The 72,089-nt window shown below is 41.0% G+C and overlaps 2 non-coding genes across 2 annotated transcripts; one reads left to right on the forward strand and one right to left on the reverse strand.

Moving 5' to 3' along the window:
• Nucleotides 1-29,738: 29,738 nt before the first annotated feature.
• Nucleotides 29,739-29,876, reverse strand: LOC119920684. Its single transcript, XR_005448413.1, has one exon. It is a non-coding gene; the product is annotated as a small nucleolar RNA SNORA7 (small nucleolar RNA).
• A 5,594-nt stretch (nt 29,877-35,470) lies between these two features.
• On the forward strand, nt 35,471-35,608 carry LOC119920138. The gene has a single exon (XR_005447903.1). It is a non-coding gene; the product is annotated as a small nucleolar RNA SNORA7 (small nucleolar RNA).
• Nucleotides 35,609-72,089: the final 36,481 nt, after the last annotated feature.

The following is a 72,089-nucleotide window of genomic DNA, read 5'->3' on the forward strand; positions in this document are numbered from 1 at the left end:
TATATACCTAAGTTCTTTAGCATCTATTTATCATTACTGCTTCATTTAAAAAATCCTTCATTACGTGCTCTTTCCAGAAGTAGGTCACTGACAATTGAGGGAGAGCTACGACACATTTAATATTGAAACATTTCATCCTATATCCAACGGTCTACCTGGGTTGTTCACACCTTCATTCACTCATTCAATCCTATTTATTGAGCACTTACTGTGTGCAGAGCACTGTACTGAGAGCTTGGGAGAGTACAATACAAATAATATGATAATACAAATAGATATGATGGAATGAATACAACAATAAACAGGCACGTTCCCTGCCCACAACGAGTTTATAGTCTAGAGGGCCAGCCAGTCCACGAAGATGACATTGAGAATAATATGTGGTGGCCTAAAAGAGCTATTGGGTCCCATTTCCTACTGTATCAGGGAACTGCTTCAACACTGGAAAAGTCAACGTTCTTTATTTTATTATTATGACTTTAATAACTCATCTCCACAAGAATTGAGATTTCACTGGACAGCATGAAAAGTGATAGGTTTTTCTCATTGTTGGATTCCTCCTAAATGTTGTTGATCACGTTAAAGAGCTTGCTTTGTTCACCTACAGAGCTCGGTATTGTCGGAATCTAGGCAACTACTGATAACAACATTGTATTTCTTCAGAGTTCTGAATGCTGATAATCTTTTCTCCTTTGGGAAAAGTCATTCTCCTTGCCAGGAGGGACATCCTGAGAGTTAATAATATCCTATTTGTCCAGTAGGAGAGAATACAGAATTTACCAGATTACATTAGACTTTATTCCATTTCAACTGTTACCTTTCCTTGATGCATGAGATGGGATTTTCATTATTATATTATCTACCATTTCTGTCCTGTTGTTCACATGCTAAGCTTTTATGTATGGGGATCAGTTGAAATAATCTGCAAAGTTGCTTTTTGGGTGTTTCTGAAAGGACTATTGTGTTGCTTTGTGTCGGGATCCTAAAAGTCACAATTATTATTATTATTAGGAAAGTAACATTTATCATCACATCACTCCATTTCCATATTCTTTTGCCTGTGAAATAAAACATCAGCTAAACTTGGGAAGAAAAGCATTTCTGGAATCTATGTCTTGTACCAGTCTGATTAAAAATGGTTGTGTGAACATGTGATCTGTGAAGCTTCCAGCTCAGGCAATGCCTGTATGAACTCACAACAATTTTCTGAACTGAAAATGTACAAACGAATTGAATCTTTTGGCAGCTTTTTACTATTTCATCATTCAGAGTCATCACTGTATCATTCATTGAAAACAATGAGCTGAATTAAAATGAAAACTTGTGAATTCATCAATGAGAATTTCATATGCCATGCACTTGCTACTCCCTCCCTACAATCGAGCCCACATACTTTGCTCCTTGTAATACCAACCTACCCATTTCAGCATAATCAGATCCTTCTACTCATTTCCTTCCCCAACATTTATAAAATGTCTGTCCCGTCTGCTAGATTGTGAGCTCTTGGAGGGCAATGATCTTGTCCAACTACTTTTTTGCATTCTCCCAAATATGCAGTACACTACTAAATGTGCAGTAAGTGCACAATAAAAACGATTGAAATAGGTAGAATGGGGGTGTGTGGAGAGAAGCAGATTCTAAGGGATGGTAGAATGATTTTCCCCCTTGCTTTCTTGGGTTATAGAAAATCATTCTTTTTCTATTACTCCTACCCTTCACCTCCGCCCCCCCAGGCAAAGCATTTTGAACGTACTTTAAGTGAGAGGATATTTACGATGTAATTATGGCATCATTGTGAATATTTTCAGAATAGTTTCTATTTAAATACCACTTTAAAAGACATGTTGCCTCGCTCAATGGCAGAGTAGATTAGCTTAATTTGGATATAATCTTATAATGCTATCACTTCCGGCCAGCACCCAGTTTTGCTGGCATCTCGGTCGGTTGTCAATTCATTTTTCTACTGCACCCTCTATTTTGGGTGTCAATGATATTATTTAGGTTAAAAATTACCTAACCAACCAAGCTTGGTTCCAGCTACCTGATTCTAGTAATGATGAAGACATAATATGCACATAACTACAGTTAATTTTATTGTCCTACGCAACCATGCCGCTCTAACAGGTTAAATTATTTTTTTCATTCTTTAGTCACAGAACAATCCACTCAGTCCCAAATACATTAAAAGCTAATTAGAATGATTTGTTTTCCTTTCCTGATTCAAAATATCAATGTTTCCAGGGATTGTTTCCAAAATATTCTTCCACAATAGATTAATTGAAAAGATAAAATCATAGGGGGAATAATGTTTAAGACACTGAGGTATGTAGAATAGGTGATACTGATAATTTCCAAGATGAAACCAAACTGAAGGCATCTAGTGAAAATTGATAAATTGCCAGCCAAAGCTGTTTAGCAAGGGATAAATCAAGCATGCAACATATAAAATATATTAAGTCTTGAGTGAATGTGTGTTCAATTTACCATGGTCATAAGTACATATAAAAGGAATGTTTATTCATTCATTTAATCATATTTATGAAGCACTTCCTGGTTGCCAAGCACTGTACTAAGCACTAGGGAGAGTACAATGCAGCAGTAAACAGACACATTTCCTGACCACAGTAATCTTACAGTCTAGAAGGGGAGAGAGAAATTTATATAGATAAATAAATTACAGAAATGTACATTAATGTTGTGGGGCTGGGAGAGGGGATGAATAAAGGGAGCAAGTCAGGGTGACGCAGAAGGGAGTGGGAGAAGAGGAAAGGAGATCTGAGAGAAGGCCTCTGGAGGAGATATGCCTACAATAAGGCTTTGAAGGAGGGGAGAGTCATTGTCTGTCAGAAATGAGATGGGAAAGTCAGGGAGGATGGGGTTCGGGTCAGAAGATAAGCAGTTCCATTTTAGACACGTTAAGTTGGATGTGATGGGAGGACATCCAAGCAGAGATGTCTTGAAGGAAGGAGGAAATGTGAGATTGCAGAGAGGGAGAGAGATCGGGGTCCGAGATGGAGATTTGGGTACCATCTGCACAGAGGTGGTAGTGGAGACGATTCTACCGCAAACAATACTTTGAAATTGAACAATAAAATAATAGTGGCATTCATTCATTGCAGGCAGGGAATAGATCTAGAAGCTCTGTAATATTGTTTTCTCCCAAGTGCTTAGTATAGTGCGCTACAAACAGTAAATGCTCAATTAATATGAATGGTTGAGTGTGTCATATGTGCTAAATCCTGGGATTGGTACATGATAATAAGATCAGACCATCCCTACCCTCCCACCCTATCCCTATCCCTTGCAAGATCATACAGCTGGCCACTACTGGAGCTGGGATGAGAACCCAGATTCTGATTCCTATGTCTGTCCATGCTCTTTCCACTAGTTTTCTAAACCTAAGTGAATATAATTTTAGATCTGATGAAATGAAACACTTAATCAGTGGCATTTATTGAGCACTTACTGTGTGCAGAGAGCTGTAAAAAGCACTATGAAGAGTACAGTTTGTCCGAGTTGGTATAATAAGCGTACATCTTTCAACTGATCAATCAGAACACTGTATGAAGCCTTTGTGTGCTAAGTCCTGGGGGACAGGCAAGAAAATCAGGGTGGACGCAGTCTCTGTCCCACATGTGGCTCACAGTCTTAATCCCCACTTTACAGATGATGAGACTGAGGCATAGAGAAGTGAAGTGATTTGCCCAAGATGGCACAGCAGAAAAGTGACTGAGCTGGGATTAGAACCTAGGTCCTTCTGACCCCCAGGCCTGTGCTCTATCCATTATGCCACACTGTTTCTCCAAATAGAATTAATAATAATAATAATAATGGCATTTATTAAGCGCTTACTATGTGCAAAGCACTGTCCTAAGTGCTGGGGAGGTTACAAGGTGATCAGGTTGTCCCACATGGGGCTCACAGTCTTAATCCCCATTTTACCGTTGAGGTAACTGAGGCACAGAGAAGTGAAGTGACTTGCCCAAGGTCACACAGCTGACAAGTGGTGGAGCCGGAATTTGAACCCATGACCTCTGACTCCAAAGCCCAGGCTCTTTCCACTGAGCCACGCTGCTTCTCCGTAAATATGATCCCTGCCTATACAGAGTTTATAATCTAGCAGGGGAGGCAAATACTAAAGTAAATAACAGATAGAAGGAAAAAGAAAAAGGAGTCTTCATTAATTAGTGCTCAAGTATTAAGGAATATAAATTTTCCTGCCAAAGGCTATGAGATCCTTTTGAATAAGAGCTATGATACTTAGAATGAGTGCCAAGGAACATTCTTCTACTAAAAGAAAAAAATTGAAGCTGAGCCTATATTGCATGATTCCAAAAGAGCACTTGATTTTAAATCGTCTAATCTTTTGAGTTGGAAATGTCAAGGTTAGTGGGAGTGGGGAAGGGGATCAAAGACCATAAAGCCTACCAGTTAATATTAGCACAATATTTGCCGATGCATATTTGATCTCCTCCCAAAATAACAGATGGAGTTTGATGTGAACGGTGTCTGTTGAAAGGGCTCCATTGGTGGATAATGATAAACCTAGACTGTCTAGGAAATATTTTCTGGAAGGACATTTTTTGTGAGCACATTTAAAGACCTTGAAGTGGGCTGATATTAGGTTGTATTTAACAAAGTTCCTTCCTCTGGCAAACCGTACTCAGCTGTCATTTATTTACTTAGTTTCCCATGTGTTATTTTTGAATTATGCCAGGAATCTTGTCTCTCTACTGGTAGTACTGGTACTTTAACAAAGTGTGGGATCTACTGGAAAGAACTTGCAGGTGGAGATGAAAAGTCAGCTGTTAGAAGCGGTATTTCTGATTTTGTCAAGAATTTCTCCATTACCCTGGAAAAATATTTCCTTGCTCAGCATTAGATTGTCAATTGGAAAGAACAGACTGTGGTACCACATTGCCTGATTAATACGTTCATGAGCTCCATTTCTCCTCGGAATATGAAATGGCCCAAGAAAAGAAGTTCTGCTAGCCCTGTTCCCAAAAGATTCTGGTCCCATTTCTTTGGGACCATGAATCCGGAGGCATTGCATGAAGTGAGTGCAAAGCCGTCTCAAGGCTGTTCTCCAGCGGGAGGGGAGAATTTATTAAGAAGCAAAGAAGTGGGAGATTTCAGATAATTAGGTTGTTAAAAATCAAAAATACTTTGTGATTAAAAAGCACTATTCTAACCCCCAGGAAACTTCCAAACAGCATCAGAAGTCATTGTCTGAAACCTAAGCCTAGAAAACAATTAGTGCAATCACAAGGAAGTTTTAATTGAGGAGTAGTAGTGGATAAAGCATATGCCTGGGAGTCAGACGGACATGGGTTCTAATTCCAGCTCCACCACTTGTTTGCTGTGTGACCCTGGGCAAGTCACTTAACTTATCTGTGCTTCAGTTACCTCATCTGTAAAATGGGTATTAAGACCATGAGCCCCATGTGAAACAGTGGGACAGGAACTGTGACCAACCCAATTTGCTTGCATCCACCCCAACGCTTAGTACAGTACTTGGTGCATAGTAAGTGCTTAACAAATGCCAGTTATTATTATTATTATTATTATTATAGTGGAAAGAGATGGGCTTGGGAGTCAGAGAACATAGGTTTTATTCCCAGATCTGCTGCTCACCTTGGGCAAGTCACTTAACTTGTCTGTACCTCTATTTCCTTATCTGCAAAATGGGGATTCAATGCCTGTTCTCCCACCTACATAGACTAGGAGCCCCATGTGGGACAAGGACTTTTTCCGACATAATTATCTTGTCTCTACCCCAGTGTTTAGAACAGTGCTAGGCATATAGTAAGCTCTTAAAAATCCCATAGTTTATCTTCAATTTATTAATTGCTACCTTGATTTAAAGATGTTATCATCCCTTTCATACTACAAGCTTTTCTATTTTTCTAGATAGTAATAATAATAATAATAATGGCATTTATTAAGCACTTACTATGTGCAAAGCACAGTTCTAAGTGCTGGGGAGGTTACAAGGTGATCAGGTTGTCCCACAGGGGGCTTAATCTCCAATTTACAGATGAGGTAACTGAGGCACAGAGAAGTTAAGTGACTTGCCCCAAGTCACACAGCTGACAATTGGCGGAGCCGGGATTTGAACCCCTGACCTCTGACTCCAAAGCCTGGGCTCTTTCAACTGAGCCATGCTGCTTCTCTAGATTTAATCTAGATTTAGATCTAGATTTTCTAGATTTAACAAGAACTACATTTACTTTTGCTACATTGCAACAAGCTGCCACCTGAAAAATAGCAATACAGAAATAGACAAGATGAAATAGACAAGTTATATAGGGAATGAACAAGAGAATAGTCTCTATTAAATTCTTCCAATATGTATATAGTCTGAATTATTTTCATTAGTACTGATCCACTTCCTTATACCTAGTTCAAATTAAATAGACCTGGGTGGAATTTTATTTGAAAATAAAACTAGAGTTACAATAGTGTTAACTTCAATCGGGAAAGATTTACACTTTTGTTTTAGGAGATAGTATTTTTCTGGACCAAAAAAATAAAACATTTTATTGGTTTGAATGTCTTCTCCCACTGTTCTCTTGTATGGGATGATCATTGAATCAATCAATCAATCAGTAAATCAACCTTATTTATTGAGCACCAACTGAGTGTTACAGAGTGTACTGTGATTGGAACGTCCAAAAGAAGAAAGTCATTTAATCAGTCATATTTATTAAGCACTTACTGTGTGGCAGAGCACTATATTAAGTGCTTGTTGTTGTCTTATGCGGTCGAGTTGTGTCGAACGTATAGTGACTCCATGGACACATCTCTCCCGGAATGCCCCACTTCCATTTGCAATCGCTCTGGTAGTGTATCCAGAGAGTCTTCTTGGTGAAAATATGATAGTGGTTTATCATTGCCTCCTTCTGCACAGTTAATGAGTCTCTGCCTTCAACTCTCGTCCATCTCACTGCTGCCCGGCTCAGGTGAGTTTTGACTTGTAGCAGATTGCCTTCTACTCGCTAGCCACTGCCCAAGCTAGGAAGGGAATGGATATTCCTTAGTACAGTGCTCTTCACACAGTAAGCACTCAATAAATACGATTGATGATGATATGCCTCTGTTTCATTCTCCCTCCAAAAGTCGAGACAGGTAGTGTACTGGAAACTCTCCAGGTGCGACCCCGAGAGGTGATACTAAGTGCTTAGAAGAAGATAATATAACAGTTGGTAGACATGTTCCCTGCCCATGAGGCGGGGAGAGACATTAATATAAATAAATTGTGGTTACATACGCTCAGTTTTATGGAGCTGAGGTTGGGGGGAATATCAATCAAGTGCTTAAAGAATACATGTACATAGGCAACACAAAAGGGGGATATTTTCCCTACTCTCAGAGAGTTTATTATATGAAGAGCTTGGTACAGTTCTGTGCACACAGTAAGTGCTCAATAAATACAATTGAATGACTGAAAGAGTAACAAGGATATAGCAGGGACAAGTCCAAATAATAATGATAGGTATTTGTTAAGCGCTTACTATGTGCCAGGCACTGTACTAAACGTTGGGGTGGAGAGAAGCAGCATGGCTCAATTCATTCATTCATTCATTCAATTGTATTTATTGAGCGCTTACTGTGTGCAGAGCACTGTATTAAGCAGTTGGGAAGTCCAAGTTGGCAACATATAGATACGGTCCCTATCCAACAAAGGGCTCACAGTCTAGAAGGGGGAGACAGACAACAAAACATATTAATAAAATAAAATAAATATAATAAATATGTACAAATAAAATAAATAGAGTAATAAATACATACAAACATATATAAAGAGTACAAGCTTAGGAGTCAGAGGTCATGAGTTCAAATCCCAGCTCCGCCAGTTGTCAGCTGTGTGACCTTGGGCAAGTCAATTCACTTCTCTGGGCCTCAGTTCCCTCATCTGTAAAATGGGGATTAAGACTGTGAGCCTTACGTGGGACAACCTGATCACTTTGCATCCTCCCCAGTGATTAGAACAGTGCTTTGCACATAGTAAGTGCTTAACAAATGTCATCATTATTATAAAAGCAAATCAAGCTGGACACAGTCCCTGTCCCATGTGGGACTCACAGTCTCAATCCCCATTTTCCAGACAAGGTAACTGAGGCACAGAGTAGTGAAATGACTTACCCAAGGTCACACAGCAGAGAAGTGGTGGAGCCAGGTTTAGAATCCATAACCTTCTGATTCCAAGGCCTGTGCCCTATCCATTATGCAATGCTGCTTCTCAGTGTCAAAACGTATCATTATCTCTGAATAGTAGAAGAATCTGTGTTGTGGGCCACCATGAATCTTTTCCCCTCCACAGATGCAGAAGTAGCTGTGTCGCTTTGTTGCACCATAGAGTGTAACAAGGAAAGCTTGGGAGCCAAGGCACCTATAATCTGCTAACCGAATTTTGAAAAGGCTCCGTCGCCATTTCATTTAATTCACTGGAGATATTCTGCCCTATATCGACTCATGCCCCTCATTCAACCCACAAATTCAGTGCCATGACATCCTGGAGGTGCTACCTTTACAACATTGCTAAAATCCTCCCTTTCTATTCAAATTGCTACTATCAATCAATCAATCAATCATATTTATTGAGCGCTTACTATGTGCAGAGCACTGTACTAAGCGCTTGGGAAGTACAAATTGGCATCACACAGAGACAGTCCCTACCCAACAGTGGGCTCACAGTCTAAAAGGGGGAGACAGAGAACAGAACCAAACATACCAACAAAATAAAATAAGTAGGATAGAAATGTACAGGTAAAATAAATAAATAAATAGAGTAATAAATATGTACAACCATATATACATATATACAGGTGCTGTGGGGAAGGGAAGGAGGTAAGACGGGGGGATGGAGAGGGGGACGAGGGGGAGAGGAAAGAAGGGGCTCAGTCTGGGAAGAAGGGGCTCAGTCTGGGAAGAAGGGGCTACACCGATCCAAGCACTTATAGTCTGCCTCAACTATTGCAGCGGCCTACTCGCTGACCTGCTGGCCACTTTTCTCTCCCCATTGCAGCCCATACTTCACTCTGCTGCCCAGTTCATTTTTCTAAAAAAGAAAAAAATCAGTCCACATCTCCCCATCCACCTCTGCATCAGACGGAAACCGCTTACCATCGGCTTTAAAGCATTCAGTCACCTTCTCCCCCTCCTACCTTACCTCACTGATTTTCTGCACACTTTGCTCCTATAGCACCAGCATACTTACTGTACCTCGATCTCATATTTCTCACCACCGACCCCTTTCCCATGTCCTCCCTGTGGTCTGCAACTCCCTTCCCCTCCATATGAACCAGACCACCACTCTCCCTACCTTCAAAGCCATATGAAAATTACATTTTTTCCAAGAAACCTTCCCCAATTAAGTCCTTCTTTCTTCTACTCCCTCTCTCTTCCACATCACCCTTGTACTTGGATCAGTACTCTTGAAGCACTTGATATTCACTCTTCCCTCAGCACCACAGCTCTTATGTAAACACCCATAATTGATTTATTTATATTACTATCTATCTCCCTCTAGACTTTAAGCTCACAGTGGGCCGGGAACATGTCTACCAACTCAATCAATCAATCAATCAATTGTATTTATTGAGCACTTGCTGTGTGCACAGCACTGTACTAAGCACTTGGGAAGTACAAGTTGGCAACAACTCGGTTGCATTGTATTTTTCAAGAGCTTAATTCAGTGGTCTCTACAGAGTAATCACTGAATAAACACCATTTACTGAATTTCCCTTACTGCTAATGCATGACAACCATCAAGGAAGAATTCTGTCAATTTTTTTTCATTCTTTATGAATTTGAAGACTGAATTTAGGAAGAATAGGATTGTCTTGAACCAACTAATGAAGAACATTATTAATTAGGCTTTCCTGGAAGACCAATGTAACTTTAGGCAATAACAGGGTACAGGAGATATTGTCTTTGCTGCACATCAGTATAAAAGGAACTCAAAGAATACCCTCCAAACCTCTATAAAGTGTTCATGGACGTATCAAAAGATATGACAATTAGCCACATGTCTGACAATTACTAAGAACACTGGGCTGTCTTGAAAACCTCACCAAGGTTCATTCATCCATTCACTCATTCATTCAATTGTATCTATTGAGCGCTTACTGTGTGCAAAGCACTATATTAAGTGCCTGGAAAGTACAGTTCAGCAGCAAAGAGAGACAATCCCTGTCCACAACGGGCTCACAGTCTAGTAGGGGGAAGACGGACATCAAAACAAGTAAATAATAATAATGATAATAATGGCATTTATTGAGCGCTTACTATGTGCAAAGCACTGGTCTAAGCACTGGGCAAGGTGATCAGGTTGCCCCACATGGTTTTCACGGTCTTAACCCCCATTTGACAGATGAGGTAACCGAGGTACAGAGAAGTTAAGTGACTTGCCCAAAATCACACAGCTGACAAGTGGCAGAGTCAGGATTTGAACCCATGACCTCTGACTTAATCTTAATCTTAATGATGGCATTTATTAAGCGCTTACTATGTGCAAAGCACTGTTCTAAGCGCTGGGGAGGTTACAAAGTGATCAGGTTGTCCCTCGGGGGGCTCACAGTCTTATTCCCCATTTGACAGATGAGGTAACTGAGGCACAGAGAAGTTAAGTGACTTGCCCAAAATCACACAGCTGACAAGTGGCAGAGTCGGGATTTGAACCCATGACCTCTTACTCCAAAGCCTGTGCTCTTTCCTCTGAGCCATGCTACTTCTCGTGAAGTAAACAGACATCAATAGCATCAATGTAAATATACAGAATTATAGATATATATACACATCAGAACAAGTAAACAGGCATTAATATAAATAAATAGAATTATAGGTATGTACATATATACACAAGTGCTGTGCGGTGGGAAGGAGGGTAGAGCAAAGTGTGATGGGGGAGAGAAGGACCTGAGGAAAAGGAGGGCTTAGTCTGGGAAGGCCTCCTGGAGGAGGCAAGCCTTCAGTAGGGCTTTGAAGCTGGGAAATGTGATTGTTAGTGGTAAGGTTCTAAAACTAAACTACGCAGATATGAATGCACATGTCAGAATTGAAGAATTCTTGTCAGATCCTTTTTCCATCAACAACAGAATAAAGCAGGACTGTCCATTAGGCCCAGTCCTGTTTAATCTATTCTACAAAGCAACATTTGAGGCTTCAGTGAACTATCTGAAAGCTGGGGTCAAAATGTGATTCTGAAACCTGGGGAATTCTTCCCACTCCACAGACTGTAAGCATCATCCAAAGTCCTTGAATCACTTACGCAAAAACTCCTTTTTCGTGGATGACTGCACTTTGGAAACACACGTACAAGACGACATGGATAATTAGCACCACCGTCCAATAATCAGTCGTATTTTTTGAGCGCTTACTATGTGCAAAGCACTGCTCTAAGCACTGTGAGATTACAATACAACTAAGTTGGTAAACACGTTCCCTGATGGCCTGAAGAAGTAAAGCACTGTGGGATTGATCATACATCTGAAGACGACCAAGATTATGTAACGGCGCACTGCTGAGAAACCTTGCACATAGACAAGGATTAATATCAGTGATGCGGAGTTGAATGCTGTCAGGCAAGATGGTAGAAAAACCAATCAAGAAGGATAATGTGTCCATTAGGAAATTCACAAGCAAAAGGAGGCAAACACGGGGTGTCAAGATTCAGAAAAAACTGAGCATATTTGAGGTAATTTTAATATCCAAGCTTCTTTGGGCTGTGGGACCTAAATCTACCCAAACCACCACATTCAACTTCTGTAGAAGATCCCCTAAAACCACTTACTCTTTATCATGAAGTTGAAAGTCAGGATCAAGACTGTGAGCCCACTGTCGGGTAGGGACTGTCTCTATATGTTGCCAACTTGTACTTCCCAAGTGCTCAGTACAGTGCTCTGCACACAGTAAGCGCTCAATTAATGCGATTGATGATGATGATCAAGAAACTGCGATCCTGGAACCTAGACAAGCCACCAGCTTGAAGCGTTGCTGGGCAGGTTCTTTGAGAAGAACGGATGAAAGCAGAATATCCAAACAACTGTTCTAAGCAGAGGTGAAGCGGCCTCTGTAGTGAAGCGGCCACTGTAGTGGACTGCGAAATGTGCAAGGACATTATGGAACAATATCTCCAATGATTTAGCATAGAAACAGACGTTTGGAAGACAGCTGCAGAAGACAGGTTCAGCCCGGCATTTCACAACCAGAAATTTGGTGATTGACTTGTGATTTGTTTTGGAGAAATGCCAACAGCACCAGACACCAGCTGTATCACGGGCCAATCCTTGCATGTGAAGTAGCATGGCCTAGAGGAAAGAGTGTGGGCCTGGGAATCAGAGGAACTGGGTTCTAATCCTACCTCTGCCACTTGTCCGCTGTGTGACCTTGGGCAAGTCACTTCACTTTTCTTTCCGTCAGTTTCTTCATCTGTAAAATGGGGATTCGGACTGTGAGCCCCACACGGGACAGGGACTATGTTCAAGCTGATTATCTCATATCTCATATGAGATAATATGTTCTAATATATGGTCTAATATGTTCATAGTAGAGAAGCAGCGTGGCTCAATGGAAAGAGCCCAGGCTTTGGAGTCAGAGGTCATGGGTTCAAATCCTGGCTCCTCCAATTGTCAGCTATGTGACTTTGGGCAAGTCACTTAATCAATCAATCAATCAATCGTATTTATTGAGTGCTTACTGTGTGCAGAGCACTGTACTAAGCGCTTGGGAAGTACAAGTTGGCAACTTAACTTCTCTGTGCCTCAGTTTCTCCATCTGTAAAATGGGGATTAAGACTGTAACCCCCCACCCCCACCCCGTGGGACAACCTGATCACCTTGTACCCTCCCCAGAGCTTAGAACAGTGCTTTGCACATAGCAAATGCTTAATAAATACCATAATTATTATTATCATCTATCTCATAGTACTCTGCCTGGAACATAGTAAGCACTTAAATACCATAATTACTATTATCCTTCTGTGAAACTATTGTGCTTTCCCTAGCACTTGTTCATACAGTGCTCTGCATGAAATAAGAACTAAATAAATACTCTTGATTGATTGATTGGAAGGGATTGTCAGTCATATATTGGTTTTATAAACACTCACACATACTGAAAAAAATATCAGTGGCATTTTCTTCAAGCCTGGAAGTAGATGGGGATATGTGGATCTCACAATGGGTTCATTTCTTTTCTTGTACCTAATGGGTCAGACGTTTGTACAATCCATTATGATACACAGATTTGAATTTGCTTTTGTTACCAAAAGCACCATAATGAAACAAATTGTCACTGACACCAATTTAATGTATTTTATTATTTCTGCCTTTAAATGTCAAAGGAAGAACATGGAATTCATTACCAAAAAAAGCACACTCAATCTGAATTAGGCAACCCCACGGTTATGTAACTATTTATTTCACTGCCATAATAAACTTTAAAATGTAAGAAATTCCTCTACACCCTACACCCTCCTGGGGCTCAAAAGCCCTTAACTCAGGGGAGTCCAAGGAATAAAACCATAAAGATGTTGTGCTCAGTCTCAATAAATCTAACCCAGGCATAAATATGGAGTGAAATATACAGTGCACATGCAAGTTTACTGTTAGAGATGAGATTGAACTATTGATGTTAGTTTTTTTAAAAGCCAAGTGATTAAAGTCAACATTTTATTTACATCTATCTGATGTAATGTCATTTGGGGAACAGTTTATTAAGTAACCATAAATAGCATTTTATTAGCCTCATTGCACTGCTCTAGTGTAGCATAAATTTTCCAGTTTTATAGGGTCTTGTCTCAGCAAATTCCCATTTTCCCTATTTGTTAATTATAGAACTTTTCATAAAACAGTTTAATGAGGGAAAAAGTACAATTAATTAATTAATTTTAAATTAATAAAAAACTTGAATGTTTATGTCTACCTTTCAACACCAAGTCATTCAGTAGCTGAAGTAGAATTTGTATATACACCGATATGGCATGGAAACTTGAGGTTACCACACTCTTGTCATGTTTATTGAAAGAAACTGTGAAGGATTATCAAAGATTGGCTCATGAGTATCATATTCCCTCAAATTCGGTAAGTTTTGTCCTTAAAATATCATCATCATCATCAATCGCATTTATTGAGCGCTTACTGTGTGAAGAGCACTGTACTAAGCGCTTGGGAAGTACAAGTTGGCGACATATAGAGACAGTCCCTACCCAATAGTGGGCTAATATGAAATTAACTTGTCTACAAGCTAATGAGGGTAATGGTTTGACTATTTTATATTCAAAACTCAAGAAGTAGGGTATCCCTAAAAGGCGAAGACTCAGAATATACACAGTATAAATGTTGATAACACATAAAATGATTATGCTTTCCATACATAAGCTAATTATATAATAATTATTTGTTAAGTGCTTATCATCATCATCAATCATATTTATTGAGTGCTTACTGTGTGCAGAGCACTGTACTAGGTGCTTGGGAAGTACAAATTGGCAACATATAGAGACAGTCCCTACCTAACAGTGGGCTCACAGTCTAAAAGGGAGAGACAGAGAACAAAACCAAACATACTAACAAAATAAAATAAATAGAATAGATATGTACAAGTAAAATAAATAAATAAATAGAGTAATAAATATGTACAAACATATATACATATATATAGGTGCTGTGGGGAAGGGAAGGAGGTAAGATGGGGGGATGGAGACGGGGATGAGGGGGAGAGGAAGGAAGGGGCTCAGTCTGGGAAGGCCTCCTGGAGGAGGTGAGCTCTCAGTAGGGCCTTGAAGGGAGGAAGAGAGCTAGCTTGGCGGATGGGCAGAGGGAGGGCATATCATGTGCCAAGCACTGTTCTAATCGCTGGTGAGATACAGTTTTATCAGGTTGTCCCACTTGGGGTTTACGGTCTTAATCCCCATTTTACAGATGAGGGAACTGAGGCACAGAGAAGTGAAGTGACTTGCCCAAAGTCACACAGCTGACATGTGGCGGAGCCGGGATTAGAGCCCATGACCTCGGACTCCTAAGCCCGGGCTCTTTCCACTAAGCCACCTGGCATTTTCCTAGCAGCTAATTTAAAGACTTTTCAATAATACATACTAATGAGTATATGGCCAGAGCTCCTTTGCTAGGTTGCACAATGGATTGGCCAATTTTGTTCAACGACATTGTTAATCAGGTGAAATACTTCAAGGAGAGCTTCTTCAAATACTTCAGGAGTTGGATCATCTGCAAAGTTTAAATTGGGAAATCACCAGATCTTGATACCAGGGGGTGGCTCTGGGGGAAAGGGAAGCAAAACTTTCCATAACCCCTCTCCCCCCTCGCCTCTCCCCTTCCCACTGTGGGAAGTAGTGAAGCAGCGTGGCTCAGTGGAAAGAGCCCGGGCTTTGGAGTCAGAGGTCATGGGTTCAAATCCCGGCTCCGCCAATTGTCAGCTGTGTGACTTTGGGCAAGTCGCTTAACTTTTCTGGACCTCAGTTACCTCGTCTGTAAAATGGGGATTAAGACTGTGAGCCCCCTGTGGGACAACCTGATTGCCTTGGAACCTCCCCAGCGCTGAGAAGCAGAATGGCGTAGTGGTTAGAAGCACGAGCCTGGGAGTTGGAAGGTCGTGGGTTCTAATCCCAGCTCCACCACTGATGCTGTGTGACTTTGGGCAAGCCACATAACTTCTCTGTGCCTCAGTTACCTCATCTGTAAAATGGGGATTAAGATTGTGAGTCCCATGTGGGACAACCTGATAACCCTGTATCTACCCCAGTGCTTAGAACAGTGCTTGCCAAATAGTAAGCGCTTAACAAGTACCAGAATTATTATTATTATAACAGTGCTTTACACATAGTGAGTGCTTAATAAATGTCATTATTAATTAATTAATTAATTTGTTAACCCGGCTCCCATCCTCCTAGAGGGGTATTCATTATGCACTTCCTGTGTGCAGAGCACTGTACTAAGTGCTTGGGAGACACATTCCCTGCCTATAATGAACTTACAGTCTACAGGACTGTATTACACTTTGCTAAAAAAAAAGCCCTCTCTCAATCCCTAAGCCCTTCCAGCTTTTGCCCAGCTCCCCGCTCCATTCCTAGCCGAACTCCTGGGAGAGGTCAAGATAATAATAATAATAATAATAATAATGTTGGTATTTTTTAAGCGCTTACTATGTACTAAGCAATGTTCTCAGCGCTGGGGAGGATACAAGGTGATCAGGTTGTCCCACGGGGGACTCACACAATTTTAATCCCCATTTTACAGATGAGGTAACTGAGGCACAGAGAAATGAAGTGATTTGCCCAAAGTCACTCAGCTGACAATTGGCAGAGCCAGGATTTGAACCCATGACCTCTGACTCCAAAGCCCGGGCTCTTTCCACTGAGCCACGCTGCTTCTCCCATTACTTTAATGTCTTCACCAACTCTCTATTTGACCCACTTGAGATAGGGTCACTTGTTTTTTTATAGCCATCTCATGGTAGATGCAGGGCTCAGTTGCAATTTTTGCGCACTATTTAAAGGGATCTCTTAAGGTGGTTCTTAGTCACTGGCATTAATTGTTGTATCTAGGGTCTGTCAGATGAGCCTCATAAATAAGAGGATATCCTTAGTTTTACTTTACATAGGAAATATGATGAATTATTTTACACCCATACCCTGCGGTTTTAACAAGAGTGAGATTTTTCAGGAAGTGGTGTGGTTTAACATCAACTATTCATTCCTACTGAAAGGTTCTGCAAACAGATCTTTCCCTCCTTTTTTTAATAAATATAGAAGACATTCCATTTTCGTTTCACTCATTCTACATCAAATACCTGGAAGCTCACAGCTGAACACATGTAGCTAAATTTCAAATGAAATTATCTTCCCTTAGAAATTCATTCATTCATTCATTCATTCATATTTATTGAGTGCTTACTGTGTGCATCATCATCATCAATCGTATTTATTGAGCACTTACTGTGTGCAGAGCACTGTACTAAGCACTTGGGAAGTACAAGTTTGCAACATACAGAGACGGTCCCTACCCAACAGCAGGCTCCAATAACAAGAATGATTGAAATATATGGAAAGTTTTTTCTTATTTTTCCGTGTTTTATTTTTCCATGTTCTGTCTTGCCTAGTTTATCTATTCGAAATTTCATTCCATTCCCATGACCAGAAATTTTACAGCCATGTCCAAAGGATTATTCTTAGATTTAAAAGCTAGAGATCAGATCAGAGTGGAGTTTTCTCTTTACAAGAAAAGTCATATTTTTTCCTTTATATTGCTACATTATTGTTCAATCAATCTAACACTGCACTTCGGATATATAACTATGCAACCTATCAGCTGTGGATAGTGAATATTTGTAAAACACCTTAAGAACTAACTTGTTAAATGAACTTTGATGGAATTAAAATATACATTCTCAGAGTTAAAGTGTGTGGTTTACCCCCATTCTGACTTTCCCTCTTGTAACTGATGTAAGATTTAATTTAAAGGATGTAGCAAAGTATAGTTAACACAGATGGCATTTTCTTATTTATCATTCAACCATCTAACATTGAACCATCTAACCATCTTTCCTTTATTTAGGGGAATTTTTTTATTTTCCTTTCTTATTTTTTTTTCCAAATGGTATGTTTTATTTGCATTCGTGGCTTAGGGTAATTAGTAAAAGCAAAATTAGAATTTTCCTTTTTGTTCATCTAAATGGATTTGATAGTAAAGTATCATCATAGACAACAAGCCTAAATAGGAGGAAAAGAATCAGAGTTAAAAATAGTGTTAAAATGCCCAACTTCTACGCATACCAATGGCAAAGAATATTACTGGTGGTTCCAAACACCTTTGATTTTCATTTAAAGAGGGGTTTTAAGCATCCTACTCTTTCATGAATACAGGACATCTGTAATTGTTAAAGCAAATAAATGTGCCTTTTGCCATAGAATAACATACCCCCTTTGACCTCTTAGGACATCAGCATGAATGTTATAATGCTGAAAAGATAAACCGCTTTTATATGCTTAGGAATCTTCCATTTTCCGTGCTAGTCACCTAGACTTAAATGGAGCTTCTAAGGCACATTAATTAACAGATTTAACTAATGATACATTAATCAATCATACAGCCTGTTAACTAATTAGGGCTTGTGCATACTAACAACAGTTCTGACAGCTGACATGGAAAAGGTAATTAGGTTTCATAATCAGCTTTTTGTTGAATTAATTGTTATGTAACATGCCAGGAATTCTTTAATTGGGCTCCTGACATGGAAAGGTGGTAATTTGGGTAGGGGCTATTTTCAAAGAAAATATAAGCCAGAGCTCACACTGTGTTTAAAGAAATTGTGCCATGATTTCACTTCTTTTCATCTCTTTCTTGTTCTTTTTTGAGCTACGCTTCAACTTTTGATTAATCGATTAAATCATCAGCTTGCGGTAATGTCCTGCCGTGGTTAGTGTTGCATCACCTCTGAGTGATAAAATAGAAGGCTGAGAAGAAAAAGAAGAAGAAAAAGAAGCAATGGATGGATTAGTACATTGGCTCAAGGTTTTGATTACAGTACGTGAAATTCCTGCTGAAACCAAGAACTCATAATTTTGGAATAGTTTTTAAAATTGCTCTATCCGTCCCTATGTACGCTGAATACCATCTCTTCCTAGGCTGACAGCATGTTGATTTAGTTTATGCAGTTTAAGCAGTTGTGACATCACACGATGGGGTCCTGATATCTTTACTAATTACAACATTGTCGGGCCCAACATTTGTCCAGCTTCCCACTGTAAGCATCACATTTGTAGTTACTTTATATCCCCTTGCCCACATCTAGAACTTTGGCTAAGTCATTCGACCTGCCTAAACCACTCTGATCTGGTCTTACTAGTCTCTGCCAGTTAATTTGCAATGTCAATTCTTGGACTGCCAGCTTTCCAACTCCCCTCGGTACCAAAATTGGGTAATTTCTTGTATGTGGGCCATGACTGTAAAAGGAATAATTCAGAAAACTCAGGTAGTTATGGAGCTGTTCTAGGTCACGTCTCCAGAGAATTTGGAAATCAAGCAAGTTTCTATTGAGTCCAGTTGCTCACCTTATTAGAACTTTCTAGTGGAAAGTCAAGGTGCTTGGGGATTGCGATAGAGTCCATTAAAAATTTATATTTCCCAGTTAACATTATTCTTGGGTTTTTTCAGGTATTTTAGTACAATCATACCTGTCAGGTGTGATAGGGTCATGATGGGGTCAAAACTCAGTGTCTCTCTGCTCCTCATGACAAAATGTACTTTTATAAATCTTTCTACATGCACATACTTCTCAAAATAGCCCTGAGGAGTTGGCCACCAAGATACTCTAGAGGACTTTTCTCCTAAGGTAGAAATTCTGGGGTCATGAAACACTAGGGTAGCAAATTACACAGTGGGCCTAACTTTCATTCATTTATTCATTCAATCGTATTTATTGAGCGCCTACTATGTGCAGAGCACTGTACTAAGCACTTGGGAAGTACAAGTTGGCAACATATAGGAACGGGTTCACAGTCTAGAAGGGGTAGACAGACAACAAAACAAAATAACTTTCAAAGGATCACTATGGCCTAGTGAATCAGAAGGATCTGGGTTCTAATTCAAACTCTGCCACTTTTCCGTGTGACTTTGGGCAAGTCACTTAGCTTCTCTGTGCCTCCGTTACCTCGTCTGTAAAATGAGGATTAAGATTGAGCCCCACTTGGGACAGGGACTCTGTCCAACCTGACAACCCCAGCGTTTAGTACAGCACCTGGAACAGTGCAACTGCTTAACAAGTGCATAAAAATAAAGTCACAAATTCACTACCTATGGACTCCATATCTCTGCTTGAATATTCCTAACTTGGTAGTATATCCAAGTAAATATACTCAACTTGACAGGTTGTTTTACTTGGACTCAAAACAGGGACCTAGATTATTGAAAAAATAACAGTGAAATTATACTATTTAGGTTGAAGGCTAAAGCATATTAATAGTAGAAATATATAGCCTGGTGCTAGAGGTGAGATCAGTACTCGAAAAATCAATTCAACATGAAGCTGACTTAGTTTTTAGAAGTCCATTAAACCACTTGAACCATAAGGACATTTAGTAAAGTGTCATTTCTAGCATAGATGTGCAGAAATCTGGTGGGACGTCCAAGTACAGATGTTCTGAAGGCAGAAGAAAATGTGAGATTGCAGGGATGGAGAGATCAGGACTGGAGATGAAAGGTTTGGGAATCATCTGCCCAGAGGTGGTAATTGAAGCCATGGGAGCAAATGAGTTCTCCAAGGGAGTGGGCAGAGATGGAGAAGAGAAGGGGACCCAGAACTGAGTCTTGAAGGGATTCATAAAGTTAGGGGGTGGGAGGCATAGGAGGAAGCAACAACAGAGCCTGAGAATGGGAGGCCGGAGAGATAGGAGGAGAACGAGGAGAGGACAGTGTCAGTGAATCCAAGGTTGGGTAATGTTTCCAGGAGAAGGGGTTTGTCTTGAGTGTCAAAGGCAGCCGAAAAGTTGAGGAGGAGTAGGATGGAATAGAGGCCGTTGTATTTGGGAAGGAGGAAATTATTGGTGATCTACATTCTGCACGGTAGTTCAGACTCTTTACTCTTCTCAAGCAAACCTTCCTGAAGTAGTTTGCTCTGTATCCATCCCATAACTCACTTTCTTCCCCTTTTCAAATCAACCAGATTGTATCCCTCACCTTCTTCAAAGCTCTGATAAAATCCTGTTCTCCCAGGAGAGATTCCCTCACTCATTTTCATCTCATCTGGCCGCCTGATCAGAACAACTACCCTTAGCAGTTAGTTAAATTTACACCTGCGTGCTTCATCCATTGACAACAAGGAACGGGTTACCCACTGCCTAGGATAGTGTTCTGCATCAAATAGTTGCTCAATAAATACTACTGAGGAAAGTAGACAGTATGTTCTTTGTGGGCAGGGATCATGTCCACCGACTATTGTACTGTACTTACTCAAGTGCTTAGAACAGTGTTCTGTACATGTTAAATGCTCAATAAATATCATTGATTGATTCCAGAATGAATTAAACATGCGGTCCAAGTTTTAGAGCAGAAACTTCAGGAGGACCACGACACCAAGAGAGAGAAGGTGAAATAATGCCAGGCCTTGGGAGAAACAACTGTTGCAGGGTAATAGGCTTAATATGCACACAAGATTGATTGACTGACATTGATAATATGGAAAAGCTCCTTGATTGTCTCTGCAATGGTCTTACATCTGTACTCACTCATGCTGATTAAAAAAAAGATTACCTTTAGTAGTAACAGCTTCCAATCTGAAGGGCAAATTCACAGTTGTGAAGATTTTAATATATAGGAGAACTCTCCATATTCTCAATATTTCAGTGAGTATCTCACATGCAGCAAACACTGAAGGGACTAGAGCATAGCCATTCAATAGATCAAATATTCTGCATGACATGAAGCACCTACCAAACCTATTATTAGAGCTTTTAAAAAATCAGGAAAATTGAGCATTTTGAATTTAACCCCTTTTCCTTTCTTCCTTCCATGGTCCGGTGAAATAGCTGAAAGAATTTCTTTTACTCCAAAACTGAGATAGAGTCAGCCACTAATTATTCAATAATCATCAACAGATTTATTTTTGGATTACCTACCTCCTAACTTCTCCTCCCTTCTGCTTGCTACCCCTGGGCTTTTTCTATTCTCATTAGCACCTTCACCAGAATGGGCAGTGCAAGAAAAATGAAGAGAAACTCAAATTAGTAGACCTGTTCACGGCTCCGATGAAATGTTTGAAGGGGAAGAGGTTTAATATCATATTCATCAACAGTATTTAATGAAGAGAACATGAACTGGACCCTTGGAGATAAATCAAAGAAGTATATGGCATAATTCTGCCCTCAAACAATTAATACATAGTGTGTATTACACACTATGTGTGAAGCACTGTAATTAGTGCTTGATAGAGTACAACAGAGACTATCTTTGCCCTCATGAAGCAGGCAACCTAATAGAAGACAACAGAAAGATGGATATGTTAATAGATAAGAGCTTCTATCCTTGAGAAGATAAATATGTACAAAAAAATCATTTTAACTGTGAGTGCATTGATGTCCAGTTAATAAAAATAATAATGATAATAATAATAGCATTTGTTAAACTTTTACTATGTGCCAAGCACTGTTCTAAGCGCTGGGATAGATACAAGGCAATCAGGTGGTCCCACCTGGGGCTCAGTGTCGTAATCCCCATTGTAGAGAAGAGATAACTGAGGCCCAGAGAAGTGAAGTGACTTATTTTATCCTCGTCTCTTTTGCTTCTGAATGCACTGACCCACCTTTCCTTCTGCCTGAAACCTCCTAACCATTTTTTTTTCCAGTGGTATTTGTTAAGTGCTTACTATGTTTCAGGCACTGTTCAGGCCAGTGGTTTAGCCACGAGGCCACACTGCATTTCTTCTCCCCTTTCAAGCCTGCCACACCAAAGATCTTTCCATCCTCAAAGCCCTGCTAAAATCCAATTTACTCCAAAAAGGCTTCCCTGATTATTTCTTCTCCCTAAGTTGTAGCCTCCCAACAACCCCCTCAATACATTTGTGGTCTCTCTGAACCTATATGCTTCCATATTCTATATATATCATGGTTCCCGATCTATCTATCTATCTATCTATAGATAGATCTATAGATAGATAGATAGATAGATATATCATGGTTCCCGATCTATCTATCTATCTATAGATAGATCTATAGATAGATAGATAGATAGATAGATATAGATATATATAGATATATAGATATATATATAAAACCCTCCGGGTGCCCTTCGGCAAGCGGATTCAACACCTGTTCTCCCTCCTACTTAGACTGTGAGCCCGCTATGGGACACGATGATCTTGCATTGACCCCAGTGCTTTGTACAGTGCTTGGCACATTGTAAGATCTTAACAAGAAACAAAATCGTTATTCAATCAATTGACCAATCAATTGCATTTATTGAGCATTTACTCTCTGCAGAGCACTGTACTAAGCATCTGGGAGAGGACGATATGAGAGCTGGTGAGCCCGTTGTTGAGTAGGGACCGTCTCTATATGTTGCCGATTTGTACTTCCCAAGCGCTTAGTACAGTGCTGTGCACACAGTAAGCAGTCAATAAATATGACTGAATGAACGAATGAGTTGGTGAGACACATTCTTGGCCCAGAAGGAGCTTATGGTCTAGAGGGAGAGAGAGACATCAGTATAAATAAGCTATGGGTAATAATATTAATAAAAATTCTGGTAATTTTTAAGTGCTTGCTGTGCGCCAGGCACCGTACTAAGCACAGAGATGGATACTAGCAAGTGATGTTCAAAATGTGTGTATCACTTCCCTGTCGCCGTGATTCAAAAGCCTGAAATAGTTTACCACTCTTCAAGTGCGACTAACATATTCCTAGGACAATTTTATGAAAGCCAAGCGAGAAGCAAGCACAATAAGTCTTAGATGAAAAAAAAAAACTCAAAGATTGAAGTCACTTACTTTATACTGCAGAAATAATTTGTTTGGGGAGGATTTTAATTATTGGACAGAGCAATCTCACTGAAAAGGGAGTTGTCAGAAAATAAAATATAGCACATTATTTTTAATTACAGAAAGCACTAAAGTTAGGTTTAACACCTGGCAAATTTAAGCATGAACAAGGGAGGATTCTGAAGCTGGAGAAGCAAAATGCATAGGCAGAAAAATTATGAAATTAGTAGAAATTGATGGTGATGTTTATCAGATTGCTATTAGTTTGAAAATATTTTGAATTAGCAAAGGTCCGCTAGGTTTTCAAAGCAGCTTTGGAGTGGAAAAATGTTTTGCTTTGAAGAGCAAAACTTCCTGAGGTGATTCAAATTCTTCAAGAGAGAAGTCACGCCTGCCTTTACATTCATTCAGCGTGACTCAATGGAAAGAGCCCGAGCTTGGGAGTCAGAGGTCATGGGTTCAAATCCTGGCTCTGCCAATTGTCAGCTGTGTGACCTTGGGAAAGTCACTTAACTTCTCTGTGCCTCAGTTACCTCATCTGTAAAATGGGGATGTAGACTGTGAGCCCCACGTGGGACAATCTGATCACCTTGTATCCTCTCCAGGGCTGAGAATAGTGCTTTGCACATAGTAAGCGCTTAACAAATGCCATCATTATTATTATTATTATTTATTGAAAGCTTACTGAGTGCAGAGCACTGCACTTTCTAGAGTTAAAAGAGTGAACCCGCTGTTGGGTAGGGACCGTCTCTATATATTGCCAACTTGTGCTTAGTACAAGTACTTAGTACAGTGCTCTGCACACAGTAAGTGCTCAATAAATACAATTGAATGAATGAATGAATAGTGGGAAATTGATCTAAAAAATATGCCAAGCTATCAGTGCCATGTGAAATGTAGTCATGTTAAGGGAGAGAATGAAGGAGTCACTTAATAATAATGATAATTAATGATGATGATGATGTAGATTATGTTTGGTAAGTGTTTACTATGTGTCAAGCACCATTCTATGGAGAGTGGTAGATCAAGTTAATCAGGTTGGACACAGTCCCTGTCCCACATGGGGCTCACAGTCTAAGTAGATCGGGGAACAGTCCGTCTAAAAATCTTACTTCCTCTAATGAGCCTTCTCTGTTTAATTTCCAGCATCTTAAATTCTACAAACCTACCAATCCATCAATTCTATTTATTTGGGCAATTACTATGTGCAGAGCAATTTACTAAGCACTAGGGAAGAGTACAATCTATTAAAGTTGGTAGACCTTGCCCATAACGAGTTTACAGTGGAGAGGGGGAGATGGACATAAATATAAATATGTACAAAAGTGCTGTGGGGCTGAGGGAGGGGTGAATAAAGGATTAAGGTCCCAGTGCAAGAGTAATTCACAGGGAGTGGGAGAAGAAGAAATGAGGGTCTAGTCAGGGGAAGTCTCTTGGAGGAGAATCACTCATTCAAACATATTTATTTAGCACTTACTGTGTGGAAAGCACTGTACTAAGAGCTTGGGAGAGTACAGTGTGAATGTGCACTCAGTAAGACTTTGAAGATAGGGAAAGCGGTCGTCTGTCAGATATGAAGACATTTATATACGAAGCAGCATGGCTCGGTGGAAAGAGTACGGGCTTGGGAGTCAGAGGTCATAGGTTCTAATCCCGGCTCTGCCACTTGTCTGCTGTGTGATTTGGGGCAAGTCACTTAACTTCTCTGTGCTTCCGTTACCTCATCTGTAAAATGGGGATTAAGACTGTGAGCCCACGTGGGACAACCCAATCAACCCCCTCTCCACTGCAAACTCATTATGGGACAACCCAACCTTAGCTTGAGAGAAACAAAATGAGTGAGTTAGGGCATAGTGGATAATGAGAACAGAGAGTTGGATGGGGTAAGACAGCCCAATTTATAATAATTGTAATAACTGTCTTATTTTTATGCACTTAGACTATGCCAAACACTGTACTAGTTAGCGAGGTAGACAAAAGATAATCAGATTAGGTCTCAAATGGAGGAAAATAGGATGAGATGATGGGTACCTACCAGTGAAAGAGAAGAATAGAAAGGAAGTATCATGGACTTTTTTTTTTGAAGAGGATATGCTTAGAATTTTACAAAATACCAAGCCAGAATAACTCGGGGTAAATATTCCAAGAACATCTGCCTCTACCAGAGACATGATTAGATACATGGTTAGCTCTCTTTACAAAAGAGGAAACAGAAAGTTGGAATAAGAAGTGAATACTTAAGATGGGAGCATTAAAATGAAATGTAAAGAACAGACCTGGAAGTAAATGGAAAAAAGCTAAAATAAAATTTAAAGCACTCAATTTACCGAGTGATATTAACTCATTTAATGCAAATTTTATGTGACAACATGGAGCTCAGAGAAGAGTTTTAGACTTCTTTTGATGTGAAACTGATAGGTTTACAAGGGAATTCAGCATGTGAGTATCCATTTAATCCATATATTTTTAGGAAGAACTAGGCAAAGACCTGCTGTGGCAACATTATCTCTTCCCTCCCCTGTTTCCCCTCAGACAGCTCAAAACGTCACCACCAAATTAATCTTCTTAACTTTCCGCGGGGAGAGATAGACATTTAAACTCCTCTTCATCACGTTCTACACCGTTGGGCATTCTACTCCTCCCAATCTATCATTTCTCATCCCCATGGAGTCCTTTCCTCACCCCTAGCAGGGGCCTGACAACTTGACAAACTATTCAGGTGTGGCCTGACAACCTGCACAACTGGCCCAGATCCAGGATTTCATATATCTAGGTATTTTTATCTTGCACCAGGGCCAGGGCTCTTTTGCACCCGTAAGTCTTGCTCTATGCTCCACCAGGCCAGGGCCCCTTTGACTAGCATTGTATGGGTTAAACTAGTTGACTCACCTCATGCATAATGGTGGTAGAATCAACTGTGGGTCAAAGTGATATGGGACTGAGGTGGTTCAATGCCGTGTGAAGTTCAGACTACGTCACCACTACCGCCATTTATATTCAGTCATGGAAAAATAGCAAATGGGCATACTGGCCATCCAAGAAACGTGGTCCCTCCTGGTATAGTAGCAGTAGTAATAGTATTTACTATTTGCTCTTTAATGGTAAGCTCCTCCCTCTAAACTGTAAGCTTCTTGTCGGGGGAGAACTTGTCTTCCACCTCTATTGTAGTATATTCTCACAAGTGCTTAGTATAATGCTCTGCACACACTCAGTAGATGCCAATGATCTATTATTAAGCATACACAGAGTGCAAAGCACTGTAGTAAACCCTGGCAGAGAAAAAGCAGGTGGGAACTAGACATGCTCCCTGTCCCTCAGGGGATCACAGTCCGAGAGTGTAAGTAGGAAGAAGGGTTTGGAGTCAGACACACCAGAGATACTGAAACACTAAAACACACCACAGACAAATAGACACAATAAAAACAAAATCAGTAGGAGCTATAGCTTAAAGGAGACGACTTTCAGGCTCCTCAGAGCTCAGAGAACATCACAGGCACCAGTAATCACAGGGTTTTGTGGAAGTCTCATTCTGTCAATGCGGATGGGAGCATCTTTTATCCCCTTCTTGGAAGGCACAGAGCATGCTGGGAACAGGGACCGTTGGTGACAGGAGAGAAGACAGCAATTACCACCGATAATAATAATAATAATAATAATAATAATGTTGGTATTTGTTAAGTGCCTACTATGTGCAAAGCACTGTTCTAAGCGCTGGGGTAGATACAAGGTAATCAGGTTGTTCCACGAGGGGCTCACAGTCTTCATCTCCATTTTCCAGATGAGGGAACTGAGGCCCATAGAAGTGAAGTGACTTGCCCAACGTCACACAGCTGACAAGTGGCGGAGCTGGGATTTGAACCCACGACCTCTGACTCCAAAGCCCGTGTTCTTTCCACTGAGCCACGCTGCTTCACTGATGCTTTTCTCTGCGACAATGTTAGGCTTGCCCCATGTCCCATGCAGAAGCTCGTGTTGGGCAGGGAATGTGTCTTCTTATTGTTATAGTGTACTCTCCCAAGGGCTTAAAACAGTGCTCTGCACACAGTAAGCACTCAATAAATACGATCGAATTGAATGAATAGCCGAGACTGGTAGAATACTGGAAACTCTCCAGGTGTGATCTTGTAATCAATCAATCAATCGTATTTATTGAGTGCTTACTGTGTGCAGAGCACTGTACTAAGCACTTGGGAAGTACAAGTTGGCAACATATAGAGACAGTCCCTACCCAACAGTGGGCTCACAGTCTAAAAGGGGGAGACAGAGAACCAAACCAAACATACTAACAAAATAAAATAGACTAGATATGTACAAGTAAAATGAATAGAGTAATAAATATGTACAAATATGTATACATATATACAGGTGCTGTGGGGAAGGGAAGGAAGTAAGATGAGGGGGGTGGAGAGGGGGACGAGGGGGAGAGTAGACTGTGAGCCCATTATTGGGTAGGGACCCTCTCTATATGTTGTCAACTTGTATTTCCCAAGCGCTTAGTGTAGCGCTCTGCACACAGTAAGCGCTCAATAAATACGATTGAATGAGTGAATGACCCTGAAAGGGGACATAAAGATATGTCCATACACTTAAATTATATATTATAAATGATTTATTTACATTAATGTTTGTCTCCCCCTCTAGACTGTAAGCTTATTATGGGCAGGGAACATGTCTGCTAATTCTATTGTATTGTCAATCAATCAATCGTATTTATTGAGCGCTTATTGTGTGCAGAGCACTGTACTAAGAGCTTAGTCCTTTCCCAAGCACTAAGTACAGTGCTCTACACATAGTTCTCCATAAATACCATTGATTGGTTCATTGATTGATTTAATCCACAACAGAGTTGCCAACTTGTACTTCCCAAGCACTTAGTATAATGCTCTGCACACAGTAAGTGCTCAATAAATATGATTGAATGAATGAATGAATAGACCCATTCCCCACCCACAACTAGCTTGCACACACAGGAAGGTACACAACACTGCTGTAGCGTTGTTAGTTTGGCTCAAGGTCAGGAAATACTTGTGGCTGATTCCATTTAACCTGTTAGATGATTTGTTATACTGACAGAAGAGAGGTTTCATCAACTCCAATTCAACATACCAAATCACTGGAGAGTAGCCTTATGGCCTTGGAGAACTCAGGGCAGCCCAATTTTTTTTAAGTCTCCCGAGTTTGTCCGACGCTGTTATTACTGAGTACAGTGTCATCCCCTGTACACATTCTATATCTACCTAACCACAGGGATCATTTTTGCTGAACTGAATTGCAGTCGGGAGCCATATTTCAGTGCTTGAAGCATATAATTTTTTTCAGAGGCCGAGCCAGGAGGGTTCTGGCTAGCATCTTGCCAGCAATTGACGGCGGGGAAGTCTGCCAAGATCACCTTTCTATCAAGATGCCTTACTGTCCTCCCATCTCCTGCCAATATGTTACATCCCTCACTCCCCAAATTACAGACTGCAGAGTAAAGATAAGGTCACTAGCAACTGTGTGTAGCCCTAGCAAAACCCCCGATAGCCAATGCTTGTCTTGTCTTGTGCTGTCGAGTCATCTCCAAATTATAGCGATGCCATGGATGCATTTCTCCCGGAACGCCCCACCCCCATCTGCAAATGTTCTGGTAATGGATCCATACAATTTTCTTGGTAAAAATATGGAATTGGTTTACCACTGCCTCCTTCCATGGGGTAAACTTGAGTATCCACCCTTGACTCTCTCTCCCATACCACCGCTGCCCAGGACAGGTGAGTTTTGACCTGTAGCAGTCGAGAGCCATATTTCAGTGCTTGAAGCATATCATTTTTTTCAGAGCCCAAGCCAGGAGGATTCTGGCTAGCATCTTGCCAACAATTGATGGTGGGGAAGTCTGCCAAGATCACCTTTCTATCAAGATGTCTTACTGTCCTCCCATCTCCTAAAAATATGTTACATCCCTCACTCCCAAAATTACAGACTGTAAAGATAAGATCATTAGCAACTGTGTGTAGCCCTAGCAAAACTCCCGATAGCCAATGCTTGTCTTGTCTTGTGCTGTCGAATCATCTCCAAATCATAGCGACGCCATGGACGCATCTCTCCAGGAACGTCCCACCCCCATCTGCAAATGTTCTGGTAGTGGATCCATAGAAATTTCTTGGTAAAAATATGGAATTGGTTTACCACTGCCTCCTTCCACGCGGTAGACTTGAGTCTCCATCCTTGACTCTCCCTCCCATACCACCACTGCCCAGGACAGGTGAGTTTTGACTTGTAGCAGATTGCCTTCCACTCTCTAGCCACTGCCCAAGCTAAGAATGAAATGAATTTGCCTCTGCGAGACTCTCCCTCTCATAATCGAGAATGGTAGAGCACTGGAAACTCTCCAAATGTGACCCTGAGAGGGGATCCTATGCTACTATTTCGGAAATCTGTTTAGGTTTGGCTGATCAACCTTTTTTTTTTTTTGTTTGCTTGGGCTTTAAGGTAGTTCTTAAATGCTTACTATGTGCTGGGGCTTACTATGTGTCAGGCCCTTCACTAAGCACTGGATTAGAATCAAATTAATTAGGTTGGACACAGTTCATGTTCTACATGGGGATCACAGTCTTAATCCTCATTTTTACAGATGAGGCAGCTGAGACACAGAGAAGTTGAGTGACTTGCCCATCCCACCAGAGAAAAGTGGCAGAACCAGGCCCTCCGACTCCTAGGCCCGTTCTCTAGCCACAAGACCACACTGCCTCTCTGCACAGTTGAAACAGTATAACTAATAAACCTTCTGTGAAAACTCCCAAGTCAAATACAGCATTTCTGTGAATTTCTAGAAACAGTATTAAGCTGAGGGCCATAACAGACGTGCCACTGAGCTATTTAAGTGCAAACTAGGAACCTATTTACATTTTCATTGTTTTAATTTATAATTTCCTAACTGAAGTTATCTACCCATGTGCCCATAGGTATATGCCCATAGATATGCCATCTACCCATAGGACAGAGGGCCTCATTGAAATGTCCCCTAAATGTTGAATTCCCCCCACCTTACCTCCTTCCCCTCACCTGTATATATGTATGTATGTTTGTGTGTATATTACTCTATTTATTCATTTTATTTGTACATATTTATTCTATTTATTTTATTTTGTTAATATGTTTTGTTTTGTTCTCTGTCTCCCCCTTCTAGCCTGTGAGCCCATTGTTGGGTAGGGACTGTCTCTATATGTTGCCAACTTGTACTTCCCAAGTGCTTAGTACAGTGCTCTGCACACAGTAAGCGCTCAATAAATACGATTGAATGAATGAGTGAATGAATGAATGAATAAATGAATGTAAGCACTGAGGAGCAATATGGCCTCATGAAAGTCAGAGGCACTGAGTACTAATCCCAGCTCCACCATTGCTGGGTGAGCTTGGGAAGTCACTGAACTTTTCACGCATCAGTTTCCTCATATCTAAAATGAGAATTCAATACCTGTTCTCCCCATTACCTATACTGTGAGCCCCATGTGGGACAGGCACTGTATCTGACCTGATTATTCTGTATCTACCCCAGTATTTAGTATAATACTTGGCACATAGTAAGCACTTGGCAAATGCCACTACTATTTTAATTATTATTATTAGTTCCCTCTAAAAGGTGAAGCAACATGGTTTACAGGATAGAATATGGGCCTTGGAGTCAGACGGTCATGGGTTCTAATCCCAGCTCTACCACTTGTCTACCAAGTGACCCTGGGCAAGTCACTTCACTTCTCCATGCCCGAGGTACCTCATCTGTAAAATGGGGATTGAGACGTGAGTCCCATGTGGGATAGGGACTGTGTCCAACCCGATTTGCTTGTATCCACCCCAGCGCTTAATACAGTGCCCAGCATATAGTAAGCACTCAACAAATACCAAAATTATTATTAAACTGCTTGCATTCAGTTCCAAGAACTCCTCTTTCCCTTAGCTCCTTTAGGCCATGATGATGATGGTGAGGTCCCCAGGCTGAACTGAATCTGGGCCCAATCTCCATTTCCCAGCCAGCTATCTCAGGGAACACAAACAGACATATCTATTCTATTTATTTTATTTTGTTAATATGTTTGGTTTTGTTCACTGTCTCCCCCTTCTAGACTGTGAGCCCACTGTTGGGTAGGGACTGTCTCTATATGTTGTCAACTTGTACTTCCCAAGTGCTTAGTACAGTGCTCTGCACACAGTAAGCACTCAATAAATATGATTGATTGATTGATTCATTGAGAACTGGATGCTCTGAAAGAATAATGTGTAATTTAACGGCTAAATGAGCATCAGGCCTGTTTTTGAAACTTTCCAAGCTTTCAGTCAGTCGGTCAGTCAGTCAGTCGTATTTATTGAGCACTTACTATGTACAGAACTCTGCATAAAGTACTTGGGAGAGTACTCTATAACAATAAACAGACACATTCCCTGCCCACAATGAGCTTACAGTATACTGGGGGGAGAAAATTCCAGAATTTTATTTGCCAACTCATTTTAGTGGTGAATACCCTGACTTCCTGTCCTCAGGGAAGAAGCCTAATGGCCAACTCCCTTTCATTTCTCTAATAACCACTGGTAGACCTAAAGAAGATGATTAGGACATTCCTTACCCTTCCATTCCCAAACCTATTACCTACAAGAAAGCAGAGGGAGTTCTTGATAGATCTAGGAGTCCTAAAGCTAAAATGCAAGTTCAAATTTAATTGTGTCATGTTAACCTTCAAAAAGTCACATTGCTATGCACTGTGGTATAAAAATCCTGAGACAATGAAGCGTATTAAAAAATTATTCACCATAAAGTCTACTGTGACCCCAGTTTATAATTTCATGCTATGGATTAATTTTCTAAATTACAGCTTTCTCCCTCTCAACAAATCATGCAGTTTATTTCCAGTGTGTATTTTGTTCACCCAGATGATTAGACCAATCACTATTATTAATTTATATAGCACTTGTCTCTGAGGAGTTCAAATTCTTTTGCAGATTGAATTAATCTAAAAAAATGATAATGTTTTCAAACATTACCAGAAAGTAATCTTTGGATGAATTAAAGTTAAATGGAATTTGCAACTGTGATAGTCTTAATATAATTAAAAGTTCAGGATACCAAGATACAGTACTTATTTTATTTTTATTCAAAAATCTTTATCATATATATGAAAACATCAAGTTGGATTTCCGTTACCAATGACCCCCTGTGTATTTCTCTAAAAATAAAATTGCCAAAAAGAGAAATTGACTTTGAAAATTTTCATATAAAGGCTCATTAACATCTGTGAGAGAGTGGCATTATTTTAAGGAAATAGAAACAATTGTATTTGAAGAAAAGAGACAAATTATTTAAACATAAGAAATGCCAAATGAAAAATGCCAGGTAAGATTGTGCCAGGAGTTAATTGTGAAAAGGCCCAAGAATGGAAGAGAATCTGATGCCATGATGTGAAACTTAAAAGGGAAAAATACCCAAACAGCAAGAAAACTATGAAACACCAGTGTATTACAGAACAAAGAATAAGATAGCACCAAAGTCGTAAGAAAGACAAGAGACATGAAGGAAGGATATTAAAGGGTGATCATTAAAATTAAGCCTTCTCCACACTGGAAATTCCTCTTTCAAAATGCTACAGGAAAATACCAGAAGGAAAAATTCAATCAAACCCAAAGGAATTAAATCAATCAATTAATCAATCAGTGGCATTTATTGAATGCTCAATGGATGTGGAGCAATTTTACAAGTACTTGGAAGAGTACAATAGAGTTAAGCATGATCCCTGTCTTTAAGGAGTTTATAATCTAGTAGGGGAGACCAACACTAAAATACATAACAGATAGGGGAAGCAACAGAATATAACAATATGTACATACTTCGTTTGGGGTAGATCAAATACTGAAGTGCTTAGGGAGTACAGACTTAGGGTATAGGTGACACAGAGGAATGGAGAAGAGAGTGGTCAGGGAACACTTCCTGGAGGTGAGACATGATTTTAGTAGAGCTGTGGAATAAAATCCTACAGTCAGTGAACATTTGTCACTGGATAAATATCAAGCTACTTCTAATACTCCCTGCCAAGATGCCTGAAAATGGTCTTCTCAGAAGAACAATTTACAAAACGACGAATGGTGACGGGAGGGTGGACACAAAGTTTAGTTGGCTGAATCCTACAGTAACGAGATTAGGTGGAGACTTTGGAGGTTGAAAGTTATAGCTTCAAGGCAGAGAAAGGGAACACTTCTTCACACGGTGCAGAGAATGCCTATAATGCTTGTTAATACTGCAATAAATGACTGCTTACTAAGAGTTTGGACTCATTTGTAGCTAATAGGTTGGATTAGCCAAGGGAAAATAGGGATGATCGATGGTACATGCCAGGCTTTAAGGATAGGCTTTAGGGAAGGAAACCATCCCTACTATACTCGGTACCAAACAAAACACGGGGCAGAAGGGACCACTTCTCTCACCCATCGCAACATGCTTATATTCTTATACTGAAAAACATTTGGGGATTGTGCTGTATCCTGTGAACCTGCCTTCTAGCCAAAGACTTTAGACCATCAAGGAAATTCAATTTAGTCAACCACTGCACTTACTACAGTGCTCTGCATACTGGTGAGTACTTCATTACTATCGCTGACTGGCTGGCAGAATGTCACATCTCCTAATTTCAAAGCCTTACCAAAATTATGCCTCTTCAAAGAAGTTTTCCCTGATTAATCAATCAATCAATCAATCGCATTTATTGAGCGTTTACTGTGTGCAGAGCACTGTACTAAGCACTTGGGAAGTACAAGTTGGCATCATATAGAGACGGTCCCTACCCAACAGTGGGCTCACAGTCTCAAAGGGGGAGACAGAGAACAAAACCAAACATACTAACAAAATAAAATAAATAGAATAGATATGTACAAGTAAAATAAATAAATAAATAAATAGAGTAATAAATATGTATTCAGGATTATCCTTAATCCTGAATGAGGGATTAAGCCCTCATTCCTCTACTCTCTTTCCCTTCTGCATCACCTAGAAACTTGGTTGTTTACCCTTTGATACCCATCCAACCTTAGAGAAGCACCGATGCTCAGTGGGAAGAGCCCAGTTTTGGGAGTCAGAGGTCATGGGTTCTAATCCTTGCTCTTCCACTTTTTATGGCATTTGTTCAGCACTTACTATATGTGAAACACTGTTCTAAGTGCTGGGGGGGATACAAGGTGATCAGGTTGTCTCATGTGGGGCTCCACACTCTTCATCCCCATTTTACAGATGAGGTAACTGAGGCACAGAGAAGTGAAGTGACTTGCCCAAAGTCACACGGTTGACAATTGGTGGAGCTGGAATTAGAACCCATGACCTCTGACCCCCAAGCCAGTGCTCTTTCCACTGAGCCACGCTGCTTCTCTAGCTTCTCTGCTTCTCACACTTGTCAGCTGTGGGACTCTGGGCAAGTCACTTCACTTCTCTGTGCCTCAGTGACCTCACCTCTAAAATGGGGATGAAGACTGTGAGCCCCATGTGGGACAACCTAATTACCTTGTATCCCCCCAGCACTTAGAACAGTGCTTGACACATAGTAAGTGCTTAACAAATCCCATCATTATTATTATTATTATTATTCAGCCCCACAAGCACACTCTTGCACATAAAGACCCCAAGCACTTAATACAGTGCTCTGCCCACAGTAAGTGCTCAATAAATATGATTGAATGAATATTCATAATTTATTTTCTTGTCTGTCTTTCCTTCTATACTGTAAGCTCTTTGTGGACAGGGAATGTGTCTACCCACTCTGGTGTATTGAACTCTCTCAAGCACTGGCAGAGTGAGTGCTCAGTAAATACCATCAACTGATCGGTTGATTCATTTTGAGTCATCTACTACTAAACTGACAATTCAGCATGCCATTCTTCTCCCAGCTATGAAATAGACTTCAATCCCACTCCAAGCGACTAAACTCATGAATGCCCACCTACTCTTCAAATTAATAGGTGATAAAATATTTATACCTTCTTAGGGTCGCACCTGGAGAGTTTCCAGTATTCTTCCGGTCTCGACTACGGGAGGGAGAGTCAAGCAGAGGCATACCCATTCCATTCCTAGCTTGGGCAGTGGCTAGCGAGTGGAAGGCAATCTGCTACAAGTCAAAACTCACCCATGCTGGGCAGCAGTGACATGGGAGAGAAGAGGGCAGAGACTCGTTTATTGCACAGAAAGAGGTAATGGTAAACTACTTCCATATTTTTACCTAGAAAACTGTATGGAAACACTACCAGAACACTACCAGAACACTACCAGATATTCAAGCGCTTAGTACAGTGCTCTGCACACAGTAAGCACTCAATAAATACGATTGATTGATTGATTGATTGATTGATTGCAGATGGAAGTGGGGCATTCTGGAAGAGATGTGCCCATGGTGTCGTTACGGGTCGGACACGACTCGACATCATTGGACAACAACAAAATATTTATATCTATCCCAGTCTCCTTCAAAACTAAGCTCTTTGTAGGCAGAAACGCATCGACAAATTCTACTGGATTTCCCAAATGCTTAGTATAATGCTCTGCACACAGTAAGCACTAATAAATGCCTTTGATTCTGCATAAAAATCACAATCAGTGTTGTAATTTGCATGCGGTCTTAGCCAAGTATGCAGATGGTTTCACCATAAGCAGTGTGGCTCAGTGGAAAGAGCCCGGGCTTTGGAGTCAGAGGTCATGGGTTCAAACCCCGGCTCCACCAATTGTCAGCTGTGTGACCTTGGGCAAGTCAATTCACTTCTCTGGGCCTCAGTTCCCTCATCTGTAAAATGGGGATTAAGACTGAGCCCCGTGGGACAAGCTGATCACCTTGTAACCTCCCCAGTGCTTAGAACAGTGCTTGGCACATAGTAAGTGCTTAATAAATGCCATCATCATTATTATTATTATAAGCAAATTCCACAGTTCAAAAATAAAAGTATTAGTGCTGATTTAAAATTATTACATTTTTAACAAACGCTTTGTAGGATTACAATGTTCAGGAAAAATAAGCTTGCTGCCTCCTTAAAGCGGGGCAGATGCTGCAAATACAGTCTGTGAAAGGAAGTGGAAAGGTTATGAAAATCCAGGATATTACTTTGAGACTTAAGTGTAGCAATTCAGAGGGGTTGAGGTGGCCCTGGTCAATGATACACACTTTTTAAGATTTTTTTCCTTTTCAAACCCCTAATTAAACTTGAAAGGATTTGGTTTGGGAGGGTAAGTTGGAAGAAAAAATGGATGATAAAGCAAACACAACTTTCCTCTGTAAATATACAGAGCAATAAAATAGTGGAAGAGAACAGTGATAGGCAAGAGAAAATGAAATGTCTTAGAGCTTTCACCTTTCTCCAAAAAGTAATCCCTAAACATCCTATGCCTTATAGCCATTGAAACTGGTCAGCTGCTTTCAGAAGAATTGATAAAAGAGCCCAAAAAACAGAATGTCAGTCAGTGACTGCAACTCCTAATAAGAAAGGTTATAAAAGGGGAAATTATTACCTAAAATGCAATGCATCAGAAATGTAAAGGCCATTTTTTAAGAATAATAATAAATAATAATAATAATAATAATAATTATAATGGCATTTGTTAAGTGCTTACTATGTGCAAAGCACTGTTCTAAGCGCTGGGGGGGGGATGCAAGGTGATCAGGTTGTCCCACGTGGGGCTCACAGTCTTAATCCCCATTTTACAGATGAGGTAACTGAGGCACAGAGAAGTTAAGTGACTTGCCCAAGGTCACACAGCAGACACGTGGAGAAGCTGGGATTCAAACCCACAACCTCTGACTCCAAAGCCTGAGCTCTTTCCACTGAGCCACGCTGCTTCTCTATATATATCTCTCTTTATATTTTTTAAATATATAGAAGCACTATATATTTAAAAAATAGTGTTATGTGGACAAAAGGCTGTCCAAATCACTCATTTGTAATTACGACTAGTAAACAAATACTATTATCACTAATAATAAATACTATTACTACTACTATTTGAAATTGCTGTAATCACAATAGTAATTGTAGTATTTGTCAAGCGTTTACCATGTACTAAGCAATTCATTCCTTAAGTTGCATTTATTGAGCACTTACAGTGTGCAGAGCACTGTACTAAGCGCTTGAGAAGTATGTGCGAAGCACCAGGGTAAGCAGTAGACTGTAAGCTCTAGACTGTAAGTTCATTCTGGGCAGGGAATGTGTCTACCAACTCTGTTATACTGTTATATTGTCCTCTCCCAAGTGCTTAGTACAGTGCTCTGAGCACAATAAGTGCTCAATAAATAGCTTGATTGGCAGGGAAGATACAAGATAATCATATTGGTCAGCCCCTAGCCCATACCAGGATCACAGTCTAAGAGGAAGGGAGAACAGGTACTTCATGCCCAGTTTACAGATGAGGAAGCTGAGGCACAGAGAAGTTAAGTCACTTGCCTATGGGCACACAGCAGACGAGTGACAGCGCTGTAATCATAACTCAGGTATCCTGACTCCCAATCCTGTGTACTTTCCATTATGCCCCACTGCTGTATTTTTGTAATCTGAGAATGTAACTCTTGTTACTGTTGAGTCCAGTTCAAGAATGCATTAGAGGACTTTTCCAGTCCATGAACGTATTTGAAAAACTCTGCAAAAACAAACCGATCTAAAAAAAAAAAAAATCACACCACATTTGCGTGTGATTCTCTTAATGATCATAAAGTCTTACCTTCAGCAGCTCACTGGAAAATACCAGCAAGCTTCTTAGCTGTGGGCAGATTATGAGTATTGTCCAGAAGTGTCAAAAAAAATCTCACCTGATTGGTTGAACTAATACTGAGGTAATTGTCGCCCTCTAATCGTGACTTTCATCATCTAATCTATAAAGCCAATTAGTACATTTTTTTTTTATTCAAAGGGAAACAAGCACCTATTTGCTAAACTGTGAAGCCAGGGGAAAAGTCTGAGGATACCTCAAATTAAATTTCACATGATGTATACGGTCACCCATTTGAGATATGTCCAAGTCATATTGATGGATATGAGGAGTATCTGAAAGAAGTTGATAATATTCACAACCAAAAAGGAATGAAGGGCTTGGAGAGGTTATAGCTGACCAAGAGAGGTGCTAGCCATTCATCTAAGATCACTGACAGGGTTATCACATGCAATTTCAGTTCCATGTCAAGGTTTATAGTCACATCCCAGGAGATCAAAGGTGTTGGAACCAAATGACACTTGGCTTGTCTATCACCCTCTCAGTTATATTCCCCAGGAAAAGGAAAAGGAGAGAACTGCACAAAGTAAGCGCTCAATAAATGCGATTGAATGAATGAGAAAAGTCTTGGTGATTATGGAGCTGTTCAGGGGTGTGTCAGAGTAGACTTGCAGAGTAAGAGGATCTTGCTTCTTTGAAAGGAGTCAAAGTGTCTCTGACAATTTTATTAACCAGGAATGCTCAGATACAATTGATGAATTTGTCTATGTGAACTTGGGCAAGTCACTTTACTTCTCTGTGGCTCAGGCAACTCATCTGTAAAATGGGGATTAAGATTGCGAGCCCCATGTAGAACATGCACTGTGTCCAACCTGACTAGCTTGTATCTAAACCAGCGCTTAGTACAGTGACTGAAACAGAGTAAGTGCTTAACAAGATACCATAAAAAAATTCTGCAGCATGCCTCTCTTAAGAAGATGTCATTAGAACATCTACATAGAAAAACACATTGTTTTAAAGACAGCGTGAAACAAAGTTTTAAATAATGTGGTAGAATCATGGGAGAGACAGCGACAGAAGGCAGATTATTATCATTATTATTATTGTATTTAAGTGCTTACTATGTGCCAAGCACTATTCTAAGCACTGGGGTAGATACAAGGTAATTAGGTTGTCCCAAGTGGGGCTTACACTCTTAATCCCCATTTTACAGATGAGGTAATTGAGGCACAGAGAAGTTAACTGGCTTGCCCAAGGTCACACAGTAGACATGTTGTGGAGCCGGAATTAGAAACCACGTCCTCAGACTCCCAAACCTGTGCTGTCACCATTCCACCGCTACAATCTTTGGCAACTTCCCAACAAAAAGACTGCTATATATTCAATCCAGCAATCGTATTTATTGAGTATTTACTGTGTAAAGAAAATTGTACTTGGGAGAGTAGTGTACATTACAAAGTTGGTAGACATTCCCTGCCCACAACAAGCTTACAATCTGGAGTCTCGCTTCAGTGAGATCATGACAATAAGAAAGCTGCTGAGAATCAGTACAGCTTAGTTGAAAGAGTACAGGCCTGGGAGCCTGAGGACCTGGGTTCTAATACCAAGTCTGCCACTTGTCTGCTGTATAACCTCAGGAAAGTCACTTCACTTTTCTGTAACTCAGTTTCCTCATCTGTAAAATGGGGATTAAATACCTGTTTTCCCTCTCACTTACATAGTGAGCCCCATATGCAACAGGGACTGTGTCCGATTGATTATCTTGCATCTACCCCTAGAGCTTAGTACGGTTCTTGGTGAATAGTGAGTGCTTAACAAATACCACAAGTATCATTATTAGAAAAAGAGAGCATGTTTTGCCTCTTGAACTGAACAAAATTGTGTATCCAGAGTGAAGGCCATCAATTAATATTATTTTCTCGAGGGCACTTCAATATGATGCAAAATAAAGAAAATCGAAAGCAGAAACAAAAATATCTACAAATCATTTAGGGCCTGGAACAGACACACCAAGAATGTACATTTCTCAATATCTGCATAAAATGAGAATTTACAGTCATGTTTCCTGTATTTTTAATATTATTCAGTCACTCGATCAATCAATCAATAGTACAGTCATACCCCTAAGGACACGATCCGTTAACTCACTTAAAAATGCGGTTGTATCATTATATGTTATGAATTACAATCCATCTGTAAAATGCCAGAGAAGTAATACAAAATTCCTTTACAATGCCAAATACTGTAAAGATAAACAACCCTAAACTATTGCTTGATCTTTATTAAAGTAATTCAAGGCACAACATCACAATTTAAAATAAATGAAGCATTATATTATGATTAGGTGTTGTCACAGAAGTAGAAGCTTGTTCCACTGACTGTTGATGTGTTTTTCTACCATACTAGAGAATTTGTTCATCTTGGCTTCAACAATAGTCTTCTTTTCTTTCTTAAAGCACTTTAACTCCCCTCCCCACTACTATTCTTCAAATGCATTTATATGTACCCACTTTCTTGAAAGTTGATGCAAGTATTTTTAAACACAAGATTTTAGGGCAGGATGGGGGACTTTATCCATTTTGACGTCTTACGATGATGTACTCGATTGTCAAAGTTGGATGAGTTCCTCATAGGATGGACAGTGGGGTCAAAGATGCTAATAATGGAAATACTTACATATGGACTGGAAAGACCAAAGCAGGACCCATGATCCCCACTACAATCTCCACCTTAATAATAATTGTGGTATTTGTTAAGCACTTACTATGTGTCAAGCACTGTACAAAGTGCTGCGGTAGATACAGGCTAATCAGGTTGGACACAGTCCATGGCCCACATGCAGCTCATGGTTTTAATCCCCATTTTACAGATCAGGTAACTAAGATCCAGGGAAGTGAAGTGACTTGCCCACAGTCACACAGCAGACAAGCAGCAGAGCTGGCATTAGAACCAAGGTCTTTCCGACTCCCAGGTCTGTCGGTGCTCTATCCTCTAGATCACACTGCTTCTCTGATGAATGAAGACTGTCCCTTATATGCAGTTTCTTTACCTAAATGAAATTTTGAAAAAAAATTTACTCCTTTTCAATTGCAGTATGCTTTGCCTGCCTATCTGTGGCAATTGACTCCCCTTTTCAAATGGGATGCAACATTGTCAGAAGCTTTATCTTTCTCTGCCCTGAAAAGAGAATCAGGCCTGATAATCAGAGGACCTGGATTTTATTCCAGCTTCCCCATTTGCCTGCTGTGTGCCCTTAGGCAAGTCACTTAATAATAATAATAATAATAATGATGGCATTTGTTAAGCGCTTACTATGTGTGAAGCACTTTTCTAAGTGCTGGGGAGGATATAAGGTGATCAGGTTGTCCCACGTGGGGCTCACAGTCTTCATCCCCATTTTACAGAAGAGAGAACTGAGGCCGAGAAGTTAAGTGACTTTTCCAAAGTCACACAGCTGACAAGTGGCAGAGCTGTGATTAGAACCCATGACCTCTGGCTCCCAAGCCCGTGCTCTTTCCACTGAGTCACGCTGCTCCTCTTAATTTCTCTGTTCTTCAGTTCCCTCATCTGCAAAATGGGGATTCAATACCTGATCTCCCTCCTACATAGACTGTGAGCCCCATGTGGGACCAATCAATCAATCAATCATATTTAATGAGCACATACTGTGTACAGAGCACAGTACTAAGTGCATGTGAAAGTACAATATAACAGTTGATAGACATGTTCCCTGCCCAAAGTGAGCATTACATCTAGAGGGGAAGACAGACATAAATATAAATAAATTACTGATATGTACCTAACATATGCGAGGCAGAACGGTGCAAATCCAAGTGCAAGGGCAACACAGGAGGGAGTGGGAGAAGTGGAAATGAGGGCTTAGTCGGGGAAACCACCTCTCGGAGGAGATGTGCTTTCAATAAGGTTTTGAAAGTGGAGAGAGTGACCATGTGTCAGATATGAAGAGGTAGGGTATTCCAGAATAGAGGCAAGATATGGCTGAGTAATAATAACTAAAAACAATGGCATTTATTAAGCGCTTATGATGTTCAAAGCACTGTTCTAAACTCTGAAGAGGTTACAAGGTGATAAGGGTGTCCCACGGGGGCTCGCAGTCTTCATCCCCATTTTACGGATGAGGTAACTGAGGCCCAGAGAAGTTAAGTGACTTGCCCAAAGTCACAGAGCTGACAAGCGGCGGAGGTGGGATTTGAACTCATGACCTCTGACTCCAAAGCCTGTGCTCTTTCCACTGAGCCACACTGCTTCTCTATAATCAGTAGTGAGATTGAGGTAGAGTAGGTTGACATTAGAGGAATGAAGTGTGTGGGCTGGGTTGTAGTAATGAGGTGAGGTAGGAGAGGATAAGGTGATTGAGTGCTTTGAATCTGATTATCTTGTGCCTATCCCAGCACTTAGTTCAGTGCTTGGCACATACTATTAACAAATACTCAACAAATACTATTATAACAATAATAATATATAGTGTGGCTTATCGGGAAGAGCATGGGCTTAGGAGCCAGAGATCATGGGTTCTTATCCCAGCTCCGCCACTTGTCAGCTGTGTGATTTTGGGCAATCAATCAATCAATCAATCGAATTTACTGAGCGCTTACTGTGTGCAGAGCACTATACTAAGCGCTTGGGAAGTACAAGTTGGCAACATATAGAGACAGTCCCTACCCAACAGTGGGCTCACAGTCTAAAAGGGGGAGATGGAGAACAAAACCAAACATACTAACAAAATAAAATAAATAGAATAGATATGTATAAGTAAAATAAATAAATAAATAAATAAATAAATAGAGTAATAAATATGTACAAACATATATACATATATACAGGTGCTGTGGGGAAGGGAAGGAGGTAAATGGGAGTGATGGAGAGCGGGATGAGGGGGAGAGGAAGGAAGGGGCTCAGTCTGGGAAGGCCTCCTGGAGGAGGTGAGCTCTCAGTAGGGGGCTGAGGGCAACGGAGGCCATCGCCCGTCCCTTCGGAACGGCACTCGCCACTTAACTTCTCTGGGCCTCGGTTACCTCATCTGTAAAATGGGGTTTAAGACTGTGAGCCGCACCTGGGACAACCTGATAACCTTGTATCCCCTCCAGTGCTTAGATCAGTGCTTGGCACATAGTAAGCGCTTAACAAATACCATTATTATCATTATTGTTATTAATGGTACATCACAATGTATAATAGTATAATGATAATAATAAAATATTCCTTTTTGTTTTTTATTTCCCATGATCAGCACACCATACTGAGATTCTCTTCACATGTCCCATTTGGCATCGTATATTGAGATGAGTGTAGATTCAATGGTAGGAGACTGACAGCATTGTTTGTGAGCCCTCCTGTAGACTCTAAGATTGTGGTCAGAGGTGTATCTACCAAGTCGAGTGTATTGTACTTTTCCAAGCACTTAGTACAGTGCTCTGCACATTCAGCACTCAATAGATACCACTGATTGATCAATCAATCAATCGTATTTATTGAGCGCTTACTGTGTGCAGAGCACTGTACTAAGCTCTTGGGAAGTACAAGTTGGCAACATATAGAGACAGTACCTACCCAACAGTGGGCTCACTGTCTAAAAGAGCCCTATCAATCCTGCCATTTGATGTTGAGTATGGCCCATAAACACTTCACGCTGCTGCCCAGATCATCTTTGTGCAGAAACGCTCTGGGCATGTTACTCCCCTCCTCAAAAATCTCCAATCAATCAATCAATCAATCAATCAATCGTATTTACTGAGCGCTTACTATGTGCAGAGCACTGTACTAAGCGCTTGGGAAGTACAAATTGGCATCACATAGAGACAGTCCCTACCCTACAGTGGGCTCACAGTCTAAAAGGGGGAGACAGAGAACAGAACCAAACATACCAACAAAATACAATAAGTAGGATAGAAATGTACAAGTAAAATAAATAAATAAATAAATAAATAGAGTAATAAATATGTACAACCATATATCCATATATACAGGTGCTGTGGGGAAGGGAAGGAGGTAAGACGGGGGGATGGAGAGGGGGACGAGGGGGAGAGAAAAGAAGGGGCTCAGTCTGGGAAGGCCTCCTGGAGGAGGTGAGCTCTCAGTAGGGCCTTGAAGGGAGGAAGAGAGCTAGCTTGGCGGATGGGCAGAGGGAGGGCATTCCAGGCCCGGGGGATGACATGGGCCGGGGGTCGATGGCGGGACAGGCGAGAGCGAGGTACAGTGAGGAGATTAGCAGTGGAGGAGCGGAGGGTGCGGGCTGGGCAGTAGAAGGAGAGAAGGGAGGTGAGGTAGGAGGGGGCGAGGTGATGGACAGCCTTGAAGCCCAGGGTGAGGAGTTTCTGCCTGATGCGCAGATTGATCGGTAGCCATTGGAGGTTTTTGAGGAGGGGAGTAATATGTCCAGAGCGTTTCTGGACAAAGATAATCCGGGCAGCAGCATGAAGTATGGATTGAAGTGGAGAGAGACACGAGGATGGGAGATCAGAGAGAAGGCTAGTGCAGTAGTCCAGACGGGATAGGATGAGAGCTTGAATTAGCAGGGTAGCAGTTTGGATGGAGAGGAAAGGGCGGATCTTGGCAATGTTGCGGAGCTGAGACCGGCAGGTTTTGGTGACGGCTTGGATGTGAGGGGTGAATGAGAGAGCAGAGTCGAGGATGACACCAAGGTTGCGGGCTTGTGAGACGGGAAGGATGGTAGTGCCGTCAACAGAGATGGGAAAGTCAGGGAGAGGACAAGGTTTGGGAGGGAAGACAAGGAGCTCAGTCTTCGACATGTTGAGCTTTAGGTGGCGGGCGGACATCCAGATGGAGATGTCCTGAAGGCAGGAGGAGATGCGAGCCTGGAGGGAGGGGGAGAGAGCAGGGGCAGAGATGGAGATCTGGGTGTCATCAGCATAGAGATGATAGTTGAAGCCGTGGGAGCGAATGAGGTCACCAAGGGAGTGAGTGTATATTGAGAACAGAAGGGGACCAAGCACTGAACCTTGGGGAACCCCCACAGTAAGAGGATGGGAGGGGGAGGAAGAGCCTGCAAAAGAGACTGAGAAAGAACGACCGGAGAGATAAGAGGAGAACCAGGAGAGGACGGAGTCTGTGAAGCCAAGGTCAGATAACGTGTTGAGGAGAAGGGGGTGGTCCACAGTGTCAAAGGCAGCTGAGAGGTCGAGGAGGATTAGGACCGAGTATGAGCCGTTGGATTTGGCAAGCAGGAGGTCATTGGTGACCTTTGAGAGGGCAGTTTCCGTGGAATGAAGGGGACGGAAGCCAGACTGGAGGGGGTCGAGGAGAGAGTTGTTGTTGAGGAATTCTAGTGGCTGACTGTCAACCTACGCATCAAGCAAAAACTCTTCACTTTCGGCTTCAAGGCTGGCCATCACCTCACCCCCTCCTACGTCACCTCCCTTCTCTCCTTCTACCACCCAGCCCACACCCTCCGCTCCTCTGCCACCACTAACCACCTCACTGTACCTCGTTCTTGCCTGTCCCACTGTCGACCCCCGGCCCACGTCCTCCCCCTGTCCTGTAATGCCCTCCCTCCACACATCCGCCAAGCTAGCTCTCTTCCTCCCTTCAAAGCCCTACTGAGAGCTCACCTCCTCCAGGAGGCCTTCCCACACTGAGCCCCCTTTTTGCTCTCCTCCTCCCCATCCCCCCTACCCTACCTCCTTCCCCTCCCCACAGCACCTGTATATATGTTTGTACAGATTCATTACTCTATTTATTTTACTTGTACATATTTACTATTCTATTCATTTTGTTAATGATGTGCATCTAGCTTTCTTTCAATTTATTCTGATGACTTGACACCTGTCCACATGTTTTGTTTTGCTGTCTGTCTCCCCCTTCTAGACTGTAAGCCCATTGTTGGGTAGGGACCATCTCTTTATGCTGCCAACTTGTACTTCCCAAGTGCTTAGTACAGTGCTCTGCACACAGTAAGTGTTCAATAAATACGACTGAATGAATGAATGAATAAATCTTACTAAAGGATGCTGAAACCTAGCCATCTCTGAGTTTAAATCATGTATATTGAAGATCTCTTCACTTACAGGGAGAATCAAATGGATATTTTGACTAATTACAACCACATTTCTTAAGGTTGTCTCTTGTATCTTCCAAAGAGAATCAGATGGATATTTTGGCTAATGACAACCACATTTCTTAAGGTTGTCTCTTGTATCTTCCAATCAATCAAAGGTATTTAAGTGCTAAGTGTTTGAGCAGTACAATACAGTAGAATTGCTACACACATTCCCTGCCCAAAGAGACCTCATTTCAATGCCATATGCCAGTTCTGTTAGCCTGAGATAATTCTGCATTTTCTCTCTTTTTTCTAATGAGGTCAGGGCAGCCTGAACACTCAAATTTAGCATGACTCTGAGGTAACGTGGCTTAGTGGAAAGAGCCCAGGCTTGGGAGTCAGAGGTCATGGGTTCTAATCCCAGTTCCACCACTTGTCAGCTGTGTGACCTTGGGCAAGTCATTTCACTTTTCTGTGCCTCAGTTACCTCATCTGCAAAATGGGATGAAGACTGTGAGCCCCACATGGAACACCCTGATTACCTCGTATCTACCCCAGTGCTTAGAACAATGTTTGGTGCATAGTAAGCGCTTAACAAATACCAACATTATTGTTATTATTTCAGCTTTTGTTTTTGTGTTGTGGAAGCTACAGTATCAGAATTTCTTATGTTTCAGATAAGAAAGGCCCTTGAGTGGAATTTTGAAGGAAAAATAATAGGAATGAAAAAAATCACAACCAGTTAGCCCCCTAAGCACTTTAAAGAATGTACACTCAGAGTAATGAGGATTTAAACGATTGAGTCTGGGGCTCTAGCTGGTCGGGGCTTTGGCAAATATGTCATGGGACTAGAGTTTGTACTCTAAGATGCTTTTCTTTGCATATTTTGTTATTTTTCTTTTGTTTACACATCTTCCTATTTCCCCCAGTGTATCTGAGAATCAAAGCTTGGAAAGCATTATTGGCCCCTTCTCATTTAATGATATCCGAAACTATCTTTAAAGCCTTTATATTCTGCCTGAGTTTCGGCTTTCAAAGTGTTTGTCTGGTGTTCAGGACCCAGGAACAATGAAATTAGTAGAGTGCTTTGGTGTCACAGTAATTCACTGTTTCAGGATCTAAACATATTCATGCAGTTCACAACAAATGCATTGTCTAGAGGTAGTGAAGCCTAATTTGCAGAGTTCAATAGACTTGATCAACAATTATTTGGCATGACCTTTTTAAAAATAGAATACTGAAATAAACACTGATGGAAAATAAATAATGAACTAATCTAGTCTAAAACGCTCAATAAAATTTACATTTTCTTCAAAGGGCGTTTGGCTGAAAAACAGCTTCCAAGTACATTATGATCTCATTAATTTAAATTCAGCTACTCTGTAATTCAAGATTTTTACCAGAGGGATTATCACCTGCTATGACCTGTTATCCTCTCTCTAATGCTGCCAAAGGCAGGTTTTGTGCTCCCTTCTGTTTAGCGGAGTTTAAATTAATCTACAAGTTATCTGAGCTTCTTGAGAATAAGAGGCAACAGGAACATAAAAGAAGTGAGACAAAAAGCAAACTCTATAAATGGCTTTATAGAACAGTCAGAGAAAGTCAATAGTCATGCATATTTCTCTTTCTATCTCTCATGCACAAGCCAAAAAAGTTGGGGGGTGGGGGGGTTGCTATTTTTTTAATTTTTTACACAAATTATTTCCTTAGTTCACTTAGATTAGGAATATAAACCAGTATACACTAGTATAATGTAGCCATACATTAGTCTCAAGTTTCAAGTAAAGCATATACAGTGGAGTGGTAAGGGTCTTTAGACTAATGATAATAGTAGTAATAATGATAATAACAATGGCAATAATACTTGTTAAATGCTTGGTGTCTGCCAAGTACTGAGGGTAGACACAAAATGATTAGGTCAAATAGAATCCCAGTCCTTCATCAGGCTCACAGCCTAAGTGGGGGGAGTAGGAATTAATCCCCATTTTTCAGATGAAGAAATGAGACACAGAGAAGTTAAGTGACTTGCCTGAGTTCACACAACAGGCAATTAATGTAGCTGGAATTTGAACCCAGGTCCTTTGACTCTCAGACTCATGCTCTTCCCACTTGGCCACCCAGCTTCCTAATATGCATTTTAAATAACTGTCAGGTTTGAATGTTCAGACTTGGGTGCAGAAAGCTACATGAGGATATAAATACATTAAATATGTCATCCTGGTTTTAAGCAATGATCTATGCAGTCCAGTATTCTAGGTACAGCGATGGAGACAAAGGAATATTGGAGGAAAATAGTTGGACTTTTCAACCTCCAGTTTCATGTCTAAGAGTTTACCTTCTCCATCACCAAACTTTCCTCTAGTAAATGCTCAATAAATATTATTACTGTTATTATTAATACTAACAATAATAGTAATCATCATCATTCAGGTGCTATGCTTAAAACTGGCTGAAAAAAACCCCAGCTTTTTGGCAAAAGGAATGATTTAAATTTAAGGGAATTTCTTATTTTATATTCAAAATTTCTCAGGGAAAGAAAATTAACTAGGATGAAGCATTCTTCATTATACAGACTGCTAGAAAACAAAACGATCCCCTGTTGCTCCTTCCTTCTTCCGTTTCTCAAATATTTTTTCCCTCCCATGAAATGTACTGAAGATTATGGTTAATCTCTTTAAAACATACAATAGATTAAAAATTCTCATAAAACAAAGAAACTTTGGTTTTTCTTTTCTCTACCATTTGGAAGAACTGAGAAAATCAGAAATAAAATCAGATACAGACTCCATTCTTACACTCTGTGGCTTTTCTGATTTTTTCCTATCACAAAATGGAACAGGAGTCAGATGTATGGCTCCAATCATTTTACTTTGTTTCCTAATAAAATAATATACCCAAAAAGAATTGACCCACATATAATGTTCTCATCTTATCTTTGCTATGGTTATCCTTGATCAAATTATGTTTCTCAGAGCAGGTTTCACTGGGCATTAAAGCATCTGATTGACCAGAAAATCCTCGCACTACTTCATGATTCAAATGATTCACTTTCAGTTCAGAGTGGAAGTTTAGTAAGAAGTACAAGCAATGATGTGATTTAATCCCAAACTAGTTAGGTACTCAATCCAACATCACCTGCATCACATAGCCTTATATTTGGTTGTTTCTGCCCTTTCCTCTCCCTCCAAAATGCTACCATGTTCATCCAAATATTTATCCTACCCTGCCTTGATGACCTGTCTCTCCACACTCCAGTTCATACTTCACTCTGCGCCCAGATAATTTTTCTACAAAAACGTTCAGTCCATGTTTCCCCACTCATCAAGAATAATAATAACAATCATAATAATAATAATAATAATAATAATAATAGCATTTATTAAGCGTTTACTGTGTGCAAAGCACCATTCTAAGTGCTGGGGAGGTTATAAGGTGATGAGGTTGTCCCACGGGGGGCTCACAGTCTTCATCCCCATTTTACAGATGAGAACTGAGGCCCAGAGAAGTGAAGTGACTTGCCCAAAGTCACAAAGCTGGCAATTGGCAGAGCCGGGATTTGAACCCCTGACCTCGCACTCCAAAGCCCGGGTTCTTTCCACTGAGCCACACTGCTTCTCCAGAACCTCCAGTGGTTGCCAAACCACCTCCTCATCAAACAGAAACTCCTTACCATCAGCTTTAAAGCTCCTTCCTACCTTACCTCACTACTTTCCTATCTTCTCACTGTATCTCAATCTTGCCAATTCATTCAATCATATTTATTGAGCGCTTACTGTGTGCAGAGCACTGTACTAAGCCAATCTCACCAATGATCCCACATCCTGCCTCTGGCCTGGAACATCCTTCCTCTTCATATCTGACGAACAATTACACACCCCTCCTTCAAAGCCTTACTGAAGGCCCATCTCCTCCAAGAGGTCTTCCCTGACTAAGCCCTCCTTTTCCCTTCTCCCACTCCCTTCTGCATTGCCTTGACTTGCTCCCTTTATTCATCCCTCCTCCCACCCATATAGCACTTATGTTCATATCTGCGATTTTATTCATTTACATTAATGCCTGCCTCCCTTTCCAGACTGTAAGCATATTGTGGGCAGGGAATGTGTCTGTTATACTGTTATATTGTACTCTCCCAAGCTCTTGGTACAATACTCTGCACACAGTAAGAACTCAATAAATGCAACTGACTGACTTGGCTAGGCAAAGTCTGACTAGCACTGAAAACACACGGTAGACTGTAAACCCAGTGTGGGCAGGGATTGTCTCTCTTTATTGCTGAATTGCATTTTCCAAGTGCTTAGTACAGTGCTCTACACACAGTAAGGGCTCAAAAAATATGATTGAATGAATGACTGAAAACAGCCCCAAATAGAGCACTGAATGGGACACCAATCTTCAGCCACTGTATTTGTTGTGACTGAATTAACAGGGGTACAAGGACAACTCCTCCATAAAGGGGTTCTTCAAAGACAAGAGCGATGGAATTTCACAAGATTTTAACTCCAATGTTAAATTGTTCATAACGCCACGGTGGAATTCATCTTGGAAAACTCATCAACTACTTCTAACCTGTTCCTTCCTCATACTTTATACTAGCAAAATCAGTGGCCCAGATATGTCATTATATTCTACATCAAAATTAGAGTTCATTTACCGTTCTTTTTTTTTCTTTAATGAACACCCACAGTTTTGATGGAAAAACTTTTTTCTATTATACTTTCGCGCTCGACTTGCTTTTCTGCATCTCCATTGGTATCTTTGCAAAATAAATGTGATTTATTATTCATAGAAAGTAAATGTGACATTTTTAGTGATCCTGACGAGGACATTCACTAGAAGTTACTTCTTCTTGTGAACATTCACTAGAAGTTACTTCTTCTTGTTCATTCAAGGTTCCCTTTCTTTAAAGAAATGTCCAGGGAATGTCCAGACCCTTTATTTAATATCTAGGTCGATAGACTATCTGGGATAGTCCAGGTTTGTGGTCATTTCTTGGAAAAATATACAAAGGTCAATGAATTAGCATAAATCCATCAGTAGTATTTACTGAGTGCTTACTGTATGGAAGGTCACTGTATTAAAGACCTGGGAGAGTACAATAGAGTTGGTAGACACAACACTTGCCCACATGAACGTTTTGCATCCCCCAGCTATTCAGAAAATAAATAAATAAAAGTGATTTTCAAGTGCTTGGGATCTTCATAAAGAAAGCAGGATGCAGTGCATCAGAGTAATCAGGATAACATCTTATTTACCTAGAACTTTTTTCTCTAAAACATTTTGCTAATAGATTTAGTATAACTGTTTCGTCAAAAAGGAAAAAAAGGATAGAATAAAGTCCTTATTCCATTTGGAACAAATATTTAGGTAATTTTACCTAAATCAAATGAGTAGATTAAAAAAAACAGAAACAGCTGTAACCCTAATATTGCTATAACTGATGCTCTCCTGATTCTAAATCGGGCACATGGGCATTGATGGAAGCAAATTGGAGAGATTTTTTTTAAGCTTGACATTCCATTAATAATTGGCCCCAAAGGCCATTTTCTCTTCCCCAATTACATGTGTATGCTGTTTGTTGTGACACTTTCAACGTCTCTCCATAATTTTTGGATGACAGGTCAATTGATGGCTTTATCATATGAAGCAGGCCAACATCTTTGGAAAGATTTGGATGCTGATTAATTTTTCTTAATTTGCATATTTCTTGTGAAAAGCAGGACTGAGGGAGCTTAGTCATAGGCTCATGTTCAAATGCGTGACTAAGCCTCTTCAAGAGTTATAACTTTAAAATGGTATTTCGAAGTTATTATAATATTGCAATCGTGGGTTGTAATTGTCTGCTTTTTGGCTCTTCCCCCAGCCAGTGACTTTTAGAAAAATGATTTTTAGTTGACTATTCTAGAGATATAACCTCTGGGCTCCCATCTAAAATCTATAACTGGAAAATCTGGAAATGTACGGGAAGGGAGAAGCAGCATGCCCTAGTAGATAGAGCACAGGCCTGAGGCTCAGAAGGGCTTGGCTTCTGATCCTGACTTTTCTGCTCTGTGACATCTTGGACAAGTCACTTCTCTTCCCTGGGCCTCAGTTTTCTCAACTGTAAAATGGGGAACCCTTCTGTCCCTCATATTTAGACTGGGAGCCCCATACAGGCCAAGGACTGTGGGTCTGATCTAAGTAACTCATACCTACCCCAGAGCTTAAAACAGTGTTTGACACATAGTAAGTGTTTAACAAAAATGGGTGTATTGGCAAGAGGACTGAGCTGTAAGGTGATGGTGGAAGAGGAAAGAGTCCTCCAGGGGCAAAGGCAGAAAAAATCAGTTCTCACCCACTAGATGAATTAAGTAATTATAATTATTATGGTATTTGTTAAGTGCTTATTATGTGCCAAACACTTTTCTAAGCACTAGGGTAGATACAAGCTAATCAGGTTGCCCTAATAATAATAATAATTAATATAATAATAATAAACCCTGTTCTAAGTGTTGGGGAGGATACAAGGTGATCAGGTTGTCCCACGTGGGGCTCACAGTCTTCATCCCATTTTACAGATGAGGTAACTGAGACTCAGAGAAGTTAAGGAACTTGCCCAAAGTCACACAGCTGACAAGTGACAGGGGAGGATTAGAACCCATGACCTCTGACTCCCAAGCCCGTGCTCTTTCCACTGAGCCACACTGCTTCTCTACTCAAGCAGCTCCACTTGGGGCTCACCGTCAATCCCCATTTCACAGATGAGGTAACTGAGAAGTTAAGTGACTTGCCTAAGATCACACAGCAGACAAGTGGTGGAGCTGGAATAAGAATCCATGTCCTCTGACTCCCAAGTCTGTGCTCTTTCCACTAAGCCAAGCTGGTTCTCTGTAGTTCTAGAAGATCACTTTGTTCATTCTGAGGCCTGGCTATTCCAGGACTGGGAACCATAAACCAGGATGACTCAGGGCAGAACAGTTGTCATCCACAAAAGGCTATTTCCCATTTCTCATGCAGCAGCTAATGCACATCGCTATGCTCTGGGTCCATGGACTGTTTTTGAAGTCATGTTGGTGGTCACAAAGGTAGAAGAGTACTGATTTTCCACCCCCAGCCTGACATAAACTTAGTGAAAAGAGTGAATTCAGAAGAAGTGGTCTTACAATAAAAATAATTATTATTATTACGGTATATGTTAAGGGCTTACTATGCTCCAAGCACTGTTCTGTAGATACAGGATAATACAAGGTACCTACAAGATAATAGGGTTGGACACAGTTCCTGTCCCATATAAGGCTCACATTCTTAATCCTCATTTCACAGGTGAGAGAACTGAGGCCCACAGAAGTAAAGTGACTTGCCCAAGGTCACTCAGCAGATAAACAGGAGAGCTGGGATTAGAACCCAGGACCTTCGGACTCTCAGGCCTGCCTGTGCTCTATCCACTAGGCCAGGCTGCTTACAATTAATAATTGGGGGGGGGGGGGGGTGTCACAGTTTTAATCCCCATTTTACAGATGCAGTAACTGAGGCCCAGAGGAAAGTCACATGCCCAAGGTTACACAGCAGACTTGTGGTAGAGCCGGGATTAGAACCCAGGTTCTTCTGAGTCCCAGGCCCGTGCTTTATCCACTAAGCCATGACTCTTTTCTAAGCCACGCCGCTTTTCTACAACTCTCCTGTAGGACACCAAAGGCACAAAATTTGTCGGCATATTTGCTTGTTCTGAAAAGATTATTTGATCCTTGTGCAAACATCATTTTACAGAAGCCCCTTCCACCTGCATTTCCTTTCATGGCCAATCAATATCATTTTCACCTGCAGTTGAGGATATCTGTGTCTGTCTTGCCATTGAAGTCTTGCACGTACCCATTCTTAGCTTGTAATGCCCTCCCAGACACATCCAGAAGACCAGTATTCTCCCCATCTTCAAAATCCTTCTAAAATCATATCTCCAGGAGGTCTTCTCTGATTCATTCTGATTCATTTCTCATCACTCCACCCTCCCGTGCCCCCCTCCTTACTTCAGCCTTACCTAAGTACTTGGTTCCTCATCTTGGAATCAACTTTGTAGCACTTATCTTTAAACTCAGCTACTTCCCCATGTGTAATTTATTTCACTGAACATTTCCCCCACTAGATTGTAATAATAATAATAATAATGGTATTTGTTAAGTACTTACTATGTGCCAAGCACTGTTCTAAGTGCTGGGGTAGATACAAGATTATCAGGTTGTCCAACATAGGTCTCACAGTCTTAATCCCCATTTTACAGATGAGGTAACTGAGGCACAGAGATGTTAAGTGGCTTGCCCAAAGTCACACAGTTGACAAGTAGCAGAGCCGGAATTAGAACCCACTACCCCTGACTTCCGTAACCTCCTTATGGGCTGAAATTGTGTCTATTAGCTCTAATGCACTTTCAAAAGCTCTTGTTACAGTATGCTGTACAGAATAAACAATGAATATGAATGATTGATTGCCAATAATGGTCAATAGAAAGATGCGAATGGAGCAAAATCATTTCCAACTATGACAATTGTTAAAATGCATTATAAAGCTACATAATACATTCAATCACATTAAAATGATTCTAGAAGAAATAGTCCTTTAATCAGAAGTATAAAGAAGAAGTTGTTCAGTGGGAAGGGCCCATGGAAAAAGCTATAGGGAGATATGCAACCTGACAACTGAAAGCCCCCTTGGCTTTTACTCTAAGTTAAATAACTGTGGGTTGTCATTCAGAGTTCATAAACAAAGGAGGTCATCATTTAAACTACAATGTCTTTTAACCTAATTAAAATTCTAAATCCCTTTCAAAATGCAACTGAAATGTATCTTTAATAACATTCATTTTACCAAGAATATTGTTTGGGTTTTTGGGGTAGTTTTGCTTTCCTTGGTTCTGGGCATCTAACAGTTTTCCAAGCTTTTCTCTGTTCCATCCAGCTGATGTCCCTTCCAAGAGACTGGGAACCTCAAGCTTTGATATGTGATGTGATACTGTTATCATTATCATCCAGGCCCCTTTGAAATGTCTGTTTCTGCTAGGGATTTGGTCAAGGTTGGCATAAAGTGGTGATCCAGTCAGGGATAGAAGGGTCAAGGCCAAACAACATCTGTGGAATTTGGCATTCAATCAGCACCGTGGAATTATCCAAAACAAATAAAGCCAAACCGACTTAATTCCCTTCCTTGATAAGATAGCAAGCTTAGTGAATAAATGAAAAGCAAGTGACAGCATACCCTGATTGCCACAGGGATTTCAAAACACTGTTGTCTGTGTCTCCTTAAGGAAACAAGGGAAAGAGGGGGCCTGTGAAAATCTTCACAATAAAAAACATGATAGAAAATGAAATAGGATGAGCATTTCTACCTTTGTGATTTCTGTCCACTGTGGGCAGGCTTGTGGCAATCCTAATCCATTCAATGTCTTCCATAATGATTTGGAAAATGGCTGAGATTCGCATTTGTCAAACGCACTGATAACGTGGAACTATTGATAAATCTAAAACTGTTTTCATGGCCAGATTTTCTTTATTTCTCTGAGTTGGACATGACCTGCTTAACTATCTATTCTTTTTATTGTATTCATTCATTCATTCATTCAATCGTATTTATTGAGCGCTTACTGTGTGCAGAGCACTGTACTAAGTGCTTGGGAAGTACAAGTTGGCAACATAGAGAGACAGTCCCTACCAAACTGCCGGCCCACAGTCTAAAAGGGGGAGACAGACAACAAAACAAAACATATTAACAAAATAAAATAAATAGAATAAATATGTACAAGCAAAGTAAATAAATAAATAGAATAACAAACTAAAATAAATAGAATAAATATGTACAAGTAAAATAAATGGAGTAATAAATACGTACAAGCATACATACATATATACAGGTAATGTGGGGAGGGGAAGGAGGTAAGGCGGGGGGGGGTGGGGAGGGGGAGGAGGAGGAGAGAAAGGAAGGGGCTCAGTCTGGGAAGGCCTCCTGGAGGAGGTGAGCTCTCAGTAGGGCTTTGAAGGGATTTTATTGTATGATATATATAGTATATATTCTCATGTAATAATATCTTCTCATGCTTCTCATGTGAGAAGCAGCGTGGCTCTGTGGAAAGAGCACGGGCTTTGGAGTGGGAGGTCACGGGTTCAAATCCCGCTCCGCCAATGGTCAGCTGGGTGACTGTGGGCAAGTCACTTAACTTCTCTGTGCCTCAGTTACCTCATCTGTAAAATGGGGATTAAGACTGTGAGCCCCCCGGTGGGACAACCTGATCACCTTGTAACCTCTCCAATGCTTAGAATAGTGCTTTGCACATAGTAGGCGCTTAATAAATGACATTATTATTGTTATTATTATTATTAATAAGCCCTCACCAGGCCATATTGTACTGAGAAACATAATGGTGTGTGGCCTTTCTCACTTGCATTAGGAGTACATAATGTACTTGCATTACTAAGCGCTTAGTACAGTGCTCTGCACACAGTAAGCACTCAATAAATACGATTGAATTAGGAACAGTGTGTCCTAATGGAAAGAGCATGGGCCTGAAAGTCAGAGGACATAGGTTCTAATCCCCACTCCATCATATATCTGCTGTGTGAGCTTGGGCAATTCAGGTAACTTCTCTGTGCCTCAGTTCCCTCATCTGTTAAAACTGTGATTCAAAACCTGTTCTCCCTCCTACTTAGATTGTGAACTCCAAGTGGGACCTGATTATCTCGTATCTACCCCATCACTTAGTATAGTGCTTGGCACATAGTAAGCACTTAAATACCGTGATTATTTCCTTACTAATGTGTGGTGTTAGAATTGGGCTATATTTCCATGTTTGCAGTGTCCAGGCACCTACCAGTAAAAGCCTTGGGGTATTTACTAAACCTGGGTTTGCTCCTGGGCTACACTACTCTCTTTCCCCTCTATCAGATAATGTGTTTGTATCTAGGATTTGTAGTGATGGTTACACCAAGAACTGTCACCCAGAGCATATCTGGTATAAAATCATCGAACTATAAAAGTCTAAATTTTAAGATCCTTTTGCCAATAGAATTGCCACACCCACCAAGAAAAAGAATCAACTAAAAAGATTTGTCTACAGGTGAGATTTAAAGTTCCACAACCAAAGACTTGGGTGACTCCAAGAAAAATTTCCTGTTTCCTTGAGGGCTATACACTTTTATCTTGGAGAGCAGTATTTGCTGAATTGAATTGGGTGATCCTACCCAATGTCCTAACATAAGAATAGAAAACCATCAGTAAATCATATTTGTAGATCAAAGTAAAATTTTCTGCTCATAAATGCAGCTAAGAAGTTTATGACCATGAAACAGCACAGTGTGGTCTCCTAAAATCAAAAAGGGCTGAGACAGCAACAAACTCAAGTAAAATGCTTTTTAATCATGTGCCTACTAGTCACAAAAACATGAAACCAATTATGAGAAAAGAGGTTTGATCATGACTAAATACTGATAAGAATAGCTACTTCAGGCCACTGACAACCTAAAACTAAAATGGTTAGTGTCCTAAGTGCCCTGGAAGAAAAACAGTTAGCATTATTGTGAGGTGTGCTAATTCTCCATTTTATAATCATTAATCAACAAGTCTCCTTTAAACCCATCTGAGGGTAAATAAAACAGCAGTTATTACAGGATGAAGAATGCATGGTATCACACTCACGGGACCAACCAAGAGTGGAAATGCAATACACAGAAGATAAGATTATTTCTAAAGGCTTTTTCAAATTTCTCATTTCTTTAAGTGGTATACCCACGTAGTTAAAATTCTGCTACACCTTATTAAATAAGACACATTGGGTGACCTGTCAGGGTAATTAAAGATGACACTTTCAGTACTGAAGTAACTGCTGATTGGGGGATGAAATGACGTCTTGTCTGGATTTTTACTCGGAGTACTACATGCGCCCATTTTTTTTTTTATTTGCCTCAGAATTAAAGGGATTAATGGGATCTAAAATGGCTTAATTATACTTGGACCTGATCCTAGGGCGAGAAGGGTGAGCTAACTACACTTGAGGATTAAACAGCCCACTGATGTAAGGTAAATTAATTCCTCCATTAAGGGTTTGGGAGCCCAGTAATGGCATCAAATTGATTTCAAATTATGATTGCTTACACAGGCCTATGGTGAAAAGATAAATAGAACTCTTTTGATCCTGAATATTGATGATTTCAATTATTACATCGTTTCTACGAGTCAGTAAATAATTTTCCCATTCCCAGCACCCCATTTTACCTATCTTAAAATTCAGAGGCTTCATTCATTTGCACACAAAAATTTTTGCTTCTATGGCCTCGAATCCTTGTGCTGGGAAAGTTCTGCAGAACTGCTTTAAACTCACTAGATGTAAATAGAAAATGGGGCAGGATATGCATTTGAGTCTTGCACTGCTGATTCCAGTGCATTAATACGAATTTTGTGATACAGTAGGGAGTGAATAATCTCCAACTGGCCTGTGATTATCCCAAAGCTGGAGAAGGTTGAGTGCAGCTCTCTGATATCACTGGGGAATAAGTGAAGATAATGGGTGAAATGGAAAAGTAACAGCCAATGCTGTAATAGAAACAGAGTTTTGTGAGGCTGTGAGAAATGAGCAATTATTCTAAAAAATCACTATGTCCACTTAATAACAAGAGTGCTCATTAGAGCAGGTCTCGACAGCCTATACTTTTAATTTCTCCCAACACAAATATTCTATTTCTTAAAATCTGCAATATCTCTAGGGCTGTGAAGGGTAGAGTAGCATTTATTGCTTCATATCGTCATCAGCAATTCCTCACCGTTGTGACAGAGTTAAAAGTCTTGGATTTAAGTGAAATGAAAGTTAAAACCCCTTTAAAAGGAACATCAAGTGCCTTAACAAAGATCACAAGTCTGTGGATTAGAATTTCTGCCTCTTCTGTCCTAATTCATGTTAAGCACAGATACACATCCGTAGAGTCTTATTATTTCTAACCACCCAGACAGCTTTGCACAGCATTGAGACCAATTTTTAACTTCCTTAATAGCTGCCACCATTAATGCTCTGAACATTTGGTACTGTGATCAGCTGTTGTATATAAATAAGATAATTGTGGTTTTTATTAAGCACTATGTGCCAACCACTGTTCTAAGAACTGAGGTAGATACAAGATCAGTGGGTGGGACACATTACCTGTACCATATAGGGATCACGGTCTTAATCCCCATTTTACAGATGAGGGAACTGAGGCCCACAAATTGAAGTGACTTGCCCAAGTTCCCACAGCAGACAAGCGGAGGAGCTGGGATTAGAACCCACGTCCTCTGAATCCCAGATCCGTGCTTTTTCCACTAGGCCATGATATTGCCATGGCTTTCTGATCACCATAGTAAGGACTTTGATTGAAGTCAGCCAGCTATTCATATTTCTATCATCAATCGTATTTATTGAGCACTTACTGTGTGCAGAGCACTGTACTAAGCGCTTGGGAAGTACAAGTTGGCAACATATAGAGACAGTCCCCACCCAACAGTGGGCTCACAGTCTAGGCTTTCTTAAGGAAACCAGTTTCATTCTGAACCAGGAACTCCTTCCTAGGGTGGACTTTGGGGGCAACATGGGGGAGAGGGATGATGTAGGCCCTCTGTTATATTGTACTCTCCCAAGTACTCAGCACAGTTTTCTACACACAGTCAGTGCCCAATATATCCCATTAATTGAGTGACTGATGTGGGATAATGCCATCTCAACATGGAAGCAGGCCCAAAATCTGCAAAGGATGAGAGCAGGATGATCTCTAAAGCTTGGAATCTTCTCAGGTCCCTCAACAGAAAGCATAGGTTTCCAGGGATCTCAACTGATTAGTGTGCAAGCTTTCTATTTGCTCAACCAAAATAATTCAGAGAATTCTGGCGTTTTTGTATGAACTAGATTGTTGGCTCCTTGAGGGAAGGGATCAATTCTGTCAACACTGTTGAACTGTACTCTTTCAAGACAGTGCTGTGCACACAGTAAGCCCTCAATAAAAGCCATTGATTGATGGAGTCTCCTCTCAAAAATAGAAGTTGCCTCTGTTACCTCATCTGTAAAATGGGGATTGAGATGCGAGTCCCATATGAAACAGGGACTGTGTCCATCCTAATTTGCTTGTATCCACCCCAGCACTTAATAAGTGTCTGGCACATAGGAAGTGCTTAACAAATACCCAGTATTTGTTAAGGTAAGCCTGAGTCCTGGGTCTTCAGGACTAAGAAGTGGCATAGACGAAGGAGTGCCCATTCCCAATAATAATGTTTCAAGAGCATTGATTGCTGTAGTAGAGCATTTCCACAAGTTCCTTGCTCATTGTACTTACGGATCTGTGCTTCCTCCAAGCTCCAAGTGACTGAGTTCATTAACTATCACTGAAGAACGTGACGTTGGAAGTGACAGGTAACAATCTCCAGGAAAAATCGCGGATGTGACTCTGATTATCAATCACATTAAAACTCTAAACTTTTGTCACATTTGGCACGAAAAAAATCAAAGTGAACTTATTTGGATATGTAATTTCGCAGTACATACCACGAAACAGCTTTTCAATAAAAACCAGAGAAATTGCTACGTGATTGTCTTGACCGAAGCAATGGAAAAGGTGCCCCAGAAGGAGAGAGAATAGCATGAACTTCCACTTATAGCCGGGATGGACCTTTTCACCAGGATGTAGACAACCGTCGTGATCTACTTTGGTCTCCGCCAGGAGCCTCGTCAAAATTCCAAGTTTTTATTTCATACTTTCAGAGAAATTCTGTCTTTGGCAGCTTAATGGAATTTTCTGATTCAACTCCAACAGAGATGGGCTACCCATGGAGGATTTGGGCTCTAAAAATGCTTCAGGTGCTAGAATAAGATTATTCAGTGCCTGTTCGGTCTCACTGTGCTGAGGTCACTCCATAAGCAGCGTTTACTAGGGCTTATTTCCAGTTGGGGATAGCAGTGCACGTTACTGTTCCAAATTGCCTGACTGCCTGACAATCCCTGGGGTAAATACACTTTTTCAAAAGGGAAGGAGGATGCGGATGCCCTAATTTATCCCTTATTGTAATTCCCCTCTAAGGCCTTGGAGTGGGGAGGGGCAGAGAGTGTGTGTGGTGTTTTGTGGTGGGGGGAAGAGGAGGGCAGTCACCACCATGGGTCTCTCATAGAGGTCAAAACTGTAAGGAGCCTGGTTTGGATTGGGATAGTCATGGTTCTCCCACTAAGTTTTCGGAAGTCAGGTTCAAAATACCATTCTCAGATCAGTAGATCTGAGATTCTGGACTCCGAGACGGTAGATCACATTTGTGGGTTTCCTGAGGGGGTCCACACCTCCTCTGAGATGATCTAATGAACCCCAGCCCCAGGATGTCATATTCCTAGATAGTTCAGAAGCTGTGAAGAGAGTTTGAGAGGAAAGCATGAGAGAAGGGAGAAGCAGCATGGACTCGTGGAAACAGCACAACCCTTGGAGTCAGAAGACCTGGGTTCTAATCTTGGATCTTCCACGTGCCTGCTGGGTGACCTTGGGCAAGTCATAGAGAAGCAGCATGGCTCAGTGGAAAGAGCACGGGCTTAGGAGTCAGAAGTCATGGGTTCAAATCCTGGCTCCGCCATTTGTCAGCTGTGTGACTTTGGCCAAGTCACTTAACTTCTCGGGGCCTCAGGTACCTCATCTGTAAAATGGGGATGAAGACTATGAGCCCTACATGGGACAACCTAATCACCTTGTAACCTCCCCAGTGCTTAGAACAGTGCTTTGCACATAGTAAGCACTTAATAAATGCCATTATTATTATTACTATTTAACTCTTCTGTGCCTCAGTTTCCTCCTCTATAAAATGGGGACTAAATCCTACTCCCTCCTTCTTAGACTGTGAGCCTCATGTGGGGCAGAGTGTGTCCAACCTGTTTATCTTATATCTACCCCAGTGCTTGGCGCATAGTAAGAGCTTAATAAATACCATAGCAAAATAATAAAAAGAGGAGGGAAGTGAGAGGCCAGAAATACCTTGCCTGGACTCTGAAACCAAATCTCAAGTGGGGAGTGCCCACCCCAGGCTGAAACCAGCCCCACAGATAGCCCTAAGAGGAGCCCCATGGCTCATTGACACACTTCCTCATGCGACAGAGATCTTTGCCCCAGAACTCTCCCTCCTGACTGGTCAATGTCTTCATGTCCTGAGGTTCCAGAAATCTGTGATCAAGGAGAATAGCCCCTCTCCTGTTTGCTGAGACCAGATTGTCTTGTCTCCCACTGCTGTCTTCCAAGAGTCCAAAGTATTATCACACTGTCCGATTTCCCCCACTCTCCGACCACACCTGCACTCATACACACACACTCAGAGTTAGTAGCGAAAATACAGAGAGAAGAACCACAAGCCAATTAGAAGAAAAGTAGGAATATAGCAGGAAAAATCAAAGGATGATTGGAATTTTGCTCATTTGACAATATACGGGAGCAAAACCTCAAGAAAGGAGATAATTATTGGGTCTTTCATAGACAGTAGTATATAGAAGGGAAAATAACCAGAGGGAATCAATTGAAATTCAGAAATGTGACACCCAAATTGGGTAATATGCAGAGTTACTGAAAGAATTACTATGTCATTTGTTTAAAAGTGAGAAAGCCCAGACCTTTAATGTAGATCAGCTTCCTTTGTTTTTGAAATGTGCTGCCAATAGTAAAATATGCAGGACCAAGATCTATAGGACACCTTTGTGGGTTAATACCAAGAATAAAGATACATCAGCAGGGACTTTGACTTTTTAATCCCTTTGGCTATAGTGTAATTTGGAACAGAAACAAATACGCCTGAAGCCTGATTCACTGTTCTATCCTTTGCCAACTACTTTACATAAAATTCTGCACTATTTTAGGGGGCAGGATAAAAAGCCAATTAGGAAAATTATATGCAAGCTATTTCACCTTTTAAAAACTGGTAGTAATTGTTCTCGGTTGCTCTTTCAGAACACGGGGCAGGGATTAAAGTTCAGAAGCCAGCGAATAGCACCACGATTAGCCACCTCTGGAGTTTAAACACGGGGGCGTGAGGATTTGTAAAGTTTGAAACATGCTGTTTGCATTGTTGTCGTATCTCTGAATGAAAATATGGATTATTGCTATTTTTGCTATTAATACCAACAATGCAGCAACGATTCAAAGTTGTTAACAACCCTGGCTCAGTGGATACCACTGCAGATGGTATGTGGCAGGGAGACAAAAATATTTATTTAACAGTGTGCTTCCCTACTAAAATAAATGCATGGGCTCTCTTTGTTTTTTTCTTACTTTCTCAACCCGATAGGCCCCAAAAGAAACAAAAAACAAAAACAAAAATAAAATACTGATCAACCATCTGTGAACTTGTTTCCAACCAAAGTCAAATCTGAGAAAACCACGGAGCTAGAAAATTTCTGAGCTGACAACCCTGACTAATCAAGATGCGGAACACATTCAAAACGCGGGGGAAACTCATCTTCAATTTTTATTCAGAAGAGTCGATCTTCGGTGCCCCTCTCAGAAAATCAATAATCCCATCGTTTTATAGTCTGTGAGCCAAAGCTCTTCCAAGTCACTTGAAATATTGTTCGGATCCAAGGCACATTCTAAATAGAATGGTTCTCTTTTCCCGTCGACACTTTAAATCATGCCTTCCTTCCCCCTTAGGCATTACCTTAGCATGGCTGAGAAGCAGCGTGGCTCAGTGGAAAGAGCCAGGGCTTTGGAGTCTGAGGTCATGGGTTCGAATTCCAGCTCTGCCACATGTCTGCTGTGTGACCTTGGGCAAGTCACTTAACTTCTCGGAGCCTCAGTTACCTCATCTGTAAAATGGGGATGATGACTGTGAGCCCCACACGGGACAACCTGATCACTTTGTATTCCCCCAGTGCTTAGAACGGTGCTTTGCACATAATAAGCACTTAAATACCAACATTATTATTATTATTATTATTATTATTATTATTATTATTATGTGGCCTGGCTCTGGGAGCTGAGCACTGGAGAGGAAACCCAGAGGCTTTCCACTGGAATGGTGGAACCAGATTCTGACCCTGATATCTCCTCAGAACAACTGGCACAGCATGTGGAGGCAACTCTCTCTCAATCAATCAATCGTATTTATTGAGCACTTACTGTGTGCAGAGCACTGTACTAAGCGCTCTCATCCAATCAATAATTCTTATTGAGAGTTGACTCAGCAAAGTACCATTCTAAGATCTTGGGAGAGTACAATAGAGTCGGTAGACAAGATCCCTATCCTTAAAGAGTTTATAATCTACTGTGTCTAGGGCAGGGGAGGAGGAAGTGATCCAATCTTGTCCAAGCTGCTTGTGAGGAGGGAAATTGTCTATCAACTTGTTGTATATTGTAGTCTCCAAAGGGAGAGAAGCAGCTTGGCCTAATAAATACAGCATGGGCCCGGAGGTCAGAAGAACCTGGGTTCTAATCCCAGCTCCACCACTTGTTTGCTGTGGGACCTTGAGCCAGTCACTTTACTTCTCTGTGTCTCAGTTATCTCATCTGTAAAATGGGGATTAAGACTGAGATCCTCATGTGGGATAGGGACTATGTCCAACATGACAACCTTGTATCTACCCCAGCACTTAGTATAGTGCCTGGCACATAATAAGCGCTTAATACCATTTTAAAAAAGAGAGAGAGAGAGAGAGAGAGAACCCAGAATAGATTGTCTAGGAAACACACAAAACAGAGGTGGAAGAGAAGCCAGTGAATGAAGCAGCGTGGCTTAGTGGAAAGAGCACAGGCTTTGGAGTCAGAGGTCATGGGTTCGAATCCTAGCTCTGCCAATTGTCAGCTGTGTGACTTTGGGCAAGTCACTTAACTTCTCCGTGCCTCAGTTCCCTCATCTGTAAAATGGGGATTAAGACTGTGAGCCCCCCATGGGACAACCTGATCACCTTGTACCCACCCCAGCGCTTAGAACAGTGCTTTGCACATAGTAAGCGCTTAACAAGTACCATTATTACTTAACTTCACTGTGCTTCATTTCCCTCATCTGTAAAATGGGGGTTAAGGTTGTGAGCCCCCTGTGGGACAACCTGATCACTTTGTAACCTCCCCAGCACTTAGAACAGTGCTTTGCACATAGTAAGTGCTTAATAAATGCCATTATTATTATTATTATTATTGAAACTGAGGAGCAGACAGTGAGGAAGGAGAAGAATTAGTTGAGTGCCATGCTGGCAAAACCAAGGTCTGATGGTGGTTCAAGGAGGAGGGATTGGTCAACACCATCAAACGTGGCAGAGAGCTCAAGCAGGATAAAGCCCTTGGCACTCGGCTCTAAGAAGATTTTTGGTGATTTTGGAGAGTGCAGTATCAGGAAAGTTAAAGAACCACAAATCTGATTTCAGTGGGTCAAGAAGAGAATTGGTGAAGAAGGAAAGGCAGAAGTATATCAGTCTATTTCAGAAGTTTGGTAATGGGAGAAAGGAGATGAGGTAATAGCTGTAGAGGCCTGTGGGATTGAGAGAGGGCTTTTTTAAGCAGAGGGAGGCTTTAACATGTTTTGAGACAGAAGAGATGGAGCCACGTGAGAGACAGGTTGAATACAATAAGGATTGGGAACAAGTGCTTTTAAGAAGTTAGAAGAGATATGAACTGAGGCACAGGTAGAATTGTTTTATGGAGCAGGAGAGGTCTATTTGAAAAACAGGTATATCAATCAATCGGTGGCATTTAGACAATCAGTTGATGGTATTTATTAAGCTTTTACTATGTGTAGGGTACTGTACTAAGGACTTGGGAGAGTACAATACAATGGAATTAGCAGACATATTCCCTGCCCATAACAAGATTACAGTCTAGAGGGGAGAGCACTTACTGTCAACAAAGCACTGCATTAAGCACTTGCAACAGTGCAATGCAATATTGTTGGCAGGCCCTCAAGGAAATTGAAAGCTGATTTATAGCAGACTAGAGTGAATTTGAAACGACAGAAGTGGGCCCTGGGACCGTAATTCCTCCAGCTTTTTTCATCTGCATGAGGGCAGGAGAAGTGGAAGGAGATTTTGGTGGGGTAATCCAAAACTGGAGTTGGTGGGGCCATCCTAACCCACCTAGATTACTGAATCAGTCATTCAATCATATTTATTGAGCATTTACCATGTGCAGAGCACTGTACTAAATGCTTGCAAAGTACAATTTGGCAACAGAGACAATCCCTACACAACAATGGGCTCACAGTCTAGAAGGGGAAGACAGACAATAAAACAAGCGCTTAGTACAGTACACAGTAAGCGCTCAATAAATACAACTGAATTGAATGAATGAACGAAACAAAAACAAGTAGACAGGCAATCAGCCTCTTTTCTGACATCCCAAACTCCTGCCTCTCCTGACTCCATTCTGTATTTCACTCTCCTTCCCAGATCATCTTTAATTCACTCATTTATTCAATCATATATATTGAGCGCTTACTGTTTGCAGAGCACTGTACTAAGCTCTTGGGAAGTACAAATCGGCAACATATAGAGACTGTCCCTACCCAACAACGGGCTCACAATCTAGAAACAAAAATAATGGTACTTGTTAAGAACTTCCTATGTGTCAAGCACTGTTCTAAATGCTGGGGTGGATACAAGCTAATCGGATTGGAAATCGTCTCTATCCCACGTGGGGCTTATAGTCTCAATCTGCATTTTACAGATTAGGTAACAGAGGCCTAGAGAAGTGAAGTGACTTGTCCAAGGTCACACAGCAGACAAGTGGCAGAGCTGGGATTAGAACCTGTGACCTTCTGACTCCCAGGATCATGCTCTATCCACTATGCCATACTGCTTCTCTACAGAAACATTCAGGACATGTCACCCCCCTCCTCAAAAATCTCCAGTGGTTGCCTTTCCACCTCCCTATCAAACAAAAGCACTGACCACTGGCTTTAAAGCACTTCATCATCTTGCCCCCTCCTACCTCAGCTTGCTTCTCTCCTTCTCCAACCCAGCCCACGTTCTTCGCTCTGCTGGTGCTAACTTTCTCTCTGTGCCTCGATCTCACTTGTCTCGCTGCCAACCCCTGGCTCGTGTCCTGCCTCTGGCCTGTATTGTATTTTCCAAGTGCTTAATACAGTGCTTTGCACACAGTAAGTGCTCAGTAAATACAATTGAACGAATGGAATGCCTTCCCTTCCCAAATCCACCAATTACTCTCCTCCACTTCAAAGCCGTACTACTACTAATAATAATGTTGGTATTTGTTAAGCGCTTACTATGTGCAAAGCACTGTTCTTACTGAAGGCACATCTCCTCCAAGAGGCCTTCCCAGACTAAACCCAAGTTTTTCCTCATCTTCCACTCCCGTCTGCATCGTCCTGACTAGCTCCCTTTTCTCTTTCCCCCTCCCAGCCCCTCAGCACATATATATTTCTGTAATTTTATTTATTTGCACTGAGGTCTGTCACCCTCTGTGGACTGTGAGCTTGTTGTGGGCAGGGATTGTCACTCTACTGTTGTATTGTATTTTCCAAAGCATTTAGTACAGTGCTCTGCACACAGTAAGCACTTAATAACTATGATTGAATGAATGAATGGGACAAGAGGGATGGAGGGACAACAGTGTTCAAACTGGTGGAGAGGCCAAACTGGAAAGTGGACTTTAGTATCAAGGAATTGGAGAGTTGATAGGGAGGGAGTCCGTGAATGGTATGTGATCCAAATATTCTGCTTTTGTCAGTGTCAAAGGAGGCACCAAGGAAGACTGCCCTTCTTAACCTCCATTCTAATTAGAGATGAACCATTTAACATCTTTACCTCCCTCCCTGTATTCTCAACTTTCCCGCTAATAATTCCTTATGGGCAGCTATTCGTGGATTACCCAAACCTCTCTTGAAACTGTTGCTCATTTTGGCCTGTACGACTTCCTGTAATAATGGGTTTTGCATGTTTGCTACCTTCAGTGTGAAGGAACATTTCCTTTTCAATTGTTTTAAAGCCACATAGGACTGCTCCCTTGGCTGCTGTTGTGCGATATTGTGAACAACTCTGTTTATCCCTGACCATAGCTTTCATGATTTTGTAGACTTTGATTATGCACTTCACAGTCTGTATCTTTTGATCCTTTTCAGCCTTCTGTCATATGGAAGCTTTTCCGTCACCTCCATTCATCTTGGGTTTTCCTTTTCTGGTTTAATCATGGACTTTCTAAAATGAGGGGACCAAGCTACATGTAGTATGCTGTGAGTGAGTAGATCAGGGGCTTAGGGAGCTCCTGATAAGCCAACATTTGCTTTGCCTTTCTGGATGTTCCCACACATAGGACTGAAGATTTAAAAGAACTGCCAACAGTGATGCTGAGCTCTTTCCTGAGTCATGGTTGAAATTTCCAAGACCATTATCGTGTTATTGTTCTTTGCATCATTTTTCCCTCGGTTCATTATCTCACCCTTGCTCATAGTGAAGTTCCCCTGTACAATTTTATCCCAATCGCTTCATTCACTCCCTGAAATGTTTCCCTATCTACCCAGCATTCCATAAATCAGAAGTCATCCACACACTTTGGTATTTCTCCACATATAACCTCTTCCAAATCATTTAAGAATATGCTAAACAAAACCAGCCCACATGTGACCTTTTAGGAATACCAATATCTACACTTCTTCTTTCCCCAAACTGGTTGTTTATCCCTATTTTGTGTTCCCTGTGCTCTAGACTGTGAGCTCATTGTAGTCAGGAAAAGTGTCTACCAAATCTGTTATATCATCTCTCCCAAATGCTCAGTACAGTGCTCTGCACACAGGTTGATTGATTGATTGATTGTTTTTGGTTGTTTTCTATTTATTCCCATGCCAAGATTACTCAGGGTTTGTTTTAAGTTTCTGACATGAAAATTTGTCACTGGCCTTTGAAAAAAACTAAATCCATTATATCTGCTGGTTCTCTTCTATCCATGTATAAACCATGTAGATTAAAAAATCAATCATATTTATTGAACACTTGTGCGCAGACACTGTATTAAGTGCTTGGAAAAGTACAGTATAGCAGAGTTGGTAATAAAAATAATAATGATAACAATATTCGTTAAGCACTTACTATGTGCCAGGCACTGTTCTAAGCACTGGGGTAGATACAAGATAATCAGGTTGTCTCACATGGGGCTCACAGTCTTCATTCCCATTTTACAGCTGAGGTAACTGAGGCACAGAGCAGTTAAGTGACTTGCCCAAAGCTACACAGCAGACAAGTGGAGGAGCCGGGATTAGAACCCACGACCTCTGACTCTCAAGCCCGTGCTCTTTCCACTAAGCCACGCTGACAAGCTCCCTATCCACAGATAATAATAATAATGACAACTGCAGTATTTGTTACGCGCTGACTGTGTGCCAGACACTGTACTAAGTACTGGGGTGGATCCAAGGAAATGCAGTTCATTGCAATCAATCATATTTATTGAGCGCTTACTGTGTGCAGAGCACTGTACTAAGCGCTTGTCGGACACAGGTTGGACACAGTCCATGTCCCGCTTAGGGATGATAGTCTTAATCCCCATTTTGCAGATGAGGTGACCGAAACACAGAGTAGTAAAATGATTTGCCCAAGGCCACAAAGCAGACAAGTGGCAGAGTCAGGATTAGAACCCATGACCTTCTGATTCTCAGGCCTGTACTCCATCCACTATGCCAAGCTGCTTCCTTGAGTGCTTACAGTCTAGAAGGGGAGGTCTGAGGAAACACCAGATGAAGCTAGTAGCTTACTGAGTTGTCTTCTCCAAACTTCCAACTAGGAGTTACAAAATTCTCCCACTGGCTTATTCCAAAAAATAAAGGAGGGCTTCATATTCAAGTTCACATTAGTCAAGCAATTATTTGCAACCTACCAATGCTGTTTTGCCTCCAGCCCAGTTAGGCAAATTTTTTCTTTCCATCTTTTCTCTTTCCTTTATGGTCCATCCATCAACTTTCCTATTGCATTACCATTCAAACCTCAATACGGTGTCTGGTTCTTTCCATTTAAAGTTTTTCCCGTGTAGCATCTGCTGGCATTTGATTTATGATTCGTTCATTGAGGCCTTCAAGCCATAACAGATAAGACATTTATTTCCTAGGTCTTCCCAAATTGGTCATTTGGTTAAAAATGTTCCTAAAAACTGCAGAGAATCAAAAACAAATGAGCTGGCTTCGAGATAATGTCTGTTCTGCCTCAGAAGCAAAATTTACTATTTTTAAAATTGCTCCTAGGCTGCAAGTTTTAAAAATGTAACTAAGTGTGTGGAATTCAGCCAGAAACTCAAATGATGTCTCTCCTTACCCTTTTCCAGCAGAACCTGTACTATCCCTGATTTTTTTTTTAATGGGCAGAGGAAAACCATATCACATCCTTATTCTGAAAGGAGAAATAAAGGGCTTTGATCACAGCCATTATATTATTGTTGTATTTATTAAGGGCCAAACACTGCGCTCAACTATGTCTTAACAGTCTTATCATCCTTAAAGCAACCACCTCGTTCTCTTAAAATGTTTACTAATGTCCTCTTTTTTGTTAGTTGGAGACTATTTTTGAGGGAGCTACTAGGCACATGAAGAGGGACTGAATGATCATTTGATTCATGACCATGACACATTTTCAAAAGACCACCCCTTCAGTTTGGTGGACATTTCGTTCTTTCTCTTTTGTGAAAACACTATAAAAGTAAATAACATGGAAGCAGCACAACCAGCAGTGGTGGAAAGAGCATGGACTTGGGAATGCGAAGGTCACGGGTTCTAAACCTAGCTCTGCCACCTGCCTGCTGTGACACACAACTCTGTTCATATTTTTAATTACTCTTCCCCAACTCAAAGCCTTACACATCTCCTCTGAAGCCTTCCCTCACTAAGCTTTTTTTTTCCTCTTCTCTCACTCCCTTCTGCGTCACCCTGACTTGCTCCCCTTATTCAAACCCCTCCCAGCCCCAGAACACTTATATACATATCTGCAATTTATATTAATGTCGATCTCCCCCTCTACATTGTACGCTCACTGAAGGCCGGGAATGTGTCTGTTTATTGTAATATAATATTCTCCCAAGCGCTTAGTACTGTGCTGAATACAGTAAGTGCTCAAAATATATGATTGACGAACAGACTGACCCTTCAAACTGCCAGTGGGTCAATACACCTGGGTCAAATGGTAAAAATATGAGAATCTGTCTGCCGCAAAACTACGTCACCACTAAAACACAACTTCACTGGCAAAGAGAAGCATAGTCTACCGCATTTAAGCCTGACACACAACTTTCATTTGCAGCTTCCACCACTCCCTTTGTGTCCACAATGATGTCCCTCAGTCCCTAGGCATGAGGATACACACAACATACTCAAGTCCAAATGCGCATGTTCTGGAATTTGGGGGAGCATATGAGTGGCATCCTTGTGTTGGAAATAAAATGTTCAGAGACTGAGGCATGTGGTGGTTTGGGTCATGTGTTCAACAAACTTGCCTTTATATATGTGGAGGGAGAGAATGGGTGTCTCGTGTGGTTTGGACAGCGAGGTTTCTAATAGAAAAAGCAGGGGTCCAGTTTGATTCTGGAGTATAAGAATGGGTTGGAAGCCTCTGGGCTCAGGGCTAAATAAAACATGCAAAGAGCCACTACAGAATACTTAGTAGGAGCAGAAATTGTTGGATACCACCCTCACCCTCCCTGGGCCTACCGTTCTTCCCGGGAGATATCACTTTTGCTCTTTTCTCCCTCAGGATTCCTGATGGGGTTAAGCTCCCAGGCCCTGGCCCTTCTTTCTCCAATTCTATTTTCTTCTTCCTCACAACTCTTCCGTCTCCTTTCTCCTCACCAATGTCCCTGGACTTTACTCCAGCTTCTGCTTCTCCCCCATCCATGATCCAGTCATCCAGCTCATATCCATCTGAGAGCCACCTTGGAGGGCTACAAATGGAGTCAACTTTTCTCCATAAATGTCTAGAAGAGG

This window comes from Tachyglossus aculeatus, chromosome X1 (assembly GCF_015852505.1).
Source record: "Tachyglossus aculeatus isolate mTacAcu1 chromosome X1, mTacAcu1.pri, whole genome shotgun sequence".
Classification (NCBI taxonomy): Eukaryota; Metazoa; Chordata; class Mammalia; order Monotremata; family Tachyglossidae; genus Tachyglossus; species Tachyglossus aculeatus.